Genomic DNA, 72,089 nt, shown 5'->3' with positions numbered 1-72,089 from the left:
CTTTGAGCAATTCAATACTTGTTTTACATCCATAGAATTGCTTGCTAGAGTAAGTTTGGAACTTAGGTTACAAGTTTGTTGTGCATTAGTTTGATAGAAACACTTTTCAAGGCACTAGGGGTTAATTGGGCTATCCATGGGATTTGTTTATTGCAAGAGAATTTAGAATTAGCCCAATTCACCCCCCCCCCTCTTGGGCATCTTGATCCTTTTAGTACCTAAGGATTCTTTTTACGGCAATTAAATGTGTTTTCTTAGGATTAGCTTGAAATCTAGCACACATACACACACTAAACATGATGTCAAACCTAGATGCGGTTAAATATAACAAGCTACCAATCATGGAATGGTAGAGAGTTTGATCAACTGGGTTACCTCCCTTATCTAGGTCGAGATGTCCATTGGTAGGCATTGGTGTCTTGATTGACTTACATTCATCCATCTTGAATCTCTTGAGAAGATCTTTTGTGTATTTCTCTTAAGAGATGAAGATGCCTTCTTTTATTTGCTTGACTTAAAAACCAATAAAGAATGTAAGCTCACCAATCATTGACATCTCAAACTCCTTTGATATCAATTCACCAAATTCTTTGCATGAGTCTTCATTTGATAATCCAAAGATGATATCATCAACATATACTTGACAAATAAAGATATGTCCATCAAGCTTCTTGGTGAATAGTGTGGTGTTGACCTTCCCAATGGTAAAGCCCTTCTCAATGAGGAAGTCCTGAAGACGCTCATACCAAGCTCTTAGGGCTTACTTAAGCCCATATAGTGCCTTGGGCAACCTATAAACATGATTAGGATATCTAGGGTCTTCAAACCCGGGAGGTTGATCAACATAGACTAGTTCATTAATAAAGCCATTTAAAAATACACTTTTCACATCCATTTGATATAGTTTTATTTCATGATGTGATGCATATGCAAGTAGGATATGGATGGCTTCTAATCTTGCAACCGGTGCAAAGGTTTCTCCAAAATCCAAACCTTCAACTTGGGAGAACCCCTTTGCAACTAGTCTTGCCTTGTTCCTCCCAACAACACCTTTATCATCTTGCTTGTTGTGGAACACCCACTTTGTTCCAATGACTCTTGCACCTTTTGGTCGCTCTTCAAGAGTCCAAACTTCATTGCAAGTGAAGTTGTTCAACTCTTCATGCATGGCATTGATCCAATCCGGATCTTTAAGAGCTTCTTCTATCTTGGTAGGCTCATAGTAAGAGACAAAAGAGTGATGAGCAATAAATGAAGCAAGTTTTTGAGATTGAGTCATTACACCCTTTGATGGACTCCCTATGATGAGATCTTGTGGATGATCTTGTAGGAGAGGTGTATTTCTTCTATTAACCACTTGAGGAGGAGGTTGTGGAGCATCAACATCTTATGCTTGTACCACCATTTGCTCATGGGAGACATGAGTGTCTTCATTTTCTACTCTCCCATCTTTTTCACCATCTTGTGGTACACTTGATGAAGAGGGTGGATCTATCACTTGTACATCATCTTCATCATCTTTAGGCTTGATGTCTCCAACCAGAATGTTCTTCATAGCCTCCCTCAATGGTTCATCACCTACATCATCAAGATTCTCATGTGCTCCTTGGGAGCCGTTAGATTCATCAAATTCCACATCATATGTTTCTTCAACCAAGCCGGTGGTATGATTAAATACTCTATATGCTTTGGACTTTGATGAGTAACCAACAAGAAAACCAATATCATAATGTCTTTAGAACTTCCCTAGGTGTTGCCGCTTCTTGTAGATGTAGCATTTGCAACCAAACACCCTAAAGAAGGAGACGTCCAACATCTTCCCATTGAGCAACTCATAAGGTGTCTTGCCAAGGAACTTTTGAAGGAATAGGCGGTTGGATGCATAACATGCGGTGTTGATTGCTTCCGCCTATAGAGCTTCGGGGGTGTTGTACTCATCAAGCATAGTTCTTGCAAGGGTGATTAATGTCCGGTTCTTCCTCTCAACTACACCATTTTGTTGATGAGTATAAGTTGCGGAGACTTCATGTTTGATTCCAACTTCACAATAAGCTTCTATGTTTGTGTTGTCAAATTCTTTCCTATTGTCACATCTTATCTTCTTGAGCTTCACTTCAAATTCATTTTGTGCTCTCTTGGCAAACTTCTTAAAGTAAGATGCAACTTCGGATTTGTCATGAAGAAAGAATACCCATGTATACCTTGAATAGTGATCACAATCACAAGACAATAAAGATTTCCTCCCAAACTCTTGTATGTTGTTGGTCCAAATAAATCCATATGATGGAGTTCTAGCACTCTTGTGGTTGACATAAAAGCTTTGGTTGGATAAGTATTTGCAACTTGCTTGCTGGCTTGACATGCACTACAAAGCTTGTCCTTTTCAAACTTCACATCCTTCAATCCTCTCACCAAATCATTCTTCATAAGCTTTTTGAGTGAGCTCATCCCAATATGAGCAAGTCTTCTATGCCATAGCCACCCAAGTGTTGTTTCGATGAATAGGCAAGTCTTCAAATTTGCATCTTCGGAGGTGAAGTCCACTAGATATAAGTTGTTGTATCTAAATCCATTGAATATCACTAGATTATCATCTACCTTGGATACAACAACCTCCTTCTCGGTAAACAAGCATTGGAAGCCAAGATCACACAATTGTCCAACGGATAGCAAGTTGAAGCTCAAAGAAGCAACATAAAACACATTGGAGATGGAATGATCATTTGATATTGCCACTTTGCCCAATCCTTTAACCTTGCCCTTTGAGTTATCTCCAAATGTTATTCTCTCTTGTCCATCTACCTCTTCATCTAGTGAGGTGAACATACGAGGATCACCGGTCATATGTTGAGTGCAACCACTATCAATAACCCAATGACTTCCATCGGTCTTGTAGTTCACCTACACACAAGAGATTCAAGCTTTAGGAACCCAAACTTGTTGAGGGCCCTTCACCTTCTCAACAAGTGACTTAGCCACCCAAATCTTCTTAGGCCTATTCTTGTTAGGGGGTCCTAAGAACATGACTTTCATCTTTCCACTAGAATCTTTTCTAAGCATGTAGTGAGCATTGAAGGCAAATGGTCTAGCATTCTTGGGCAAGGGTTGTGGTGGTGGAGTTTGGCACTCATGAGCAAAGTGGCCTTCTTGTCCACACTCAAAACATCTCTTTGGCTTTGATTGTTGTTGTTGAACTTGAGCCTTCTTCTTCTCTACACTTGCCATATATCCAATGCCACTTATATCCATCTTCATGACGATGTTCATGAATAGCTCACTTTGGAGATGCTTGCCTCTTGCAAACTTGCTCAATTCCATCTTGAGATGCTCTTTCTCTATTTTGAGCTTCATGTTCTCTTCCTTGAGAATATCATTGTTCTTCTCTTCCTTGAGCTTCTTGTTCTCTTTTTTGAGCTTCTCATTCTCAAGGATCAACTCTTCATCATGATCAAGAGTTTCTAGCACAATGGTGTTGTGGCTTTTCATCTCTTCAAGATCTTTCATGAGCTTTTCATTTGCATTCCTGAGCTTGACATATTCATCATAGTCATTGCACTCAACCACTTTCTTGCCTTTGCCACTAGATCCTTGCTCAATGCTCTCATCAATCAAATCATCACATGATGTAGCTATATTGTAACACCCTCGGTGATATGCCTTAATTAAAACACTAAACCATATCATGAGCATCATGTTTATGTATTATTGCATGTGGTAAATGAGAAATTAAATTTTATTACACTAATTCTCGAATTGAGCTCTAATTTATTCCTTGTCCAAATACTCTCTAGCACAACTCAACTCACTATTGTCATCCTGATCCAACTCCATCTCTCACTACTTCATCTCCTTCTTGATCCTCGGAGCATGCCTCAGCACACTCGTAGAGCAAGCCCGCGTAACACGTTTGCAGTACCCTTCACTAGCATGTTTCGCCATAGTGTCATTACTTCGCCATGTCATGAATGGCGAGTTAGGCAGCAGCCTCTAGCATGTTGCACGCGCTCCTCAGCAAACGAAGATGACCGACCACAGCAGCTCGTAGAATTTGTGTCATCCATTATTCTTGACCCCCACTAATGTACCCAAATAACATTCACTAGGATCCACTAGGTCATCAAGTCCAACAAACGTCGTGAAGTCCAAGTTGTCTTTCTAGCGTCATCTCTCTCCACGTGAGAGCTCCATAGCCACAAAGTCAAATGATAAATTATTATCATTCACTAATTATTAGCATACCACTTGACAAGATTTATATCTCCATCAATCTCGCGACGCGCCACTGTCATCTCTCGTTGTTCTAATTACCCCGCCTTTACTTTGCTTGCTAATCACCTTGCAAAATTATCAGTGCATGACGCGCTGCCGCTGCCATAGTGTGTCGCACACGCTACGCATTAATATCACTCGCATGCTCGGCCCGCTAAGCACTCCGCTTGCACGCTGCTCAGTTACTTTGCAAGCGGAGGTCAGACATCCTGTTTCCACACGACAGTACTGTAGCAGCGTAGAAATCACTATTCACCCATGGCAAATATTGCTCACACATGGAGAACACTGTAGCTCTATAGAAAACACTGTTTATCCACGTCAGCACGTCGTTCCCATGGCGCTTTATTACCTTTAAGCAAGCTAGTTAGCCACTAACCTTATGACGTGTCGCTGTCGCGCATTTGCTTCTCCATTCCTGCGTCTCCTGTCTTTAAAAGGACACGCCGAGCCACCGAGCCATCCCGCTCTGCTGCTCACTTGTTTTTTCCTCTCAAATCAAGTTCTTCTGTTCTTGCCCAAGAGAGCTGCATCTATCAATTTCTCCCCAAGCAATAATCAGCTGAGGTAGCTAGTCTGCAATTGATCTTCTCATTCTCTAATATTTCCTTGACATGTGGTCTCCTCCCCCATTAATTCCTTGACATGCATGAATGAACCAGCGCCACCGCCAAGCACGGTTTTGCCCAAAAGCACACTCCAGTCTTGATGTGCTCGTAAGTCCAAGACCACTCAAAGTCCATCATTGAATTAATTCTCTCATGACCAAAGACCACACCACCGCACATGGCATGGAGCTAGAGGACAACCCTGCCAACTCGTTTCGTGCTTCTAGACTACCTAGCTTGTCATGACCACCCACAACCAGTGCTATATATGGTTCTGCTCCGCTCCACGCAGGGCAAGCAATTGCTAAGCTCCCTGGTGTCTCTCCTCTTGCATTGCCTTCACACATCGATCACCGTAGGAGGCACTTCATTCAATTCCGAGGTAGCTAACCTACAAGAATTCCTTCATCCTCCTTCTCTATTATTTTCTTGACCCACAGTCTCATCTAGTATTTCTAGACCCACAGTCATGTGCAAGTCAACAAGTCAAATAGCATGATTATCCTTCTCCAATAATATCATTTTCTTCAACTCTAGAGCTCATTTGAATTTATTTATTTATTGTGAAATAAATTTTGTTAGATTCCTAAATTCATGATCTATCTGTTAGTGTAATTAGTTCATATAGTTCAATGATACCTTTAGGATTACTTTATTATTTCAAGATGCATATTATTATTATGGTTATTTAGAGAATGAATTTTTATGATGCATTGGTAGAAGTGCTAGCCCTAGAATTCTTTTATAGTAGGTTCATTGTATTATTATGTGCTCATTGTAATTTTTGTGGCCTTAGAATAGGTTGATAAATATAGTAGCTAGTGCACCTTGTTTTATCTTATATATAGTAAATTGATATCGGCAATAAGGATGCCTTTAGTTGCTAAGATAATACATGAAATGTTTCATACCTGTTTAGTGGGAATAATATGTAACTTTGCGTATTAGTCATTAGAATTAGCTTAATAGCTTGGTAGATGTATTCTTATTTTAAGAGTTGCTGTTACTGTATTACTAAGCATTGCACATCATCACTGCATGCATATAGAGAACACGCCACTAGAGATCGTGACCTTCGGCGAGCAGGAGTACGATGAAGTCATCAAAGAGTATGAGGAGGAGATCCTCATATAGGAGGACGTTCTGGAGCCGCCCATCACTGACTTTGCTAACATCGTGCCCGCTGAAGGCAAGCCCCGGTGCATAACCCTTATTTTGAATAATAACTGAATATATATCTATGATGTGCATTTACGTTACAGGCATTTTATGGAAACTACATGCATAAATATATCTACCTATGAGTCCTACTAGTATAGGTCGAGTAGCTGCTATGCTCAGGATATCGGTAGCGTGAGTAACCTGTCGTTACTCGCAAATAGGTGATAAATATGATCACTCATGATAAAATGGTGGAAAGGAAAATGGTGACCGGGCAGGGATATGGTTGGGTTTTGGTGGGTATAAAGGGTAGTGTCCTGCGGCCAACAGGGCATAGCTCGGTTACATTTTTTTTCCTGTCCATGTCGATTAAGGACCGGTCGTTGCATAAGGCATCATGGGCAAGTCATAGATTTATTGTCCCGAGCGCATACTTGGGTATGGGCGCAGGGAAGACTTGTTGCTCTCTTGTCGTAGATCTGGCTCTTTCCGGACCGACTGATGGGAAGAGGAGGTGGTGGAGGTCCTTACACCACACTGAGTCCGGGACTCAGGATGTGGGGGCTTGGAGTCCAAGTTTGGACAGGGACCTGGACACCCGGGATAGGAGTGTAATGGGTTAGTCTTGCTTGTGCCTGGGATACAAGCGGGGCGTGTGTCTTCAGGGCACCCAGCTAGGCACATTGATTCGCGAATCGCCAGGCGATCCGGTGCGGCTTGTCTCGTGTTTAGCACCATAGTAAGAACTAAAAGTGAAAGGAGAAGAAATGGAACTGATTGCTCAACTCTTGCTTGAAAGTAGAACATGTGCTTATATAGACTGGCTAGATGATAACTTAATACGGCTAATAATAATAACATAAATAAGGACTCACTATTAGTATTGCTTTCTGCCAAAAGAAACCAGCAAGACATATAGCTTATCATATTCCTTGGAGTCGGGAAATTATTCCCACTAGTCGGATAAGTCTTGCGAGTACATTGTGTACTCAGGGTTTATTTACCCCTGTTGCAGGTGATGCATGAGAAGTACCTTGTGTGGAGGATTCTTCTGGTGGGCTCAGATGGATCCTCATCCCTATCGCTCGATGTTTATTTTGAAATTCCATTGTTTATCATTCCGCACTCTGATATTTGGTATTATAATAATGTACTTTTAAGAAACTCTGATGTATGAAATGGATAAGTATTGTAACTCGTTCTCATTATTGGATCCTTGGGAAAAATGTGGATCTTTCGGGTTCTCCCTTGGGGTGTGCCCGATGGATACCGTCCGCTATAGCTTGCTTTCGGGGTGCTTAGTGTCTGGTGGAAGACGAGCGCCTCTGTAAGTGTACTATTTTGGGCAGTTCTGCCACATATATCAATCTTAACAACATGGTTAGTAGCATCATGTGGCACATTTGGTAAAAATTCTTGAGCAATAACAAGAGTATCATAATTGATCTTTAGAGTTGTATGTTTATCTTTTAGCTTGTTGTGGCTAGTGATGAGCTCATTGTGCACCCACTCAAGTTTATCATATTTATCTTTAAGCTCTTTCTTAGAAGATTTGAGCTCCTTGAGTTTGGATGATATAGCATCATTTGTCTCTTTAAGCTCAACATTAGCCTTTTCCAATGTGTCGCATTTTGCTAAGAGTGAATCATTTTTAGCATCAAACTTTTCATTTTTAGCTCTACTCTTTCTAATGATCTTAGTGTATTGTCTTAGTATTTTGACAAGATCATCATATGAAGGTGAATCATCATCATCGCTATCACTATCATCATCACTACTATCATCATTATTAGTTACCTTGCATTCACCCTTGGCCATAAGGCATAGGTGTGTAGAGGATGATGGCGATGGTGGTGGTGAAGATGAAAGATCAATAGCAATGGCGGCCACCTTTTCATTTTCACTATCATCATCGGATGATCCACTAGATGAATCAATGTCCGTGAGCCAATCACCGACGATGTAGGCCTTTCCACTCTTCTTCTTCTTGCGGAAGTCCCTCTTTTTGCCATCTCTCTTCTTGTATGGCTTGTTCTTCTTCTTCTCATCTTCATCTTCATTACTTGAGTCATCTTTCTTACCTTTGTTCTTGTTCTCGAACTTGTCTTTCTTGGGCTTGGTGCATTGATGTGCTAGATGACCAAGTTCACCACAATTGAAGCAATCCATTTCAGAGATTGGCTTTCTTCTAGAGCTTGTGAAGAACTTCTTCTTTTTGCCATCGAACTTGATGCCACTCTTATTTAGCTTCTTTAGCATTTTGGCGGCTTTCTTCACCATGAGAGCAAGATCTTCATCTTCATCTTCTTCATCACTTGAGCTCTCATACTCAAGTCTTGCTTTGCCCTTATTTTGGCTAGCTTTGAATGCTATGTCCTTCTCTTTCTTCTTGTTAGAGGATGAGCCATCTTGTGGCGTGATATGCATGTACATCTCATGAGCATTGATCTTTCCCAAGATTTGTGTCGGTGTAGCAGTGGAAAGATCACCTTGGTGTAGCATGGTCACAATATGCCCATATTTGTCAATGGGGAGGACACTCAAGATCTTTCTCACAACGTCGGATGGTGACATTTGAGTAAGTCCAAGCCCATTGATTTCCTCTACAAGAATATTCAAACGTGAATACATCTCATTAGTACATTCTTTGGGAAGCATCTCAAATGAATTTAGCTTTTTAATCACAAGATGATAGCGTTCCTCACGCTCACTCTTGGTTCCCTCATGGAGCGCACAAACGTCCGACCATAGTGCATGGCGTCTTTGTGGTTCCTTATGCGGTTGAACACATCTTTGCAAAGGCCTCTAAAGATGGTGTTTTGAGCCTTTGCATTCCACTTTTCATAATTAACCTCATCGCCTTGTAAGTGTGTAGCATCTCGAGGTTTTGGGAAGCCTTGTGAGGCGGCTCTAAGAATACCAACGTCTAGAGCTTCTAAGTACGCCTCCATGCGGATTTTCCAATATGGAAAGTCATCTCCCTCAAAGATAGGAGGAGGTCCATCCCCGTGAGACATCTTGCTCTAAGCGATTAAGCTTAAAAATATGAGCACGAGGCTCTGATACCAATTGAAAGGATCAAGATGCTCAAGAGGGGGGGGTGAATTGGGCTAATTCTAAAATTTCTTGCAATAATTGAAGCCTATGGTTAGCCCAATTAACCCCTTGTGCCTAGAAAAGTGTTTCTATTAATCTAACGCACAAAGGACTTACAACCTATGTTCCAAACTTACTCTAGCATGGTAATTCTATGAATATAACAACAAGTATTGAATTGCTCAAAGTAAATGCTCAAAGTAAAAGCTCAAAGTAAATAGAGAGAGAGGAAGGCGGCGATGTTTTGCCAAGGTATCGGAGAGTCGCCACTCCCCACTAGTCCTCGTTGGAGCACTTGCGCAAGGGTGTAGCTCCCCCTTGATCCGCACAAGGATCAAGTGCTCTCTATGGGTTGATTCTTCGACACTCCGTCGCGGTGAATCACCCACAACCGCTCACAACTTGAGTTGGGTCACCCACAAGCTCCGCCGGGTGATCACCAAGCTCCCAATCACCACCAAGCCATCTAGGTGATGGCGATCACCAAGAGTAACAAGCATGAACTCTCACTTGACCACGCGAAGCCTAATGAGAACAGTGGATGCACACTTTGCTACTCTTGATTCACTAATGAGGCTACTCTCTTGGATTCTCAAATCTCAACCACCTCACTAGGACCTTGCTCTTCTTGGCACTCACAAACGTGTTTCTTAGCTATTGAAATGAGCAAAAGTGACTCCACACACGAGTGGAGCTTCTATTTATAACAAGGGCTGAAAAAACAAACCGTTATGTGCCTCTACGGGGTGACCGGACGCTCCGATCATGTTGACCGGGCGCTCTGGTCAGTTCAACCCGCACACCAGTGTTTTAGTGTTGACCAGACACAGGCAGGGTCCGATCACCACTGACCAGATGCGTCCAGTCACAAATATCCCTCACTAGAACCTTACTGTACTCGATCGAACGCTGAACCCTAGGGTCCAGTCAGTACTGACCGGACGTGTCCAGTTGCAGATTTTCTCTTCTGGAGCCTTACTGGAGTTGACCGGACGCTGGTCCTCAGTGTTCGGTCATTCGACCACTCAGCATCCGGTCACACCAGACATAATCTCCTTGGTCAAATAAACTAACCAGGCCCTACAGCCAGCGTCCGGTCTGCATTTGACCCTCCATTCACTTCCAACTCTCTATCATATGTGAATGAAGCTTGCTCCAAAGGATCTTAGGCATATGTAGGAGCTATGTAGCGCTGGTTTTGACAAGTGTGCACCACACCTAACTCACTAGACTCATCTAGGTCAAGCTACCTGTCCATACCCCCCTTAATAGTATGGCCAAAGGAAAAATAAAGTCCTAAACTACTCTAAGTGTCTCTCCAACTCCAATCGACACTTAGAACTAGTCATCCTTAACCTTGTCGTCCATCATTTGAAAACCGAAACAATTTCCATCATAGGGGCATGACCACCTTGATTGCCCAATTGATCTCCATTACCATGACCTAACTTAATTGCCTCTGCAAAACACACGTTAGTCATAGTAATCTTATATTTTCATTAATCACCGAAACCCAACAAGGGGCCTAGATGCTTTCATCCATAATGGGGCCTGACTCGAGGGCTAAAGTGGTTCTGATCTCCCCATATGAGAGTAGGCTCTGCTACGCAATCCGCCTCCACTTTTCGGCCTCAAACAACACTGTGGAATATGAGGCCCTCATCAACGGACTATGTATCGCCATCGTGCTCGGTGCTACATGGCTCTACGTCTAGGACGACTCGGAGCTGGTCGTCGACCAGGTTATGAAGGAGTCCTCTTACAAAAGCCCCCCCATGACAGCATACTACCAAGAAGTGCACAAGCTCAGGACAAATTCTAGGGGATCAAGCTACACCATGTCCCTAGAAAGGACAATGATGTCGCCGATTTTCTCATAAAGTTGGCTGTCGGGCGGGTTCCATCTCTGGATGGGGTCTTCATCAATGACCTTCACAAACCATCTGTCCGCATCCTAGAAGGTCTGATCTAGACACACCCCGATGCCAACCCGACACTCAGGGGCTCCGACCCCAGTGCCCCCATGACGACGACGCCCGTCGACATTATCGTGGTAGCACTCGATCAAGCTGACTGGCGAGCGCCGCTACTCCCCTATCTCCTCGAGGAGGTTCTCCCACCCAAAAGGACTAAAGCACGATAGATCGCTCAATGCACCAAGACATTCGTCATGATTGGTAACGAACTCTACAAATGAAGTCCATTGGGAGTACTCATGAAGTGCGTCCCTATTGACCAAGGCAAGTAGCTCCTCCTTGAGGTCCATGTCAGAATCTACGGACATCATGTGGCCCCAAGGTTGCTGGTTGAAAAAGCCTTTTGCCAAGGTTTTTACTAGCCCACCACACTATGAGATGCAGAGGAGGTCGTCCGCATGTGTGAAGGATGCTAGTTCTATGCTCGGCAAACTCATTTGCCAGCACAGGAACTCCAAACCATCCCCATCACCTGGTTGTTCACGATCTAGGGCCTCGACATGGTGGGACCCCTCAAAAAGGGCCCGGGCGGCTTCACTCACCTACTCGTAGCGATCGAAAAAATTCACCAAGTGGATAGAGGCCAAGCCCATCACCTACATCTGCTCGGAAGAGGCGGTCAAATTCTTTCTCGACATCATCTACCGGTTCGGTATTCCTAACTGTATCATCACTGACCACAGAACTAACTTCACTAGGAAGAAGTTCCTGGACTTCAGTGATGGATACGACATCAGGATCGACTGGGCCTCGGTTGGACATCCATGTACTAACGGTCCGGTTGAGCGAGCCAATGGCATGGTCCTCTAAGGACTCAAGCCACGCATCTTCGACTGACTCAACAAGTATGTCGGGCGATGGGTTGTAGAGGTCCCAGCGATCCTCTAGAGCCTAAGAATGACTCTGAACCAATCCACAGGGTTCACACCCTTCTTCCTGGCATACAAAGTTGAAGCAGTGCTGCCCTCCGACCTCGACCACGATACCCCAAGAGAGAAGGCCTTTGACCGTGACCAAGCCACGAAGGCTCAACAAGACGTAGTCGACCTGCTTGAGGAGGCCTATGAGACGATCGTCATCTGCTCCGCTTGCTACCAGCTGACTCTTCATAGGTACCACGAGAGGTAAATCAGAGGAAGGATCCTCAAGGTCGGAGACCTCGTGCTTCAAAGGACCCAATCAACTAAGGAGAAACACAAACTCTCTTCACCATGGGAAGGACCCTATACGGTGACCGAGGGATCCAACCGGGTGCCTACCGATTGAAGGACGACAACGGCGATGTTCTCACCAACACTTGGAACATCAAATAGTTATGTCGTTTCTTCTCCTAAAAATTTAGTCTTACCGCTTTCTTTCATTCAACGTTTGCTCCTACAAAGCACCCCAGCCCGAACACTTTTGGCTTGGGTCACTTGGGGGCTCCATGGGGGTGCGATACCACCTCTTTTTTTTACTATCATATGGTAACTACCTTTTTACCTGAATAAAAGGGTATTCCGTTCCTTTAATTACCTTACATAACTTTACTTTAAACATTCTTACTGATCACACCCCACCACGACCTATGGTTAAGAGCGGCTGAGCCTCGTGGGCCACGCCCGGGCTCTTAAGGCTATAGCCTATGGTTCAAACAGGCAGGTACGAAAAAGAAAGAATAAAAAATAAAGCTATGCTAGGGATGGATGGGACAAGCTTCCCCTCACAAAGTGATTCTATCACAAAACGAAGTTAATATATTCATGGATACGAAAATGTTTACACGAGGACTCCCCCATGAACTTATCCCTTATACATATTGCATGTTTCTACTTTACATTCTATTGTGGCTGCCCAGCGGCATCGGCTACCGACTCGACCGGCGAAGACAAGGGCTGCTCGCTCTCCGATGGGGCGACACTCGGTTCGGTTAGAGGCGGGGCGATGTTTGCTTTCGACCCAGGCTCCGCTCCATCCATAGGCTGGGCGACGTCCTCCTGGCATGTGCCTTCAGCCGTGCTCGCACGGCGAGCCTCCATCACCCATTGCGTGGAGACTTGCTCTGCCAATAACTATGCGTGTGGCAGCAAGCTCTCCCCAAGCGCATGGATGGCGTCCAGGCTCCAGCCGTTGGTGTACCTGCTGTAGATGGCAGCAAAGTCTAGGTCCGGGTGGTGCGTCGCCACCAAAGTCAGCACCCCCGATGTCCTGTAGAACATCCCATCGGAGATAAGCGCCTGAACTTCATCCGGGACCTCCGTCAGTCGGATAGCGGGCATGCTGGTGCTCGGCGCTGACCTGAACACCTCCGAGACGATGACCTAGGTGATGTTGTGGAGCTGGTCGAGTTCCCCCTCAAGAGCACATCGCTCTTCAAGGGACTTGTCCAGCACCTCCGCATTCTAACCAATCATAGCCTTGGCCGTCTCCAGGTCCCGCTCCAGCGACCCAACCCTTCCGCCCAGTTCTAGAAGAAGGATGACAAGCTCAGAAGCAAGTTAAAGAAAAAAACCAAGACATCAACCAAAAAGTAGAACAGGTACATACCGAGGTGGGTGTTCTTAAGGATGGAGAGTCCTTCCTCCTGCCAAGTCATCTGCTCACGCAGCTGAGTGTTCGACTCCTCTGTTCCTAGCACCTACCCCCGGAGCGTGAGCACTTCCTGGTCGACTTTCGACCAGGCCTTCCACTCTGACTCCAGGGCCTCTAGGGAACTCTAGGTCTCTGCCTTGGTCTCCGCTAGGGACTTTAGGAGCACCGCCTCTGTCTTCGCCTGGAGGACCTTCGCTGCATTAAGTCCCCGCTCAGTGGCAGTCACCCGCTCCACCACGAGTAGTTTCGCCACCTACGCTTCCATCACCTCAGCCACCTAGTTGTGAGACTCACGGCGGGCGGACTCCAGCTAGTGCTCAAGCTCGGTGACCCATCACGATGCCATGGCCTCCCGCTCCTTCCGAGCGTGCTCCTCCTAGAGAAAATGGGACTTGTGGCTCAACATCTCCTCCAAGCCCTGCAAAGCAAGAAGCAAACACACTGAGGCAACCAGCAAGAGACCAAGGAGTCAAGGACTAATGTAGAAAACTTACCTCTGTGATGCAGGGTAGGTCGACCGTAACCGCTTGGTGGATGACCTTGACCCGCTCCAAGGTCTCCTCGAGCTTCACCTTGGTTTGGGCGAGATCGGACTCCATGGATAGTCCTCTCCCCCCAAGTATGTCCTAGAGCTGCACCTCCTCCTCATCTTGAAGGATGAACCACACCTTCCTCGGGTCACTGAGGTAGGGCCACACTAGGTTGGTGGTCGCCCCCAACCCACTGGAAGGCCCCACCGATGACTGGACCACCGCCAGCTCCTGCGATGGTGGGATGGACGATGACTCTACCCTAGTGCCTACCTCACCAGGGCAAGGGATCTCCACCTCCTCAACCTCATGGCCCACCGACGGCTGCTCTGCCTTCTGACCCCGACAACTCTGACCAAGAGGGCAAGCCGTGCGTCCCTCCGGCGGGCGAGGCAGGGAGCCTGGTCTCCCACCTCTCTTCCACCATGACTATTAGGGGAGAGGCCGCAAGGGTCACCTTTGACCCAACCTTTGCCGTTGTCACCGGGATCGCCGCCAACAATGTCGCCACCGCTGCTGCCATACTTGCGACTAGCTGGGAGGGCGCAACCCTCGGAAGAGAAGGTCGCTCCACCGCCAGCCTGCTTCCTCCGCTACTCATCGTGACTCGGTGTAGGCTAGGTCTCCACTCCTCAAGCATAGGAGGTGGGGCAATGCTCAACCCCATTAGTATCTGGCCGCTGTCAAAAAGTACAAGTCAGTCACGCTCAAAAAACTCAAACTATGAGATTGAAAAGAAACAAAGCGTACCGGGATGTAAGCGGCAGGGCTCTGAAGCCCTGACCCACCAGCAATGGGCCCACCAGACAAGGGCTGCTCACAGGTCATGAGCCATGCCCCCTCACTTTGATCGAAGGGCAGAGTTGACCCGGCCTGCTCCCGATCGACACGCGAGTCGCCGCGCTCGTCGGCTCAAGGTGCGCTGACCAGAGCAGTTGGCGGAACATCCCCCCATTATGGGTCACGCGCTAGCGCCAGCCCTGATGATATGGGGGTGCGAGCCTACTCCTTCGACCGCCTGGCCTGCCTTGCTGCGCCTAGAGCAGGTGGGGACAAGGCCGACGATGCCTCCGAAGGGCGTGGCAACCGCATTCGCTTTGCCTCCCACTTGCCGACGGCGTTCGAGCTCACGGCACGCTTCCTTGGCAGGGAACATCGCCATGCCTCTTTGCATCTCGCCCACTACTGGCAGACGTGGCCATAGGCTCGTCATGCTCCACCGAAGTCGCGACGACGCTTTGGCTACCCTCATCCTTGGAAGAGCTCATGTCACCACCCACCTCCGTGGGGTCCTCCGACTCGAGCTCCGCCTCCATGTCACTCCGATTTTCACCAACCCGCACACGTCGGGTGACCTCCTGCTCCTTCTGGTGCCTCCTCCGAGCCTTCTCAGCTCTCTTCTTCCTACCGTCCGCCGCCTCCTTCAGGGCAGCTTGTCGGGCCACACCCTCCGACCCCTTTGGAAGATACGGCTAGGATTTATAACCAGTGAGTCCCTGTGAAATGGAGGACTTGAAGTCAGATTATAGGAGAGCAAGATCGAAAGGGACACAGAATAAAGAGAGGAGAATGTACCAGATTGGGTAGCTTCCTGGCGTGGAGAGGTCCGGGCTTTCCCTCGAGGGTCTCTCGAGCCTTCAGTTGCAACACCCGGTCATGTTGGCTCTAGACTTTGTTCTTCGCCAACTCCACCGACGATGCGTGGTCGGGGTCCATCGGGCCAGAGTACAGCCACATCGGCCGTGTCCTTTTTGCCAGTGGGGCGACCCGATGGTGGAAGATGGTGTGGAACACCCGTAGGCTGTCGAGGCCATGCTGCAATAGCTTCTGGAGCTCCGCCTCGATGATCTCCAGCTTGTTCTGCCGGCTGGAAGGGCCCCACGACTAGCTCTCCCACCTCGCTGACCTTCTACTGGTGAATGGCGGGAATGACGCCTCTGTCGGGTTCCTAATGTAGAACCATTTCCCATGCCACCCCCAATTGGAGTCGCATGGGGTGTACGTGGGGTAGGAGCCCGACGCACTAGGCTTCTTCTACAGGGCGAAGCCACCAACCAACACGGTCCTAGGCGGCTTCCCCTCTGACAAAGCTCGCTCGGTGAAGATCCACCGAAAGAAATCCACGTGCGGCTCCATCCCGAGGAAGGCCTCATAGACAGTCATGAAGCCGGTGACGTGTAGCACCCTAGTCGAATTAAGGTGCTGCAGCTCTAGGCCCCCACTCATTGAGGAGCCCACGTAGGAACCAATGCGTAGGATACCCCAGCCCGCGCTCATGGAAGGTGAGGAAGGAGATGACCTTGTCGGCACAAGGCCATAGAAAAGCCTCCCTCGTAGAAGCCCTCTAGTGCGCCACCTCCTTCGGCAGAAGCAGCCCCTTCTTGGCGAAGGTGGCCAGCACCGTCTTATCCACATTGGATGGCCTCTAGCTCAATATCTCGCTTCAGACTCGCAAACAGATCTATGAGTTCTCCTCTCCCTGGCTCTACCCCTTTTCTCCTAGAAACCGCCATGGCACATGAACGCTCTTGGAAAGAAGAAGGAAGGAGGAGAGGCGGCAGTTGGAGAATAGGCGAAGGAACAGGATGAAAACTGTCTCCCTTCCCCTATTTAAGGAGGAGACACAGCAGTTGGAGAAAGGCGAAGGGTTGGTTCGAGAAACCCTCTCCCTTCCCCTATTCAATGCAGATGAAATGCGATGGGACGCATCCTGACCGATGAGATGCGCCCTGCTCGACGAGGCGGTGCCTGGGCATGGCCCACCACTACTGCACACTGGGCACAGGAAATAGGGCGCAACCGCTCGTAGGCAGCCCTCCGCCTTCCCAAGCATGACCTGGAAGGGCCCAACAATGAGATCTCCACCAAGGAGAAACCAACAGGCTTCTTGAGTCGATCGGACAGCTCAGGCGAATGCCAAGAGACAAGTAAGGAGCAGAGGGATGCCCCATATGGGCCATGCTAACTCCGTCATGAACAATGAACACGGATCCCATTCGGACATATCCGATAAAAACTCCTCAAGCCTGTCACTCGAGTCAACAAGGTAACTCTACCAATCCCCCTTACTCTATTTTTCTGATACATGATCATTCATTTATCCATTCTCATACACACATTCGCACATTCATTCATTCATCCCATACATTTGAAGCATCGTATATGCAGTTAAATGCATCGCAATGCTCCGTGTTGCGTCACAAAGTGGAAGTTGCCTCATTCGACATGAGCAACGACCAACAGGGGTTTGAAGGCCGGCCCACGAAGGGCTCGAGGCCGCCTCACATCAAACAGAGCCAGAGGAGAAAACACAGATGAGCCCCAATGGCCCTCGCCTAATCTGCTCGGAGGCAGACAGGGTCATCTCAACCTTCTCGTTCGATCCTAACCTCGAGCCATGCCCATAGAATCTCCATCGAGGGGAGGCTAGCAGGCCACCTAAGTCGCTCTCCGAAATGACCTAGGCATCTGTCGGGACGCGGGTTAAGGAGCAGTGGAATGCCACATGAGGGCTATACCGACGCCGTCACGAATAACGGACCTGGATTCTACTCGAACATGCCCGTTAGCGAGCTCACTGAGCACGTCACTCGAGCCATCGAGGCAAGTGACATTAGCTCAGCCCCTCCAGTTGTGGAAACTATGGATGGGGTAATGCACGAAACTAGACTAACCCCTACCGAGCCCAATAGGGCTTAGGGGCTCAGGTCGCCCGACACCGACTCAGGAAATCAACCGACCACGCGGGTCGTGGGCGGGACAAGCACGGGTGAACACCCCAAACGACAGTTTGTAGCCCCAGAAAAGAGTACTAAGATGCTTAGCCTCCAACCAACTCACCAGTCAGACGCAAGCTCGGGGGCTACACCCGCGGGTGCGCTCGCGCGTACCCGCTATCAAGACAAAAAATTCCCCCACCGACAAAATGAAAAACCCCCTAGACGATTCAACCTGAATCACTCGGGGGCTACACCTACGGGTGCGCTTGTGTGCACCTACTGTCAAAACAAAAATTCCCCCACTAGCAAAACAAAAAACCCCCCAGACGATCCTACCCGAATCGCCCGGGGCTCGGGGGCTACACCCGCGGGTGCGCTCGCGCACACCCACTGTCAAAACAAAAATCCACCAGACGATTCTACCCGAATCGCCTAGGGGCTCAGGGACTCCTGTCGGGTTCATAAACCCGGGGTCTCCCATGGACTTGCTTTCCAGCAAAAGCTCAGCCCATCAGACGACGTTGCGAACGACGCGCAACTCCTAGGCCAGCCCAGAAACCTAACGACAAGCCAGAAGGGCGATCTAGTCTCCGACCAGAAGGCCTGGCCAAGGAGGAACGGCGCTCGCTTCCAACTCCAGCCAGTCTCTCCAACAGGAAGGCCTAGCCGAGGAGAAATGGCTCTCGCTTCTGACTTTGGCCTGCCTCTCTGACCGGAAGGCCTGGCCAAGAAGACTCTGGTCCACCTCTCCGACCAGAAGGCCTGGCCGAAGAGGAACGACGCTCGCTTCTGACTCTAGCCCGCCTCTCCGACCGGAAGGCCTATCCGAAGAGGAACGACGCTCGCTTCCAACTCCGGCCTGCCTCTCCGACCGAAAGGCCTGGCAAAGGAAGGACAACGCTCGCTTCTGACTCCGGCCCGCTTCTCCCACCGGGAATACACCGAACCTTTGCTTACAGCTCTTCTCCGACCGGGAGGCCAAAGCCGACTGGGGAACGACCGATTGGGGACGCCCGCTCGGTGAGGACCTAGAAAACGGACAGAGCAAGTAAGGTGGGGCGCTCTAGTCAACCATAATACCAAGGATCGTACCCTACACACCTGTAGGACAGTACTGTCAGATCATGTCAGAAGGGTACTTTATAACCTTCCAGACATGTCCTGACACCAACAGTGTTGTGGATGCCGACATTTGCCATACCAGAAGAACACGACGGAACCAAACCGCATGCATCCAGCCATCAACAGTATTGTGGGCGCTGACAAACCGTCTTGTACCCGACGGCATGGGCAACAAGACTAGGTAGCACACACACTCTCTCTTTCTCTCACACACACTCTCTCTCTTGTGAAGTCGTCCCCTTCATCTATAAAAGGGGATGCGCTCTTTCCAAAAGGAGGACGATTCAGACAACTGACCCTGATTCTCTTTGCTTGGCTCTAGAACTCTAAGCTAGACGGAGCATATGTTTGAACACTTAGCGCACGTCGGAGCTCCCGTCACTCTTGGCCCTTCGGTCCGAAGTCCGATCGGACCTCTGATACCCCCCATCTTACTCCCTCTTATTTGTAGCCCTACAACAAACTTAGAGCACCTGAGCTTAGAAATAAAGTAACTGACCGACTCAAACTGGACGTAGGGCACGTTGCCTGAACCAGCATAAACCCTGTGTCATTGAGTGTTAGACCACATCCGATCACAACGTATGGTAAAACTACAAATATTTACGTGTTGGTCACTTTTTGCACCGACAATTGATTTCTTCCCTATATAGTTACTTTTCTTAATGCAGACAATGCTTTGTTGAACGCGGAAACCAAAGCATAGTCCTTATACCAAATCCAACATCACTCCTAAAACATTCAACATGTCACAAGATCAAATATTTCGGAACCAATCCAAAACGCATCTGGAGCAATGAAATAATATCGGTAGTTGAATCATTGGGTACAGTATAGACTGTATATTCATTACCTCCAACCCTTGTTTCGTCATATTGGATGCATGATTTCTTCTCTACAACCATCGACAATATGATCAATGACCCAAAGTTACGGTCCTCGTGGGTGTGGCTAAAAGCATCTCTCCCCTTGCAGATAATAGCAACAAATTAACTTATGATGATGAAATCCACATATGCAGCAGCAACCACGTCGTTGCCATCACCAAAGTCATCACTGGTACTAAACAACAGACCAAAATTTGTCCTGTTAGATTTATTTAGACTAAATAAAAAAAACTAGATTAAAAGAACAACTATAAATAAATGAAAGATGTATCATATCTCGTTCTTTCCGCCGGCGGGCTCAGTAGAAAAGGAGATAAACCCTGAAGGGGGGCTGCGGTTAGGGCCTTGAAGGGGGGCTGCGGCGGCAGCTGTTATCCCGGTTGATGAGCTAGTGGACTGAGCCAGTTGATGCTTAGGCTAATAGAGATCGCCAGCGGTGGCAAGTTGCTGTATATTATGGATTCATTGGTCCACAAAGTTTGACTTTCATCTCGTTGAAATTCTTTTCAAATGTATGTAGCCATCAACGACATTTGATATCGTACAGTTTTCTTTTTGTGACGACCCGGTATTTCTCGACCATCTATAATAACATTTCTGATAACTCGAGCGTTGAACATTGATACGCCAATCGTCATCTACCATATACAATATGCACGCAGCTCACGTTATGTATGTAGTAATAACATAATTAATGATTAGATTAACATAGCCAGTCGCTATGTCATCCGCCGGGGTTAACTGGAAACTTAGGCGTGTTTGGATTAGCAAACTAATTTTTAGTAGGGGACTGCTTGGATCCGCTTGCTAATAGCTGCTAATAGGTGGTTGGGTAGTGAGTTGAAGGTGTATATAAACTATTAGCACTTATTAGCATCAAAAACCTGCTAATGGAACTAACTTGGTTCTACCGACAGTGATGCAAACGCAAACAATTTAAAGTTGCAAACTTTACCGGCGGGAAATGCAATTGAACTAATTTCGTTTACATTCACGTTACTGTTGAACCAACCAAATACTATCCAATAATTAGTAACCCTCCAACTAATAATTAACAGGTTATTAGTATGTCTGTTTGGATTTATTAGTACTAATTTTAGCTGCTAATTTTTAGTATTAATGGATCCAAAACAGTCACTCAGAGTAACAATTGCTTGATATATACAGAGCCTCCAAAGTTCAGAGGAGCCAGCAAGCAGCAAACTCACCATGTCGTCGTCTCCTATGCCCCACGTCCTCCTGGTCTCCGCTCCTCTGCAAGGCCATGTCAACCCTCTCCTTGTTCTGGGCCGGCACCTCGCCTCCAGAGGCCTTCTCGTCACGTTTACCACCGCCCCCCATGCCGGCCTCAAGTTTGGGCACGGTGACGGCGCGACCATCGACGTCGGGCGCGGCACGATCCGGTTCGAGCACCTGAAGGGCGGCGACCTGTGGGCCCCGGACGACCCCCGGTACCACGACCCGACCGGCGGCGTGATGCGCCACATCGAGGAAGCCGCGCCTCCGGTCCTCGCGGAGCTTATCCGGCGGCAGTCCGAAGCCGGCCGGCCGGTGTCGTGTGTCGTGGCCAACTCGTTCGCCCCGTGGGCGACCCGCGTCGCCAGCGGCATGGGCGTCCCGCACGCCATGCTCTGGACGGAGTCCTGCGCCGTCCTCTCACTGTTCTACCACTACTTCCACTCGCTCGCGGACTTCCCGTCGCGCGAAGCCGGACCAGGCGCGACGGTCGCCGTCCCCGGGCTGCCACCGCTGGCCGCCGGCGATCTGCCCGCCCTGATCCACGCTCCCGAGGAGTTCCTCTGGCACCAAGTGCTCATCGCGGACATCCGCAGCCTCCGCGAGACGGTGACGTGGGTCCTCGTCAACACCTTCGACGAGCTCGAGCGCCCGACCATCGAAGCGCTCCGTCCGCATCTGCCTGTCATACCAGTCGGTCCCCTCTGCAGCGGGACAGAGAACCACGGTAGTGGCCAAGACGACGACGACGACGACGACTGTGTGGCATGGCTCGACGCGCAGCCGCCGCGGTCAGTGGTGTTCGTGGCGTTCGGGAGCCTCCTGCAGATCAGCCGCGACGAGATGAGCGAGCTGGCGGATGGCCTGGCGGCCACGGGGCGGCCGTTCCTGCTGGTGGTGCGCGACGACAACCGGGAGCTCCTCCCCGACGGCGACCACTGCCTCGCCGCGGCGACCGGCAGCGACAGCAGAGGCAAGGTGGTGGCGTGGTGCGATCAGGTGCGCGTGCTCTCGCACGGCGCCGTCGGCTGCTTCGTGACGCACTGCGGGTGGAACTCCACCGTGGAGGCGCTCGCGTCCGGCGTGCCGGTCGTCACGTACCCGGCCTGGGCCGACCAGCCTACCAACGCCAAGTTCTTGGCGGACGTGTACGGCGTTGGAGTCCGGCTCCCGAAGCCGATGACGCGTGACGCCCTGCGCCGCTGCATCGAGAAGGTGATGGGCGGGCCGGAGGCAGTGGCAGTGCGGGCAAGGTCCGCGAAATGGAAGGCCGAGGCGACCGCGGCGCTGTCCACCGGCGGGTCCTTGGAAAAGGGTATCCAAGACTTCGTCGCCGCTATACTGTCGATACGTGCTGCTACGGTTTAAATATTTATTTGAATTCCTACCGTTACAATTTTTAAAGTTTGAACATACGCCGTTACAATTCACTTATTTAAAGAACTACCATTACAATTCTAGCTCTTGCCTATCTATGTCATTTTCTATGTTCCCCACGTACAGGGGCCCACGTACAGGCACGTATGCCTACCAAAACGAACGTGTATAGACGTTAAGTCCCTTGCTCCTCCGTTAGAACGAGTCCGCCCACGGCAGAGGAGCGCTCGCCGCCGCAGCCGGCGCGAGAGGCGGAGCGGGAGTGCTCGCCCGCAGTGGCCTGCGCGCTCGCGAAGCAGGCGGCGCTCACCCGCGGCGACCTGCCGCACCAGAGGTCATCGCTGAGCTCGGACACGGGAGGCCCAGGGCCACGCACACATTCGGGACACGCGCGAGCGAGATGAACATGCTGCAGGAGTCGCACGCGTTCGGGACACAAGCAACATTCGCTGGCATCTCAACAATCTGTAATTTGCATGACGCAGCACTACTCTATAACAATTCGCTCACTCTGCACCGGAGGAAGAAGGGACCAGGACGAACGAGAACAGGGGCACGCACGGACCTTGATGAAGACGACGTCGGAGCCCATCAACCTGACCCTGATCTCGGTGTTCGCGTGCGCCCCTGCCCCTGGAATGTCCGCGTCCGCCCCTTCATCCCTGTCTATGTCGCCCCGCCCCGGATCCGCGCCTGCGCAGCCCGCCCGCGCTCCAACAGACCCGCCATGCAGCCGGCGCAGGGGAAGCCGGTTGGGGACATCGGACGGACGCCAAGTTGGCGAGCCGAGCCGCGGGGCTGCCGGCGCGCCGCTGCAGTGCGGCCTCTAGATGCACCAGCGCGGCGCGGCCCAGGAGCCCGTTGGTCGTGAGCGTGCCGCTGTCTATGGAGAGGACGCACACCTCTCCCGTGGGCCGGAGGTGGAGCAGGGGTACACGGCCTGCGCGCGACCGCGGCGAGGCGAGCGTCCACGGGCGGGCTTGGTCCGACGGAGGAGGCGCGGACTTGACGTCCGTAGGCGTTGTTGTACGCATACCGCCTTGACAGCGGGCCTTTATACGTGGTAGGCGTAGAAAATAGCATGAATGGGCGAGGGATAAAATTATAATGGTAGATCTGTAATGACGTTTCTCCGAACTCGGAGAATTGTAACGGCTTAAATAAAAAAACCAAAAAAAGATCAAGGGACCAAATTTTGATATTTTAGAAGTGAAATATTAGGTATCGTTGGAGGGACTTCCTTTTTTTTCAATATCTTTTTAGGAGTTGAAAAATATGGATTTTTTAAAAGAAATTTTTAGGAAACTCGAGATGCTCTAATGGCCTGCGGCAACAGCATCCGAGAAGCCTCGACCTGCTCCCTACTCACGAGGTCGCATGGGCAAACTTTGTGAGTTGCTCGCAGGCTGTAAGGAATAACCATCCGTCGTACCGACCAGTTGAATGCCTGAGCACCAGCAATTCTTATGTTTATATGTACACTGAAAGGGATCCTTCTTCTGTTGAAGACCTTGAGGCTTCCTGCGGATACTTGGCCTTGGTTCCTTTCGGTGGTGTTGGGGGCCAGATGACGCCTGTGAATGTCAGTTTTACAGACGTTGCGAAATTCAAGAGGGATGGTTTTGTAGTGCAATTTCCCATTACCATCCAATACCATGAACCGACACTATGGGCTATGGCAGCGAGTCATGGATCATATACACCGCCTGATTCGGTGAGCTTTGAACTAATTTGTTTTTTCGGTTTCTATCCTGCTCTCAGATTTTAATTTCCTTTATATATATACTTTGTCTTGATCTTCGCAGTGAGTTCCATAGCGATCCAACCAAAGAGCGGGCTATAGATGTTTTAAGAGCTGAATATAATGTTTTGGAGAACTTGCTTTATAACCGTTATGGACAAAAGTTCCCTTATTACAAAGTTGCAATACCCTTGTACTCCGTGAGTTGGATTTTTGGTACGTCCACACTTGATTATAGCCTATTTGTTAATCACATCTCTATATTCATACTTTCTCTTAACTAAACCATCTGTTTATATACCTGTTCCTGCATGCAGTATTATCACTGTTGTGAAGATTCGTGGTGGCGCCTCTGTCGGTGTTGATCTTCCTCACACACAAGTACTGGAAAGCAAGAATAACAATCGACGCAGTCGAAAAGTTTCTCCGGATGCAACTGATGCTCGGTCCAACAAGATACGCCTACACAGACATCATTGCGATCACGAGCCATTTCAGAGATAAACTCGGCAAAAGGGGGCTATGGCTCTGTGTACAAGGGTGTGCTACTCCCGGGCAACGTCCATGTCGCCATCAAGATGCTGGGCAATTCCAACTGCAACGGAGAAGACTTCATCAGCGAGGTCTCCACCATTGGGAGGATTCACCACGTCAATGTGGTGCGTCTTGTGGGGTTTTGCTCCGAGGAAATGAGGAGGGCGCTAGTCTATGAGTACATGCCCAATGGCTCACTTGATAAGTACATCTTTTCATCAGAAAAATGTTTCTCCTGGGACAAACTCAATGAGATCGCTTTGGGCATCGCCATGGGGATCGACTACCTGCATCAGGGTTGTGACATGCAGATTGTACACTTTGACATCAAGCCAGAAAACATCCTTCTCGACAACAACTTCATTCCGAAAGTTGCTGATTTTGGGCTCGCCAAGTTGTGCCCAAGGGATGACAATTTTGTGCCAATGAGCGCAATGCGGGGAACTATAGCGTATATAGCTCCTGAGATGATATCTCGGTGCTTTGGCAACGTATCCAGCAAATCAGATGTCTACAGCTTTGGGATGCTACTATTGGAGATGGTGGGTGGGCGCAGAAACGCGGATCCGCAAGCAGAAAGCTCAAGCCAGGCATACTACCCATCGTTGGTGTATGGCCAGTTGACCAGAAAAGAAGCAGGCGAGATCAGTGATGCTGCCGATATGCACGAGTTGGAGAAGAAGCTATGCATTGTTGGGCTCTGGTGCATCCAAATGAGGTCTCATGATAGGCCGACGATGAGCGAGGTCATAGAGATGCTTGAAGCTGGGATCGATGGAATGGAAATGCCTCCGAGGCCCTTCTTTTGTGATGATGAGCAGGTTCCTGGGGTAGGTTCTTACTATATATCATCTGAAATGACAGCAATATCTGAGGAGGAGGAGGATGATGATGATTAAATAATAAGGTTCTAGCTTATGTCAAAAAGCTAATAGATGCATGCGCTACCAAAATTGTTTAGTTATCTAGTATGCAATAGGATACAGAAATGTTGTTTTCCTTTAAGAAGATACAGAATATATATTCCTGCAATTTTGTATCTGTTGTATTCTTACTAAGACTAAGAAGTGGTTTCCTTGTATCTTCTCTCTTTTTCAACACAATCGTTGTATCTTCTTTCCCTTCTTTTGAAATGTTTAGAGATGGTCCAACCGCGCATCCAGATAAAGATCAGAGCAGAGGAGGGCAACAACTGTTACCTGCAACTTGCTGTCCTAGGATAGGATCATAGTATTTACTACTCCCTCCGTTACCTCCTTGTATCTGCACATAATGTATATCTACTTTCTCTTAATGAAAAACGTGCCTCGTGGCATGGTCGAGAAAAACATAATGTATATTGAGATGCATTGTGAAAGTCATGTATCTAAAAAAAATTAGAACAACTTATAATTTGGAACGGAGGGAGTACTTATTTTGCTGATAGGCAGCACAAAATTCAGAGTGATTGTTCTTCAGATTTTTAAGTGTGGGTTTGCGGTACAAACATCAATCACAGCCTCACAGGAATGACGGTTAGGACTTGCAGGGTAGAAAAATAGTGAAACACATCATACATAGCCATGACGCCATTGCAGGTTCAAACAACTCAGCAAAAACTAGGGAGTTGCTGCCGGTGTTACCGAGTCAAGCAATACTAGTAAGCTTTAATGAGTGTCGTCATGATAGGATTGATATAGTTGACTTGGGAAATAATACTTCTGGTCTTCATCTTCTGCTATCGCTTGTCACTATGAACTAGTACTATCTTCAAGGTTTAGTCGCTTGAACAGTCCACCGAGAGTGGTTCCTGTCAATTTGTCTCATCAGTAACCAGATTCTTTTGGACCAGCAGCTTACACGTAACACCACTGCAAGAGGCAGACAACCATGTCAACTTCATGGGGCTTGATATCAGACGAAGTTATGGAGGAGACAAAAAAAAAAAGAGCAGAATAGTCTAAGTAAGAGGACTCGTTGCCAAAATAGACTTTTCCAACTTCTACAGCCTACACCATGGCAGAAGTGGAAAATGCAACATAGGCAACCAGCTATCCCGACAGCCACAGCATCAAATCCTTAGAGGAGCTTACTGCTTTATACCCGAAGCCTGCTCAGTTCTTGGTCTAATTTCATCTCCTTCACATGGGCTTGCCTAATTTTTTTCTTGCAGTCGTGCTGCTTTCTCTTCTCAAACACCGATCCTTTGTGGCAACTGCACGGTATGATGATGATTTCTTCAAGACTTGTCCACTGTGTCAGTGTAGCAAACATGGACCAGAGATCCGACTCCCATTCCGGCTTTCAACTGAGCTTCCATCATGCAGTGCACCAGGCATGCAACTATCATGCTCTGGGGAGGACACAATCCTGGTCTCCTGGATTACCCAGTTCTTGGCTCCTGCAGAGTAACGGCGATATATTACCAATATCGTATCATGAACGTCCTCCCACTCATGGAATCCTCACCACACTGCTCATTTCAGAGTTTCATCTCACCACACGGCAATATCTTACCAATATCGTACCATGACAGTCAGGGCTTGCAAGGTAGAGCAACAATGAAACACACCGAACAACGCCATGGCAGGTTCAAACTGTTAGTTTCGTTTTAGTCATGTTCATCAGATCGGGATGTATTGGCAGTAGGAATAGGTGTTCGGGATCACAGAGAGACAGAGAGAAAGGGGGTGATAGGTTGCAAACCATCAAATGCCGTAGTTATCGAAGCTCCGGCTGGGGTTTCATTGACGGACGCCATTTGCGCGCCGGCAGCGACGTTCGGTGGAGAGGGAGTCGGCGCTGTGGCGTCCTCGGCGGCGGCGTGTGCGTCGGGGTGGCGTTGCCGGCATCGGTGGTGCTTCCTGTCGCTGGCAGCGCCCCTTCTCAAGATCGGGTCTAGGGTTAGGATGTCGGTGGGGTGACTGGCGGCGCGGTGAACCTCGTACTGCGAACCCCGGCCCCCACCTTTCCTGTATAGCGCTGTGCAACGGGGGCCCACCAACCATGTAGGGTTGGGCGCCCCCGATCAGGGCGCGAGGATAAGGCCCAGTTAGGCCGTTGGGCCTAACTGGTGGGAGATCAATCCTAACATTCTCCCCCTTGATCTCTCATCTATTCTTCGTTCTTTAATTTCATACTCAAAACTTTCAATTCATATTTTTCTTGCTTCCATCCTATTTCATCATAGATTAGTGCATAGAACTGTCCCATCGTCACAGCAATTAGTGCCGTTAGACTAACAGCCACAATACACTTCTCCGTTTTGAAATGTAAACTTTCTTTGGGCCCTTCGTATGTTCGGGTATCACAGGCTTTCCCTTAAACCCATGCCGGCTACGTGTTCTCTGAACACGTTGGGTGATAAGCCCTTTGTGAGCGGATCCGCGAGCATTTTCTCTGTACTTATATGCTCAAGATTTATTATATGATCCCGAACTTTATCTTTCACAACATATTACTTTATGTCAATGTGTTTGGCAGCACCACTTGACCTATTGTTGTGAGCATACTGTACCGCTGGATTGTTATCACAATACAATCTCAGTGGTTCATTTATATCATCAATCACTTTCAATCCGGGTATGAATTTCTTCAGCCAATTCACCTGCCCCGTTGCCTCATAGCATGCTACAAACTCGGCATACATTGTCGAGGATGTAGTCACGGTTTGTTTGGAGCTTTTCCACGATATAGCCCCTCCTGCGAGAGTAAATACATATCCTGACGTGGATTTTCTTTCATCTCCCGCATAATCAGAATCTGAATACCCCTCTATCTGTAGGGAATCAGATCTTCTATACGTAAGCATGAGGCCTTTCGTACCCTGCAAATAACGCAGGACTTTCTTCACTAATTTCCAATGTTCAATTCCTGGATTCTTTTGATATCTGCCAAGTAACCCGGTAACAAAAGCTAAGTCAGGGCGTGTACACACTTGAGCATATTGTAAACTTCCAACAGCTGAAGCATACGGTACCGCTTTTATTCGGTCAATTTCACATTGGTTCTTGGGACACTGATGTTCCCCAAATCTATCACCCTTGACTATAGGAGCAGGTGAAGGACTGCACGCATGCATACTAAATTTCTTCAGGACCTTTTCTATGTATGCCTTTTGCGATAATCCTAGAACCCCTTTTCTCCTGTCTCGGTGAATCTCTATTCCCAAAATGAACGAGGCCTCACCGAGATCTTTCATATCAAAATTTGAGGACAAGAATTTCTTCGTTTCCATTAGTAGATTTATATCACTACTAGCAAGCAAGATATCATCCACATACAAAATTAGGAATATGTACTTTCCATTCCTGAACTTTGCATAAACGCAATTGTCCTCAACATTTTCTTCAAACCCAAAACCTTTTATTGTTCTATCAAACTTCAAATACCACTGTCTTGAAGCTTGCTTCAATCCGTAGATTGATTTCTTCAGGCGGCATCCCATATTTTCCTTTCCTTTTACGACAAAACCTTTCGGTTGTGCCATATAAACATTTTCTTCCAAATTCCCATTTAGGAAAGCCGTCTTTACATCCATTTGATGTAACTCTAAATCATAGTGGGCTACAAGTGCCATTATAATTCTGAAGGAATCTTTACATGAGACTGGAGAAAACGTCTTATTGTAATCAATCCCTTCTCTTTGCGTGAAGCCTTTCGCCACAAGTCGCGCTTTAAATCTTTCTATATTCCCTTGGGAGTCATATTTCATTTTGTAGACCCATTTACAGCCTACTGTTTTGGCTCCTTTAGGAATATTTTCTAAGTCCCAAACTTTACTGGTACTCATTGATTTCAATTCATCTTCCATGGCCTTAAGCCACTTTAATGAGTGGTCGCTTCTCATGGCTTCTTCAAATGAGGTGGGATCATCCCCCATCTGACATTCTTCTATTTCATAAACTTCATAGTCATCAGTAATAGCTGATCTTCTTATTCTTTGAGACCTTCTAGGTGCCTCCGGTACTTGTTCCACATTTGGCTGTTGTTGTTCTTTCTCATGTGCAACATTTGGTTCTATAGGTTCCTCAAGGATAGGTTCCTCAAGGACAGCTTCCTCATGTTATTCATTGTCGCACGGGAGAACTTGCAATAGGTGTTGTCACTATAGTGTCCTACACTGTCGGTGCAACAGCAGCAGGTAGCGTAAAGAATGGTTCTTCAACCATCGGAGTGGGTACATGTACCCGCTTCTCCTGTAGGCTGATTTCTCGTGCTACCATGCTCCCCCTGATCATGTTATCCTCCAAGAACACAGCGTGTCTTGTTTCTACAATCTTCGTATGTTTGTCAGGACAATAGAAGCGATATCTTTTCGATCTTTCTGGATAGCCAATAAAATGGCAGCTGACTGTCTTGGAGTCTAACTTTCCTATGTTTGAGTTAAACACTTTTGCCTCAGTTGGACAGCCCCACACACGCAAATGGTTAAGTGAGGGTTCCCTTCCTGTCTATAATTTATACGGTGTTTTAGGCACCAATTTACTTGGTACTCGATTAAGTATGTGAATGGCGGTTTTCAGTGCCTCCATCCATAAACTAATCGGTAATGTGGAGTAACTCATCATGCTTCTTACCATATCCATTAAGGTACGGTTATGTCTTTCAGCCACTCCATTCTGCTGAGGCTCTCCCGGTGTGGAGTACTGAGCAACTATGCCATTTTCCTATAGGAACCTTGCGAATGGTCCAGGAATTTGGCCATATGGGGTATGTCGCCCATAGTACTCTCCACCTCGGTCTGATCGTACTATCTTGATTTTCTTATTGTGCTGATTTTCAACTTCAGCTTTAAATATTTTGAATTTATCCAATGCTTCTGATCTTTCTTTAATTGGATAAATATTGCCATAACGAGAGTAGTCGTCTGTGAATGTTATAAACGAGTCATAACCATCCACACTTTTCACAGGAAAAGGACCACATATATCTGTATGGATTATTTCTAAAATTCCTGTACTTCGTTTGGTATCTTTCTTAATTTTCTTGACATACTTTCCTTTGATGCAATCAATACATTGTTCTAAATCTGAAAATTCTAAATGCGGGAGAATTGATTCCTTAACCAATCGTTCCATTCTCCCCCTCGAAATATGGCCCAAGCGACAATGCCATAATTTCGAAGAGACAGTATCAATTCTCTTCCGCTTCTTAGTTACATCCGTAGATGGGGAATCATTCACATTCTCATCACATACATTGTTCGCATTCTCAGCAAGAGATAATAAATAAAGCTTGTCTTGTCGGAAGGCAAGACCAACACATTTATTATTAACCAGTATCTTACACTTGCCATCACCAAAATGGCAATCAATTCCATCATCATCAAGTTTCAAAACACTTATCAAATTTCTACGCAAAGAGGGAACATAAAGTACTTCTTTAAGTCTAAGTACAAAACCATTATTCAATTCTAAAGAAAAAACTCCAATGCCTTCAACATTGGCTTGCACTCCATTTGCAACTTTAATCGTTCTTTCTCCTCTTTGCAAGGTTCTCGTCCCACTTAACCCCTGTAAAGAATTTGCAACATGAGTAGTTTCTCCTAAATCAACCCACCAAGTGGATTTATCATAACATAAATACAGGGATTCATCTACAAATATAATAAATTCATCACCTTTCTTTAGCAGAGATTTCAGGAAGTCTAGACAATCCCTCTTGTAGTGTCCCTTCTTGAAGCAGTGCTTGCACTGATCTTTTTCAGCTCCACCATACTGCTGATTCTCAAAATCCTGGGGTTTCTTTCCCTGTGAACTGGAGGAAGAGGTCTTGTCCCACTTAGGTTTCCCTTGTGGTTTAGAATTCTTGCCATTAAAGTTCTTTCTTTTGTTGTCCTTCATAAAATGAGCAGATTCACCTTGTGAGGACTTTATCCTCTCCTCTTTTTGAGCACACATTGAGATGAGTCTTTCTATGCCCCATCTTTCAGGCTGCATATTATAGTTCACAATGAAGATGTCATATTCTTTTGGCAAAGAAGCAAAAATCAAATGAATCAGGAAATCCTCCTCCTTCAAATTCATTTCTTTTAGCTTAGATGTCGTAGTGTTCATCTTCAAAATGTGCTCTCTTATGCTACCACCAGTGAATTTCTCATTCACAAGCTTCTTAATCAGTGAATTTGCTGTGGCCTTGGTAGACCCAGTAAACTGACTCTTGATTTTTTCAATATATTCTTTGGCAGTAGCACATTCAGGGATTGAGCCCCTTATCTGTTCTTCTATGATGGCTTTGGCTACCAACAGGCACTTGCGGTTGGAGAGAGTCCATTGCCTATGTTCAAGGTCATATTTCATTCTTATTTCAGCATGATCACGCTTCCGAGAAGCGAAATCAGCGTCAGATTCATTGTCACCTCTCATCGGGTCCTCTGGCTCAGTAGGACATGGTGAGGTGATGGCAAAATCGACCTCTCTCAACGCAAGTTCTAATTCATACTTCTCCCGCCACACACGGTGATTGGTTCCGTTGAGTGTCGGGATGTTGGCAATGTTCACAATGCATTTGTCTCCTGAAATCACACCAGAGTAAGTAAGAAACATTTATACATAAAATTACATGCTTTAACTCAACGTTGGTCAAATTAAAACTTATAATTCATCTATACAAACATTTTACATCACCGTTGGGCAGAAGTAAAATTAATGCACAATTTCTCATGGATCAAAAAATTATAATATTATTATTAACAACGTTGGTCAGAAAATAACAATATCATAATCACATCAAAATTATCAGAAATTCATATATCTTAAAATTAAATTATCCCGTTGGTTCAAATTTAATCAAAGAGAACAATAATTATCATGCATAGCGGAAACATTAATAATCTTTTCATATTATTATTTTCCAGAAGCACTAAAAAATTCACTGTTTTCTGAGCAAAATATCGTTGGATAAAATTTGCACAGAAAATTGTGTCAAGATCATTTAAATTCATCAAAATATGCATTTAAAATTGCTCCTGGAAAATAATAAGAAAATTTTTCTTCTTCTGCTTTCATTTCAGCCCAGCGCGGCCCAAGACGCGCTGAAACCGGCTCGGCCCAGCGGTCCTCGCGCGCACAGGCCACACCCAGGCCGCAACCTAGGCCTAGGCCGGCAAAGCGCCGCGCGCCCTCGTGCCCGCCTAGGTCGGCGATGGCCCGTGGATCCGTGGCCGTTGGTTTTGATCAAACGGTCGCGCGCCGTCTTCGGCCGGATCAAAACCAACGCCGCCCGGGGGGCCTAAAAACCCTAGGTCATTTGGCTCTTCCCCTTTCTCTCTCTTCGCTCTTTCTCTCTTCTCAGCCGCAGCGGAGACAGCCGCCACCGAGCAGCCGCGAGCGAGGAAAGCAGAGCGGGCGGCCATGGCGAGCCTTGGCGCCGTCGCCGGCCCCCTCACCGGCGCACGTGCTCCCCAACGGGTGAGCACGCCGCCGTCGTGCGGCCTGGCCGCGGCGCTTCCTTGGCCGAGCCCAGCGAGCCCGCGCCCCCGGCTCGGTTTCTTCTCCCGCGCCGGCGAAAAGGTTCATCCGATGCACCCTAATCCTACCCCTAGTTTCCCCTTTCTTTCTTTTGAGTTGTTCTTTTCGGATTTATCCGAATGGGAAAAACTAGGGTTAGGGTTAGGGTTTGTTCTTGCCGATTCGATTTCTTTGCTTTCGTTTCTTTCTTTTTCCTTCATCCGAATGGAAAACTGGGATTAGGGTTAGGGTTCGACCCTTCTTTCTTTCTTCTTCCTCTTTTCTCTCTTTCGGATTTGCGTCTAGGGTTCTCGGAATCCGACCCTCCCTTTTCCCCTTCTTCCGATTTGATTTGGGGAATTAGGGTTAGGTCTTAGGGTTCGGTTTTCTATTTTCTTTCCCGATCCGCATCAGATCGGTCGGTTTCACTTCCCCGATCTGATTTCTTGTCGAACCGTGGCTCTGATACCATTGTTAGGTTTCGTTTTAGTCATGCTCATCAGATCGGGATGTATTGGCAGTAGGAATAGGTGTTCGGGATCACAGAGAGACATAGAGAAAGGGGGTGATAGGTTGCAAACCATCAAATGCCATAGTTGTCAAAGCTCCGGCTGGGGTTTCATTGACGGACGCTATCTGCGCGTCGGCAGCGACGTTCGGTGGAGAGGGAGTCGGCGCTGTGGCGTCCTCGGCGGCGGCGTGTGCGTCGGGGTGGCGTTGCCGGCGTCGGTGGTGCTTCCCGTCGCTGGCAGCGCCCCTTCTCAAGATCGGGTCTAGGGTTAGGATGTCGGTGGGGTGACTGACGGCGCGGTGAACCTCGTACTGCGAGCCCCGGCCCCCACCTTTCCTTTATAGCGCTGTGCGACGAGGGCCCACCAACCATGTAGGGTTGGACGCCTCCGATCAGGGCGCGAGGACAAGGCCCAACTGGTGGGAGATCAATCCTAACATACAACTCAACATTCAACAAGCTAGGGAATTGTTGATAGTAGACTTGCGAAAGAAATAGTGTTGCTCTTCTGATCTCTCTGGTAAGGACTTTTAAGTCTTCAAGAGTTTACTCCAGGTTGTTGTTCACACAGACCAAAGCTTTGTCCAAGTCTCATCAGATTCTTTCAGACCAATGGCTGACGCGACACCCTTATCTGCATATAGCAGTATAGCAGGCAGCCTACCTTGTCAATTTTCTCAAGAGTTGAAATTAGTGAAAGAAGCCAAGGACTTCCCTCAAGAAAATAGTCTAATAAGCAGTAATGGGCTAATAGCAGTAACTACCAAAAGCTGTGGCCACGGCAGAAGTTCCATTTTCCTTAAAAAAAAGGCAGAAATTCCATTGGCAGCTGGAAATATAGCATAGGCACAAAGAGCTATTCCGAGAGCTAAATTAACAAAGCAAAAGCAAAACCTCACAGGGTTTACCTTTGTCAGTGCCTAGGAGGAGGGGATCCAGAGAGCAGCACGTGCTGCCGCAGGGGCCGGGCAGGCAGGCAAGCCGGGTACGAACTTGCTTGGATTAAGCGACCGTCGGCTACGATTAGCGACAAGCGATGGCGCATTTCAGCACTCTCTGTGTCGCAGCGCTGGTGGTGTGGGACGAATGGAAGCGGCCGCTGTCGGAGTTGGGGTTCCGGCTGAGCCGGCGACGGCGGCGCGAGCCGCGAGGTCGCGTGGTGGCGCCGTGGCGGTGAGCATGAGATGATGCCCATTCTGTGGCCCATGGGCCCTGGTTCAGCCCATGTATAAATGGAACCGGAGCTTCCCTACTGGTACTACTTCAGACTTCAGAGTTCAGTGGGTAAAAATTGCCAGTTCGAAGTAAACACTGAAATGTCTCTGCTATCTCTGAACTTCAGAGTACAACTGTTACGATCTTGTGATGTTTTCCTAGAGGATTTCGATTTTCAGCACAGGACTTCTCCAAATTGAAGGACAACTTCCTGTGAAACTCATGTGCTTTATGAATCCAATCCCCGGCACCACTACATGTCTACATTGATTGTTGTAGTCATGGCTCAATCAGTGCCTAGTAATCGTGCAAAGGAACAAGTATACTCGTTTACTTAGTTTATTATGCATAACGTAGAAAAATGTTGCTGCCTTTGCACGGATGCATACACAACAAGCGCGACTCTTTGCAAGAATACAACAGGTGGGATCCTCTTCCTACACTGAACAAAGGGGCTGTTTGCTTGATGGCCATAAAAAGCTAGACAGGCTTCCGAGGCATCTAATTTTGAACGTCTGGGCCAGGATCTATTTCCTGGCAGGCATTTGCCTGCCTGGCCTCCAATCAACACAGGCCAAAAATGTTTTTGGGCGGTCAAAAAAAAAGTCCTTGGAGATATTTTCTGTATCATTACATTGGCCCCGTTCGCGTGCTCTTAAACCCAGCTTGATCCGCTTCTTTTTTTCATCAGGAACGGTATTTTTCTCTCACAAATTCATCCAGATTTTTCCAAATTCCTCCGAGCTAATGGGGCCACACAAACTGAATACAACCGGTGCCTGAGCATATGACAACCTTACAATCTTATTAGTAGCCTGCTACATTTAAAGCACACAGTGACACATACACAAGTATATTTTACTACTCATTCTCTTCTGTTGCATCGAATTCGGAGGACACAGAGTAAGAGCCATCCACCTCGTCATCACAAAAGAATGGCCTTGGAGGCATTTGAATGCCATCGACGCCAGCTTCAAGCATCTCGATGACCTCGCTCATCATCGGCCGATCATGCGGCTTCATCTGGATGCACCAGAGCCCAATGATACATAGCTTCTTCTCCAACTCGTGCATATCAACACCTTCACCGATCCCGCCCACATCCTCTTGGCTCAGCTGGTTATACACCAAGGACGGGTAGTATGCTTGACTGGAGCTTCCTGCATGTGGATCAGCGTTCCTTCGCCCTCCCGTCATCTCCAACAGCAGCATTCCAAAGCTGTACACATCAGATTTGCTAGAGATGACACCAAAGCTTCGAGATACCATCTCTGGAGCTATATAGCCTATCGTTCCCCGCATAGCGCTCAGGGGAACGAAACTGTCGTCTCTTGGGAACAGTTTGGCAAGCCCAAAATCAGCAACTTTTGGAACAAAGTTTCTGTCAAGAAGGATGCTGTGTGGCTTGATGTCAAAGTGTACAATCTGCATATCACACCCCTGATGCAGGTAGTTGATACCTCTGGCAATGCCCAGAGCAATCTCATTGAGTTTGTCCCATGAGAAAGTCCTCTCAGATGAGAAGATGTACTTGTCAAGAGATCCACGGGGCATGAACTCGTAGATAAGCGCCCTGCTAATTTCCTCGGAGCAAAACCCAACGAGGCGCACAACATTGACATGGTGGATCTTGCCAATGGTGGCGACCTCACTGATGAACTCTTCTCCATTACAGTTGGATTTGCCCAACATCTTGATAGCAACGTGAATTTCACCCGGCAGTAGCACCCCCTTGTATACAGAACCATAGCCTCCTTGTCCAAGCTTCTCTCTGAAATGGCTTGTGATAGCGATGATGTCTGTGTATGCTTATCTTGTCGGAACGAGCATTTGCTGCATTCGCAAAAACTTCTCGACCGCATCGATTGTTATCCTTGTTTTCCAGTATGTGTAGGCAAGGAAGGTAAACATTGCCAGTGGCACTAATATGAACCTGCAAAGAACTGCACAAGAAACAAGGTTTTGTATATGAATAAAACGCTTTATCGAGGATGTGTCAATAGTACAATAAAATGATGCATATATAAGATGGTATAAGGGATATCAAAAGGAGTACCATGAAGAGACTTCAGAATCCACGTACCAAGCGGTACTACTATCTTGATGGCGAGAAGGACAATAGATGATGTGACATGATTAGTTGATCTAATTTGGTTAGTAATGTTAACGCAGTACCAGAAATCTAAGTCAGCCGTAAAAATGTCCAAAATCCGATACGTCTTTGGTTCTTCACGGAAATCACTGCAAGAACATGTCAGCATAGAAAAGGATTAAACGGCGAACCAATCAATCAACGCCTTTTAGAGAAAGAGACAAGTATATGTATGGGAGAAGATGGGATGATCAGATACCAGGGCCGTCCCGAGGAGATACGAGGCCTTGTACAAAACTAAAAAATGAGGCCTACTAGTCTAAAAAAAATCTCTATTCTTTGTTTTTTTCTTACGCTTTTGCCAACTCGATTCAAATTTTTTAGACCGATTTACAGAAGGTATGGCTTCAATCTTCAAACACTAGTCCACTAGGCGAGTCTAGATGAAAAGAACAAAATTTAGAGATTGATCCGCTACTCGCTATAGTTCAATGTGAATGAATTGGGAAAAAAAAAAGAAATATGAATGATTAGTATTACCTTCAGCCTTCAGGGCCTTGCCTCGGTGCCTCGCCGTTGCTGTCACTCGCGATACATGGCCGATAGGAGACGGACAGGTTTGGGATCGCAGGAGTCGGGAGACAAAACGACGCCGTGCGGCCTCCGGAAAACCATTTTTTTTATTAAGCTTGCCAGTGGGTGATCCTGTTTTGGGCCAACGAAACAAAATCTGCTTAGCTATATGGGTTATGGTACTAGAAAATTGGAGGCCTATCAGAACTGGAGGCCCTACGCCGTCGCCCTGGCCGTACGCCCGCAGGGACGGCCCTGCAGATACTCACCTCATCGAGTTCGCAAGGCACTGTCGGAAGCCCTCACCAATCGTAAAAGGAAATCGAAGGCCAAATCCTTCCTTCATGAGTTTAACAACATCTTTATAGGTTCCATTCGTCGGGCCACCCAAAGGAGTCATGGCTAGGTAACCGCATGAGGGCTTCAGATCGTAAGCAGGAACATAGCCATCCCAGTAGCTAGTTATTACCACGTAGATGAAAGAAGAGTTGGTGCTCAAGCAAGTCACTAGCTCATAATCACTACTTTTCTCTATTGGCTGAGAACAATTCACAAAGGTAGCCCACCCAATCGATGTAGGGTCCAATTCAACGCTGCGATGTGACTCGCCATGGTAATCCCACCGGGGAAGGGGGCAACTGCTCTGGATGCCCATGTTGTCATCAACAACCCAGAAGTAAGAACCATTATAGTTGATGTCAAGCACGTTGTATGTTCCACTGCCGATGTGAATTGAAGCATTGGTACCTGTGCAAACAAGTTCGTACGATTTCACACCGCATCTATGTGGATCACCTTGACGCCTGAAAGGATATGATATATTGCTAAAACCACCGCAGGAGAAAGGAGGACAAACATGGTGTCGTCCCTCTACATCTGAAACAAGAACTGCGAACACAGATAACACAGTTAAGGCTCCCATGGAAGTAGTAGAGCGATGGGAGGCAGCTGAAATCACCATGGCAGGAAGGATTCACGATTCATAGAACCTCGAACCAATCAATGGCGACTTAAAAAAGGTATATGTGATCTGAGTAGCTACCAGAGTCACCAAGAGTAGCAGACATCACCAAGGCAGGAAGGGTTCCGGATCCATCCAAAAAAGAAGAAGAAAAAACTGGTCCTACATGATTGTGATGCCGCTGAGTAACCGACATTTCGTTTCACTTTCAAGTGCAACCCTTCAGGCGGCATCCGTAGTGGCATTATATGGATTTTCCTGAGGCTACAGATCTAGAGGCAACAATAGGCACCACCACACAAGATACAACAAAAAGGAAGTCGTTAATAGTAGCAATATATATTACTCCTATGCTCAAGAAAAAATAGTAGCAATATAAAAAATGTGACCTTTCTCTGTAGATTTCTCAAACATTTCTGTGGTGTCTGGTTGTTGACTGCCAACTAAAGATGCAATATAACTAAGGGCTATTGGATTGATCATTCCCCACGGCGCCGTTCGGCTGGTGCAAAACCAGCCGAAATTTTACTGTTCATAGTTGATTTTCTCTCACAACTTCTTCTAGATTTCTTCAAATTTCTCCGAGCGAACGGGGCCGTAGTTAACAGCTCAGTCAGAATAGTAGGAATAAGACTGAAGAAGAAAGAGGCATCTTCCAGGTAACTGACAAGAATCCTCTCACTTCCTGAAACCACGTTACCATCCAAGCAATATTGGCAGCAGGAATTCCTTGCCACCACGTAGCTATCTTGACAAGCACAGAATTAATCGGCCGGCGGAGGGGATCTAGAGAGCAGCACGAGCTGCCGCAGGAGGCCGGGCAGGCAGGCAACTAGCCGGGTACGGGCTTGCTTGGATTAATCGGCCGGCGGCAACGATTAGCGGCAAGCGGTGGCGCATTTCAGCGCTCGCCGCGTCGCAGCGCTGGTGGTCGGGGTGGGACGAATGGGAGCGGTCCACGGGGCATGATTTATCTAGATGTATGCTTGTTAAAAAGTTTTATAAATCTATAACTAAGTTATACATGATCCAATGAGTATGGAATTTTTACTACAATTCAAGCATTCAATAATTAGCCCACTATAAAAATTTCACCATAATTGGACCATAGAAACTACAACTATGAATTAATTACAGAAAAGCATAGATTTAAAGCTACAAACAAAATTGTACTAAAACAAACCATATTACATCTTCACTGTGTCAATCTACTCATGTGGAGTCCAACAAAATTGAATTTTTTATTTTATGATTTTTCTATGATTTACTATGATTTTTCAAAGATTCAGCCGAAATAAATAAAAAACAAAAAACAAAACCATCTTTGAAAACCGCTTATAACCGGTCAGGGAGGTAAAACGAATAGTTTTAAAAGTTTAGGGAGGTGATTACCCGGTTTTAGAGTTTAAGTAGGAAAAGCAGACTTTCACAAAAGTTGAGGGAGGTAATGTGGACTTTTTCCTCCCAATTTCCTCTTCCACTTCCACCGTAACTCACTCCCGTCTCCTAAGTCGCGAGTCCCGTCCCCAAACCCAACCCAAGCGGACGGCGGCGGCTTCTACGTGCGGCTCCTGGATGCGGTGACCGGCCGGCGAGGCGGCGACGGCCGCGGGCGAGCGGGGAGCGGCACTTCGGTGGCCAACAGGCAGGCCGCACGTGGCACGCCGCGCGCAGCGGCGCAGCCCGCAACGGTGCAACGCTAGGGATGGCCACGAGCAGGTGATTTTTTAACTATGAAACTGAGTCCGTGATTGAATGATGGAATGTTTGATTCATGATAGATTTCAATTTTTAGATTTTCGTTATGTCTAAAAGAACTTTGCGCAACTACTTTTCAAATTCAAGCGGAAGTGGTAGTGGCTCAACTCCACATACTAATGAGAGCACTAGTTAACCGAAGAAATCTAGGGCAGAGTTTAGTCATTCAAACCTAATTGCTGACATGGAAATCGCAAACCAATCGATTCTTATGAACCTGAAATTATAGACCAAGTAAAGACAGATTTGCGTAGTAAAATAGGTGATGAATGGCTCAATGACTTGATATGCTATAATGAGAAGGAGATATTTAGAAAGATTGATAATGAAAAGATCAAAAAGCGGTCTAAAAAGCGTCGTATGTTATTGCCTAAAAAATTAGTGGTATGCTCTATTCTCTTCTAAATTCATAATTTGGATGTCCATATATGTTTGACTAATCAATTATGTCTATTTGTGTAAATTGCTACTTCGGATGAATAATGTGTGTCAACGTCACTCGCCATCTATTAGTTTCGTAATTTGGCCTTTCGATACGAATGAACTGCATCCTTTATTTTTCATGATGTATTTTGTGAATTTCATCATTAATCGGTGTTTTTAATATAAGACTACTTCAAACTTTTATATTTATCTATTGTGAGGGGTTATAGTAGAGCTAAGTCGCTATAACACTTTTGTTCAGCTCCTCCTAAATTTTTTTCTGGCTTCGACCCTGTGTCCATCATATGCTGTCACATCATGGGAAGATGATGACTTCCTCAAAACTTGTTCATCGCATCGATGCCACAAACATGGACCAGAGATCCGGTTCCCATTTCGGCTTCCAAGTCACCCTCCATCATGCGGTGCACCTGGGATTCCATTATCTTGCTCTGGGTATGACACCATCCTGGATCATCCGGTTCTTGGCTCCTGCAAAGTGACAGCAATATATTACAGGCATCGTGTCATCAATATCATCCTGCCAGCAGACTCATCATCACACTGCCCACTTCAGAAGCTGGTCACAAGAAATCAATCAATTTGATGCGTACGCACCTTTCACACACACACATACCTTCTCGTTAGTCTCAGTACTAGTAGGCTGCTCAAGAGAAGCAACAAATCAATATGGTATTGTCGGCCCAAGCTCTTGTCTAAGCCTCATTAACAACGCAAGCCAGCTCTGGTACCTGGTGCTTCCTGATACAGATATGTCTACGCTTCCCATGGGCTGTGAGGTGGTTGCAAAGGGCATTCCAATACCCTACACTTATGATAAAAATGGTCCAAAAGAACAGACATTCTTCGGAAGGTCACTCTTCAATGGAAAGGCAAATAGAGCAATCAATTTGGGTGAAATAGCATTCAATTGGAACCTTAACAACATCACCAGTGCTTGTCAACGGTGTGAACAGGAAGGGAAACATTGTGGATTCAGTTCAAACAGGGGACAAGCATTCTGCCTGCATCACGGTATTGTTTTCCAGCCTAGATCCCATAATGTTTGTGATGTTTCGTTCTAAGTTGCGCCATTACTGATGTTTATTAGCCTAGCATCTTCTGTGTCATCCAAATTCCTTTCACTTCCACAAGATTCTTGCCAACAATTTAATAGTTTTATGAAATTGCTGCAGACAAGCCTAATGGGGTCTGCTACAGTAAGATCGTGCTGCTAGAATGCTTCTTTTCTTTCTGTCTTAGTTTTAAGGAAATCCTGCATTTTCAACATCCTACAAGATTTTTGTCTATGCTTAAATTGTTTTGCAAAATTCAACTGCAATAAGTCTAACTCTAATGTTTTCCTACTACATTCTTGTAGCTGGGTCACTGGCTTCTGTTCTGATGAAGTAGGTAGATTTTTGTGGTAGCTTACATTAAGACTGTAGAGTCGTTCAAGGACATCCTCGCAGAAACTTAAGTTAATAGACGCCAATGTGAATTATGATGGTGATGGTTATTCTTTTGGAAATTTCTGATAGAGTCAAATAAAAAAGAAATACGGGACATTTGTACAAGAGAGTGCCCCTACGACTATGGACTGCAGAACGACGGAGGCGGCATGGCTTGCAGATGGATGCGGCCTGCGCCCTGTGCGCCCAGGAAGATGAATCTGTCCATCACCTTCTCGCCTCTTGTGTGTTCGCGCGCCAGGTCTTGGCATCGACTTCTGCACTGGATTGGACTTCAGAGCCTTGTTCCCCAGCCCGGCTCCATTCTCTGTGATTGGTGGCAGCAGGCGCGCAAGGTGGTTCCCAAGGCGGCCAGAAGAGGATTCGACTGCCGTGTTGCATATCACCTGGAACCTCTGGAAAGAGCACAACCGCCGGACTTTTGATGGCGTTTCCCGGACTACTACCCAGTTCTTCCACCTCGGAAGAAGCGAATGCCTGGGTCGGCGCTGGATTCTCCGACCTCTCGTCGCTGCTCGCGCTTCACCCTTCCTAGCCCGGTGGGGTGTTCCCGGCTTTGGTCGCCAAATTCGTTCTTTAGTTAGTACAACAGCGTGAGTTCCACCATTCATCCGGTGCCTTGTGTTTGTGGGCACCTCGCTACTTGGCGATGATGCCCGTGTATCTAAACTTCTATCATCTTCTTAATGAAACACGTGCTAAGCACGTTCCCGAAAAAAGAGAGAGTGCCCCTGAAATCATCAGTAAATTGGTGTTTTAATTATGATTATGGATGTTTGTGTCAATTCAAGGCACATATTATGGTTAGGAGCTGGCAGTGCTGCTCAACAGGTTGCCAAGGTTCCTCAGCTTCGTCATCCTAGAGTGGTAAATAGACTCCTAACTTAATGGAGAAGTAATTGGCAAGCATCATGCAGCCAGCGCACCATGCCATGTTGGGCCTCTTGTTGTGCCTGGTGTACCACATAGCAGCACAACTGATGGAGTAATATTACATATACAACATACTTACATGCATAGGTGTAAAATTCATAATGTAAAAGAATTATATATTATACATTTTTTAACTATTTTATTTAAAACAAAAACAGAATCTTGCAGAAGATATTGTAAAAAGGTTAATAACCTTGATTTAGGGCCCCTTTGGTACGGCTCCGAGGTGCTTCGGCTCCTACACTATTTACGCTGTAGCGTGTCAGAACCGGAGCCGGGGGAGACAGAAATTCGAGCTTCACTGGCTTCGTGAACAGTAACCGCGCTACAGTGAGATGGAAAAGATGGGGAGAGAAAAACAGCTCTGATGCTACAGTGTTGCTATAGTGTTCGTTGTAGGGGTGTCGGCCGGAGCCGGAGCTGCCAGGAGCCCGGCCAAATAAGGCCTTAGTGACAGAGGAAATATTGAACTAAGTTGCATTGATAGATGAGTCTTGAGATGTCTGTCTAGTAGGATCAGCACTCTGCTTATCAGTTTGAGCACTCTGCCTGGCTGCATGAGCAGACTATTTAGTGGTTAGCTACCTTAGCTATTGAGTTACTTCTGCTAGGATTATTAGGAAGCTAATTTTGTTTTGGCCTGCTGCTGTTGAGGTCGGTAGCAGCAGTAAACAGTAGCTGCATCAGAGTAAAAGGCCAGTTGCAGCAGCAAGCAGGTCGGTTTGAATCAAACCGGCTAGCATTTTGCATTAGCAAATACTCAGTAGCAGAGTATGTTAGTATGCAGAAGCAAACTGACTTCACCTTGTACTATAAATATAAGCATATTCCACAATGAAAATCTGCCTCCCCAGTTGTAGATTCAACTCTCAGCTAGAACACAATAATGGAAAGTTAAAAATCAGTGTAATACCCAATATGTAAGGTCATAATTGGTGTCAAAGTAGAAATCAGCAATGATTTGTGAACCCATTTCAAAAGTGCTTTACTTTTTCTTGTCAAAATTAATGAGAAGATTAATATTCACTCTTCATACCTGCAGGTTCACATGTCATCCTCATTGCAGGTAATGCTGCCACTGAAAATTCTACCATTCTGATGCTTTTTTCTTTTTGCTACAACACAATTTTTGCGTTGTCATTTTCCAATAATAACACTATAATGTTTTTTAAACAAGAAATTTGGTCGTGGGACATAGCTGTTTTGTCCTAATGCAGCTAGCTCATCTGTTTTTCCTTTTATTCAGCTACAACATCAGTAGCCACATTCGTTGTTCTGGTAGCCACTGCACTCTAGCTTTCACTGAAGAAAAGATATAATGAAGCAATACATCTGAAAGTAGAAATGTTTCTCAAAACATATGGCACATCAAAACCCACAAGGTACACTTTCTCCGAAGTTAAGAAGATAGCAAGACGGTTCAAGAAAAAAGTAGGTCAAGGTGGGATTGGAAGTGTTTACAAAGGACAGCTACCAAATGGTGTGCCGGTGGCGGACAATATGCTAGAGCACTCTACAGGAGAGGGAGAAGATTTCATCAATGAAGTAGCAACCATTGGGCAAATCCATCATGCAAGTACGCCTCCTGGGTTTTTGCTCTGAAGGAACAAGACGTGCGCTTATTTATGAATTCATGCCAAACGATTCATTGGGGAGATATATATTCTTGCACAATCCTAATTCTCAAGAGCTCCTAGTACCTGAAAAAATGCTAGATATCGCTACAGGCATTGCTAGAGGAATGGAGTACCTACACCAAGGATGTAACCAACATATCCTCCACTTAAGAGGCAGAACCAGCGATTTTGATTAAGGTGGGCCGGACAAATATGATCGTATTTTTTAGTGTGATGAAATATACATAATTATATGTTTGAAGAACTTTAAAAAAAATTTACACTATTTATAACCAAAATCATAATATTTTAATAAAAAATGAGTGAAATTGATATTTTATGTGCTACAAATTGAAATATTTATATAGGTATTTAATACAATCTACTGTGCCTTTGGGGGTGGGGGTGGGGGTGGGGGGGGGGGGGGCACTGCCCCTGCGCGCTGGCCCCCCTGGTTCCGTCACTGCTCCACTTTGACATCAAGCCTCACAACATTCTGCTGGACTATAGCTTCAATCCAAAATTTCAGACTTTGGCCTTTCGCTAAGCTGTGTGCAAGGGACCAGAGCATTGTTACCTTGACCGGAGCAAGAGGCACAATGGGCTACATCGCACCAGAGATATATTCTCTAAATTTTGGTGGGGTATCATACAAGTCAGATGTTTACAGTTTCGGCATGCTGGTGTTAGAGATGGTGAGTGGAAGGAGGAATTCAGACCCAGGTATCGAGAACCAAAATGGGGTGTATCTACCAGAGTGGATCTATGAGAGAGTAGTCGCTGGGCAGGGACAGCACACTTAGTAGGGAAATAGCTGACCAGGAGAAAGAAACAGTGAGGCAGCGGGCCATTTGTTGCACTCTGGTGCATTCAATGGAACCCCAAAAACCGGCCGTCGTCGATGACAAAGGTGGTTAACATGTTGACAGGAAGGGTCACAGAATCTACCAATACCACCTAAGCCATATGCCTAGCCACCCATCCTATGCCATAAAACATGGAGGATATACTGCCATGATTTAGCAAGCATGAAAATAAGCATGCTTAGGGCAGTCCCAATGCTAGAAACTACGTATAGTTTCTATACCTATTAATTTTCATAGACACTATGTATAGAAACCATGGTTCCAATGGATAGTTTCTACAGAACAACTTTTTATCCAATCACATACACTCTCTCTCCATTCGCTACCAATCACATCCCTTCGTGTCTTGGTTCTCGTGTAGACATGGTTTCTAACTTAGACCCGGTTTCTATGATTTTTGTTCTCTCTCTTCAATAACTACCTTGCCACATCAGCAAAATGCTTAGGTGGCAGTACAATTAATGCCCATAGAAACTATAGTGGTTTCTGCATTGGGAGTGCCCTTACTTTCATATGTGAGCTTAGGGTAGTCCCAATAAAAGAAATTAGTAGTTTCTATAACATAGGATACCGCATAAAAAAAGTACTACTTTCCAACCCATGGTTTCTATGAGTAATAATTATTTTCTCTTTCTCTCTCTCAACTCTATCTTCTTCCTCCAATGGAAGTGCGACACGAGCTCCCTAGAAACTGGTGGTTTCTCCCCAATGGCGATTTCATGGTTTCTTGGTGCATTGGGTCAAGAGTAGACCTGATTTCTTCATGAAGAAACCATTTCTATGATTTTTGCTCCCTTTCTTCATTAATTACGTTGCCATGTCAGCGTTTTGCCTACATGGCAAGTCATTTAATGAGGATAGAAACCATCATCAATGCACCATTGGGACTGCCCTTAGTAATGCTTAGAAGTATATATTACATTGTATTTGGATCATTCCACTGTATGAGCCACATGAATTGTGACTGTTTTAATTTTCGATGTGTAGTAACTTAATTAGAAACGTATCACATTGCATTTATTTCCATTGTTGTGGGTTCAATTATTGTGATTTTCCAGAAAATACGTTCCTGTGATTTATCTGTGCCCGTCAATATTGTGTACTACAACAAGTCCCTGCATACCTCATGAAAAAAAAACAAGTCCCTGCATACCTCAGAAAGGTGTTCTATATATATTTTTTGTGTGTGTGTGGAACAAGGTGTTCTATTTTTCCTATTCATGGTGCACAAGAGTTATTATCAATTCATCATGCCAGGCAACGATATATTTAAATAACTAAATCTCATCAATGTGTTCTCAATGTCCTTCCGATGGGCCATAATTGGCCAAAATGCTAAGACGCTATAACCATGCAAGGCAATTAAATTGTGCAAGGGACGAAGCCAGCCGAGTAAGTCGCCAGGTCATCCACTTTGCTAGCTAGGGTTTGCAATGCTGCAATACAGTGCGTATAGGCCTAGCTCCGCCCTTGAATTGCGCGGGCAGTTACTTGTTCCCCAATCCCCACACAGCCACACCCCAAGCAACAATGTCATCCGGCGTATGCCCCAGGTTTATGAGCACAGATTGTCCTACAATCTAGCAACGTAAAACGCAAAATCAAGGAGTGTTACCTCCGTCAGTAGCGAGTAGGAAGTGCATCCGGAAAGCCGTAGCAACCCTCACCAGACGGGAGGGCGGCGGCGAGGAGAGGAAGACCCGTTTTGGCATTCACTTCAACTTATCAACCATGATACAATATTTTTCTCTCATAATAAAATAGTGCTTATTAAACATAAAAGCCATCAGCTGAACAGCTAACGGTTGGTGGCGCCGACTACGAGTACGGCTCTCACAGGTGGCGCCGTGGCGGTTAGCGCGAGGGGACATGTCAATGGCCCATGGGCCTGAGTCAGCCCACGTAGAAATGCATTCGGAGTCCAGAATGGGTGAACATGTCTCGAATTTCGGAATGCTTAATCTTTTTATGTTTCTGCTGCAATTCCTCCTCTATCAATAAAATAAATAACACTGTCTCGTGCTGCTTCATTGAGGAAAAAAAATCTATTACACTTCCTATTTCAGCTCAGCTCACTTTCAGATAACTGTTTTATTCTTTTTTCATCAGGATTTTCAGAGCAGTTCTCCAAAATCAGGAATAGCTTCCTGCGACTATGTGACACTCATGTGATCAAGAATCTCTCTAGACACTTACAGCCTAAATCAGAATATTCTGTCGACCTTTCTCGAACTCAAAAGGAACCGCAAGTTTGTGAGCGAAGGAGGTAAGTTACCTTACGCCGGCTGGCCACTTCGCCATCTCCACTGCACTACGAGCGGGCATAGTGGATGGTGCTTGGAGTCAGGAGACTCCTAAAGCTACTGCCTATTTGGACTTGGTTTCCGCTGGGGAGAGCCGGCGGCCACCAGCGCTTAGCGCAGGCCTGTTCCTCCCCTCCTTGCGTGCGTGCTCAGTGGACACGGCTGACCGACATGCGAATTGCGAGGCTGGCGTCGGTCACCCATGCCGGCCTGAATCGTATTGGCTCGGCCCTCCTTAGCTGGGCCACGGTTTGTCGAATTTCAGAGGAAAAGATTCGCATTTACATCCCTTAACTTTTACGAAAGTCTGCTTTCTCTCTCTCAACTCTAAAACCGGATAAACCACCTCCTGAACTTTTAAAACCGTTTGTTTTACTTACTTGACCGGTTATAAGCAGTTTTCAAAGACGGTTTTGTATTTTTCTTTTTTATTTATTTCGACTGAATCTTTGAAAAATTATATTAAATCGTAGAAAATCATAAAATAAAAAATCTAATTTTGCTGGATTTCACATGAGTAGATCCACACAGTGAACATATAATATGATATAATTTAGTATAATTTTTTTGTTGTAGCTTTAGATCTGTGCTTTTTTTAATTAATTCTATGGTCAAATTACGGTGAAATTTTTGTGATGGGCTAATTATTGTATGCCTGAACTATTAGTAAAAATTTCATACTCATTGGATCATGTAGTATAAAATTTTTACGATAGTTCAAACATACAATAATTAGCCCACCATAAAAATTTCACCACAATTGAACAATAGAAATTGCAACTATGAATTAATTATAAAAAAAATAGATTTAAAGTTACAGCAAAAAATTTGTACTAAAGCATACCATATTATATGTTCGTTGTGTAGATCTACTCATGTGGAGTCCCACAAAATTGGATTTTCTGTTTTATAATTTTCTGTGATTTACTATGATTTTTTAAAAATTCAGTCAAAATAAATAAAAAAGTAAAAGATAAAACCGCCTTTGAAAACCACTTATAACCGGTCAGGGAGGTAAAACGAACGGTTTTAAAAGTTTAGGAAAGTGATTTACCCGATTTTAGAGTTCAAAGAGGAAAAATAGACTTTCGTAAAATTTGAGGAGGTAACATGGACTTCTTCCAATTTCAGAAGCCCCTTAGGATGCGGACTAGATTTCGGCGAACGCTTCTGTGTTGGGCCTTTGATCTGCAACGGGCCTAAAGGTCAAAATGCACTGCTGGTTTTTATTCAAGGAATCGTGTCAGCTCGCGTCACCACCGCTGCGCTGAACCTGAAAAACGCTTGTCAGACATTACTCACAAGTCACAAGGGCACGCTGCGTTCGTCTCAGCAATATTCCACGAACACCTTTCTCTCCGTTGTTTAATCGTTTTCCACAGACACAGTTCACACCTGAATGTAAACTGCGTGGAATTGACTGGCTGAACTTAAAAGTAAAAGGGTGGAATGAAGATGAACAGCAAAGGCAGTTTCCATGGAAGTTGACAGTTAAAATCGTTGCACCTGCACAACCTTTTATCACGTCGGTCCAAGGAAACCTTATCGTCATCCGTGCCTACGCTATATCGCCTGGTAGTCTCCCGTTCCCAAGGACCTCGTCAAGTTTGTCAATGCGCTGGACTGTTGGAAGCTCTGCATTTGGTTCACATCTTCTGGACTGGACCCATGCTCGACAAAACACACGTCGCTCTCATGTTGAATTGTGTTTCTTTTTTTTTCTTGCTTTTGGACCTGTGATGCAGGACAGCATCCTGCATCCCTGTACACATTTTGATGGAGAGGGCTCGGTTGCTTTCCAGTTCCAGGGTTCCAGCTATGAACAATCAACGTTCTTTCAACTGTGTTAGTTGGGTATGGTCAGCCTAGGATCGTGTCAGTTCAAGCTGGTGTGGCTTATACCGTACAAATGCATTAGTTGTTTCTCCCAGCAATGTGGTATTAGCACAAAATCAACGTCCCGGCGAAATTTATTTCGTGTAAAGGTAGAAGTAGTGCGAAGAGCATCTTCAAGAGTTTCCAAAATCCACTCCTAATCAAAAAAATTTGGCCAAATTGAGAAAATTAGTCTCCAACAACTTCCTATCTCAACTCTCAATCTTTTCGCACTTGAAAAACTCGATCTCCTTATGTGGATATATACGCGCTCGTAGCCAACTACTAATCTGGTGGTGGAAGGACACGGGGAAGAATAAAAAATAGGACAAAGTTTCTAATGCAAATACAGAGGAGAGAAAGAAAATATAAAAGTGGTTAGGATAATTTAGAAAAAGTATGAGATTTCTAATTTAAAATTGTATTCTATATTTTAAGACCAAGATTTTAAAAATTATTGGAGGAACACAACAAATATGCTCCCAACTGTTTTTAGCCACTTGGAAAACTCATTGATTTTACCGTTTTTTATTTAGAACTATTGGAGATGCTCTAATAAAGTAATCCCGGCCCATCACCCTAAAAAGAACCGAAATCTTGTTTCCTAATTAGACCTCCTTTAGCACAGCTCCACCACAGGCTCGTGAAGCTATTTGGAGACATTTTGTACCAAACAGAATAAAACGAAATAGCTCCATCCAAAGAGCTCCTCAAAACTTGTTCTCACAGATGATTGCTGGGGATGCAGCTGAAAATAGTAGTTTCACCAAGCTCCACCTCGTCCTGGTGGGCCCCCACCAAGAATGGAGGCCCACTTTGCCCCCACACGAAGAAGAAGAGGCGTGAGGGGGACCGATCACGGCCGTCGAGGCACGTGCGGGCCGTCAGGGCACGCCACCGCCTAGGCACACGGGCAGCTGGGGTGTGCAGGCCATCAGGGCATTGTAACACCTCGGATGTTAGCCTTACATAACTTGACTTGCATAGCATGAGCATGATCATAAAGCATTCATATATAAGCTTTGACACTTGAAACATTGGATTGAAACATCTGCAACGTTTGCTTATTATCGCATGTTTCTTAAACATATGCAACTTTTCTCGTTATTTCATGTCTCCATGTGTCTATGCATATGATCATGAGTGGGCACATGTACTTGGTGGATGTGAGTCACACAAACATGTAGCAACACCTAGGGTAGCAAATAGGACCTTGTTCATGGTTACATTTCATGAACCAACACTTAAGCTTTCTTGTGATTACACTAACTAGCTCAATGAGTGACTACTACATGAAATGATTGGATGACCTTGCAAATTGCCTAAACATGTTTAGAGTGTCATTATGAACAACTTTGATATTCATGGTTAGGGGTAAAAAGGTCATTAAGCCATGCTTTGATGTGTATCATCATGTAAATGTGACATGTTTGACCAAGTTTGAACTAGGTGTTAGAGACCTTGCATGGAGGAGATCACTAAAGCAAAGTTGTAGTATTTGACATAAGGAACAACTTTTATTTTTGGGTCATTGACTGATTTAGCTTCTAACATGCTTGAATTGGTCCCACAAAAATTAGCAAAACCAAGATTTCAACACTTAACAAAATTTTGCTAAGTCTTAGATCACTGACAGCCTGACAAGCCGACCTTGATCATGATTTTACTCCGTCTCAGTTGCGAATTAGAACTAGATTCTTGAACGAAAGTTGTAGCTGGTACGTGGTTCTACAAATCCTATTCAGACAATTTTTACCTTGGAGCCACGGATTAGCAGTTAATTGAACGTCAAAACTCGTCGTCAGGCTCGGCATTTCATGACTGAATGAACTGAATCGATGGATTCAGTGGCCGACCGGTTCAGACCGTGGCCGCTACGTGGCGCGGGAAATGGCCGCGCGTCGCCGGCGTTCTGCCCAGCGCGGCAGTGACGTGCCAGAGCGTGGCCTTAACACCGCCAGCGCTCGACCGACCCATCCCGCGCTTCATTTTGCATTTCCTCTGCTCCTCCTTCATCCTTGCGCGCAGCCGCCGAGCTCCCGCAGCACCGAGCAGCGCCGCCGTCGCCATAGCCTGCGCAGGCTCACGACGAGCCATCCATTCTTCACCGCAGCAGCACCACCAGCTCCCCAGCGACCCACTGCCTCCACCCGCACTCGCTGACCGCGCTTGGTAAGCCACCGCAACGCGTGCGAGCTCGCCGGAGCTCCGCCACTAGCCCCGTCTCTGTGGCCACGTCGCCACCGTCCACCCCAGGCCGCGATAGGGCGCTAGCTAGCTCCGCCGCAGCTCGGTGATGCTCGGCATAGCGTTTGATCGAGCCGCTGTAGCCTCCACCGGCGTAGCGCCGTCGTCCAGCGCCACCGCTCCGCCATGGCCGCCGCCGTCGTCACTGGCGTCGACGATAGGGCCGGCCAAGTGGTTCAATAGATGCGCTAGGTCGAGTAGGTCACGCCGTGAAGATGTTACCGCCGGCAGGTTCGTCGTCGGCGAGCTCTGGCCACGTCCGTAGAGTAGCGCCGCCGGCTCTGTTTTGTCTCACTGACCGGTGGGGTCAACTGACCAGTGGGTCCCGTGTGTCAGCGACTCCATGTATTAAAGCCAATTCATTTTGAATGCAGATTTCATATGTTTTGTAAATTTTGTATCTTCAGTTTGGTAGCTTCAAAAATTGTGAAATAAATTTGTTAGTGTTCCTTAGGAAGTGTAGTATTTAGGAAAAATATGTTCTTGACATTTACAGTAGAAATTTTTGGAGATTTAAATAGGGATTTGAAATGTGCTTTTGAATGCATTCAAATTTGTTTATTTTATATCTAGAGTTCCTGTGCTCCAAAAATTATGAAATTTTTGTGGTAAGCTAGTATTAGAATATATGAGCTCTGGTAAAAATTTGAAGATAAGTGCATGTGTAGATTTGTAGTTATAGATTTTTCTTTTATAATTAGGAGATCCTTGTGTAATTTTTTATAAATTATTTAGGAATCCAAAATTCATGAAATTTGTTGGAGGTAATCCTAGTAGTATATGGATGCTAAGAAAAATAGGAAATCTGTTGCTTGACACTTTTCAATAGGGTTTTTCATTTATGCTATTTCAAGCCTTGCTTCCTTGTCATTTTTGTATAGGATGTTCTACTTAGTAAAATGACATGAAATTTTTATAGTAGTCCTTTGATAGCATTAGTAAGGCACTGTAAATGTTTGAGAATTTATGAAGCACATCTGGTATATGTTTATTATTTAACCTAAAAATCTAAGTAAAATAATAAAGGCATTTAAATAAATAGTTTGGGCTTCACCATTTTTTTTGTCTTGAATGTATTTGACATGCTTAAACTGTTGGTAAGCTTTATGTTGTCAAACTTTGAGTGATTACATGAAGTAGTAGTATCGTTGCTTTAAAATGAAAAATTAAAAGAGTTCCGGATAGATTTTGTAGTTCAATGAGTTGCATGTTGAAAATTATGTGTACTGTAAGAATGGTTAATAACAAAGTTGTAGAGAATTTGATAAGCTTTCCAGAAAGTCTAGGATCACTGTAGTTGGATTAGTAGAACTCTAGTTATGAGTGAAACAAGTAGCTACTGTTTTGTAGTATAGTCGATGCATTGTGGAAATAGATAATTAAATAATCGAGAAGAGATATGCACCTACTCAATAAACATGATGCACTTGTTAACATAAATGCATTCGTAATACTTATGCCATATTCATGCATCTAGGATCGGAGGAAGAGATAACGTTGCTGGAATTCGAAGAAGCAGAGGAAGGGGGCCAGCAAGAGAATCCACAAACCGCAGCTCCCGAAGGCGTGGAGCAGAACCCTGAAGAGCTTCCGGAGTGTCCTGACCACTGCCCTACTTCCTTTCTGCGAGGCAAGCCCCGGAGCATTCTAAGTCTCCCAGTAATTTACAACTGTTTACCTAAGTACTTATGATTGATGCATTAGGTTATAAGAGTTGAATGGAACCACTTGATGCATGTACATTCCTTGTCCAGATATTACACCTTTAACCGGTATAGGTCCAGGATCGAATATATGCTTAGCCATGCTTAGACCGGTAGAAGTCGGGTGATATCCTATCACCTGCGAGATATAGGTGGATATCAGAGCACGGTTGGCTATATCTGCTATCGTGGAATAGAACCATGAGGTAAAAGTAAATCAAGACCGGACGGGAGGTCGATAGAGAAGCAATAAGACATGGAGGTCTTGGGTGTGGATCTATCCTCGTCTGTGTCAATCAAGGACCATACCATTGTTGGAACTTCTGACAAGATTGAACGCATGCCTCTCACTTAGCTGGCCGAATAACTCGTTCCGACCGCGAAGCCGAGTAATTCAACTCAGGCCAGGACCCGTTCTGTTGTGCGCTCCTTCCGGGGAACGATCAGACTAAGCCCAAGGGCAGGCTTGGCCTGAGCATCCTAGCATCTGGTGTTCCAGATTGTGTGGCATGGTACGGACCCATGAAATGTGTACCTGAGTTGTACCAAAGGTGACCTAAGGCTATCATGGCTGGTAGACCTGGATTTGTGTTAGGAATAAATTTCTAGCTGGTTGAAATCGATTCGAATCGCTGTCTCTCCCAGATAGTGAGAAACTTGACTAGGTCCAACATCGTAGTAACTGTGTTATGAAACATGATGGTTCGGATGAATATGGAATTACAATACCTGCTATGGTTAGTATTGTATGCTTCTAAATGATATACCACATGTTTGGCACAGGATAGTTGCTAACTTAGAAATGGATAGTTATAATTAGCTTGATAAAGGAATCATAATTGTACAATGGGTCAATTGCCTTTTACGCAAAATGTTGTCAAGTTACGTCCACTTATACAGCCTTACATAATCCTTGGAGTCATTTTATTTCTGGTTCATGATGGGTAAGTCTAGCTAAGTACCTTCTCGTACTCAGGGTTTTATTTCCCATTGTTGTAGATGGCACTGTGTATCATGGTTATTGCAAGAGTTGCTTCTATCCCGCCGTGGATGAGGTGTAAGCCTTGGGCAGGCTTCTTTATTAATTCCTATCCTTGCTTTTGTGGACCGTGATCCGATTTGGCACTGTATCAAACTATGTTGGAAACTTTATTTTTGAACTTAATTGCTTCTGCTTTATTTATCAAACTCGGTTTGTAATAACTTTTATTCGTACTCTAATGATGAAATGTATCTATGAACTTTATGTAATATGTGGCATGTATGTTGAATCCTGTACGATCTTGGTTGTTGTAAATCGTTTATCGAGACTCGTCGTGGTACTCGATGGACTACTGGGTTTATATGGGTTCAAGTATGATAGTGCGACCGCTTGCGGGCTGCCATTGTACTTGTACTCTTATAAATTGGTCGGTTCTGCGATAGGCACATCACCCCCACATCACGCGAGGGGGGGGGGCTACTAGCAATGTGACTTGCTGGGTCACGTGGCCATCGGGGGTAGTGGGCCACTAGGGAACAAGCAAATCGGGGAAGAAGAAGATAGGAAAAAAAGAGAAAGGCATTTTGGTCTTTTCCTTCTTTTTATCTACTATGAGAGATTGCATTGAGTGGCACTAGGTCATCATGTTGCAAGCTAGTGGTGCTTGTTACTATTGGAGGTTGTCACCTCATAGATAGCTTGGTGGTTCTGATTCTGTTGAAGCATGCACGGGATCATGTGGTGCTCAAGGGAATAGATCACACAATCTTATGGTGCACCCTACCCGACAATTAAAAGACAATGTGTCGGTGTTTCGTAAACTGGACTAGTAAACTTATACGATTACCGCACTGCTCTAGGAAGACAATGGTAGCATCCAATAGACACGAGGATTTATACTGGTTTAGGCTGGAGCCCTACGTCCAGTCTTAGAGAAGATCAAGTGCGTGTTCCTCGCTTGAATGTTCTGAAGTTCTTAAAATAGGGGGTGCAAGAATGGTGAAAGAGGTGGTAGAACCTATGCTAGCCGAGGGGCAGCCTAAAGAGAAGCTCCAGGAGCCCTGCTGCTATGGTGAACGGATGGAGTGATAGAGGACGATGAATGAGAATGTATGGATATGGGAGCCCTGACTGCCCTTATATAGAGTTCGGGGCCAGGGCTTGTTATAAAGGAGAGGTTCTCCCGACTGAAGGGTCGAGAGCCTGAGTGAGGTCCTAGCTAACTTGGCTTGTAAGCTACACCATCTTCTAATGCATGCCTGGGCATGGCTGTCGTCATGGTCTTGTGGCCACATCGCGGCTGGGTCTGACGTGGTGCCACTGTGTTAGTCATGGCAGCACTATAGCCATGGTGATTGTTCGTCAGCTTTCCTATGCAACACAGCATTTGTCATGGTCTTCCCCATTGTCTCTAGGTGCCCTAGGGCATCAAACCCATAGTAGGTAGCCACCTCTAGGTCATTGCTTTGCCTAGTCGCTTTGTGGGGCTGAGGGCCATGACCCCGATCATTGGGGTTAGGGCTTTCATCCAGCATGGTCGGCCTCTACATCAAGACCCCTATCATGGCTTCCATTCCACGGTGGATAGGCCCATATACCTTCTTGGTGGGCCATACCCGGTCGGCGGTCATCATACCCGCCGTTACCACCATAAGGCGAGGTTGTCTTGGTCGTGCAGCATGGCATAGGGTTGGTGTCTGATCGGGCTGAGGTGACTACTTCTACCTTGGTCCTTATAGGGTTAGTGCAGCGTGCTTGCCCCTATTAGGGTAGGCTCACTTGGCAAGGCACGGCCTCTTTCTATCTCTACCGGAGGTCATGGTGGAGAGAGATCATATGCCTTGCGAGCCTGGTGAGACCAAGGCAGGTGGAAGGGGTCGTGGATAACCCTGACCTCGGTGCCTGGCCTAGTCTATGCGGCTTTTGCTGGGCCTTGGTCATTTGGGCCCTTGTCTACTATTGCGTTGTGAGCTATGCGGCCCACCATCAAGTCGATGCCTTGAGATATCCGGGGGTTATAACCCCGACAGTAGCCCCAAGCATTTTTGCGATCATGAAATGATCGTGAAAGCACTGATATGCTCGTATGTCACAGCGTGAACTCACGGTCGTAGCCTATTCAGGCTCCATTGCTGGTTGGTTTATTCAATGAGATGAATGTTCTAACGATGCAGTACTCATCAGTCATGTGTGTGAGCTATGCATCAGGGTTTGTGTTCTAGGCAGGACCGGGTGGTCTCGTCGATGCTGTATCGACCCTGCCTTTAGGAGGATCCTAATTTTCCTTGATCTTTCATGCCTTCTATTGCTCGCCATGTGGAGGGGGAGTCCCAGGCTATTTAATCCACTGTTGGGATTATAAGCGAGGGCCTTCTTCCACTCATGCTACCTATGGCACTGAGATTCCTTTGGCCCCTTCGAGGGGTTGTGCTCTGAGTGGGAGAGAAGGTCTTTGAAGGGGACCACATGGTTCTCAGGCATGCATCCTACTGGGGACCATTCGGGTGGCTAGAGGCTTCCAACAGTTGATGCTAGAAGGGATTTTACGAGTTGGAGGGCGAGGGGCAGTATGGCTACCATGTCAAGTTATACACGACATCGGTGTGACATCTCGTTGCCATCTCTTGCTCCTAACCTAGATGGCTCATGTGCTCAAAATGGGCAATGATTAGTGTCGCTCCTGGCTCCCCTTGGAGGCCTATGCGCTGGTCGTTGGCCTGCCTGGACTATCGATGGGACAGGAGGTGGATGAAGCAGAGCTTCCTCATTGCTCCACCCCCGTTAGATGGGGTAGGATGGTGACGTGGCCGCACTGTTGTAGCCGGCCACTCCTTCCTCTAAATCTAAAGGAGTTGCGGTGTCACTCTTGTGCATTGTTCCTCAAAGGCATGATGTCATCCCGGTGTTTTGGGGGATCATTTCCCTGACCTCTCTCTTGCTCGATCATGAGGATTTTTGCGATCGTGCCCTGGCTCATAGGTCTTCGACCTTTCGTTTATTCTGCATGACCGAGCCATGATCACACTCTGGGCTTCACGTTGCGTGTCACCTTGGCCTCCTTGCTTCGTTGATCTCTCCTAGAGGGGTCACAGACCCCTAATGGTTTGTGAGTCCCCAGAGCGGGCCTTAGGTCTGTGACCTGGGGCATAGGAAGGAGCTGGTCGAGGCTTGGCCCTGACTTCTTTTGGGGTCATGGGGACCCAACTCTGCTTTTTCCTTAGCACCCCTACTATCCTCAAGAAGTTGTGTTACCTTGTTGAGGGCGAGATTGAATTCGCCCCACACGGGGAGAGGCATGTCCACCGTAACCACATGGTCAGAGTAGTGCGCCTCGTTGGGATCAATGGGTAATTCAAGTGGGACCCGATATCCTCCCCAATCGATGTGGAGTTTGGTTGTGCCTCATGTGAGACATCCCATAAATCATTGGCCGTCAATCCCATTGGTCCCCAACTACCTCCGCAGTGGCCAGAGGGCACGATGCCTCCCCCCTAGAGGGGTCAACCTGAGAGACTTCAAAGCGGACAACTCAAACATAGGGAGAGATGGTCATGTGGCTCCACACCACTGATTAGAGCTATGGGGGCCCATCTCCTCCCCGCCCTATCCCTTTTGTGGCCTCGAGCCCTTCTAAGGGCTAGCCTAAGAGTGAGTTTCCTAAGTACGACGTGGGATCATGATTGTGGCGGACCACTCGATGCATGATCCCTAGGGGGCGGTTAGCCTCCCCGGTCATATCGTGACGTGATGGCGATCGCTCGCGAATGGTTGTGCGCTACGAAATGCGGATGTGTAGATTGAAATTATAGGGAGAAAGTGGGAGTATGCGTAGCTTACTTGATTCATGCCGTCACTTGGGCGACCGTCATTCTGCCTCCCTTCCGATTACTTCACCTATTCTACGGGGTTTTCCAAGTGGTTAGTAAATGTAATCGTGTGTGCGTGCGTTTTGAGTGCCCTTAGTGGTTACAAATACACTTTGAGTGGAACTGCAAGGATGCATTCGTCTTGAGTCGCCTGCTCTTCCACTCCCCTATCTTCGCTCTTGCTCATTTGGAGTTCCCTCCCTGCTGGTAAGGATGAGTCACGGCAAGCGACCGCTGGGAGAGCCATCCGGTGCCGGTGGGGTGCCGCCACCTATCTGTCCTTGCCTGCACTATCAAGGGTAAGTGCATTTGGGTGATTCTCAAGTTTGAGGGTCTGACCTATGTTGATCCTATGTGGTTGGTAGGGCTACCTCCCGTGTCACGCCCACAGGGGCTATCGATGCTGCTCGTGCTGTGGCCCTGCCTACTAGGGGTCATGCTCGTTGTCATCTTCCTCGGATGATCGGCGTAAGTTCCACGAGTTCATCCATAGGGCGAATGAGGCTCACTGGCGCTTCTCCGATGCCACCCATGAGGTGAGCTGGCTTTAGCGTTGTATTGAGGCCATCTAGGTGGCCCTTGAGGCCTCGGAGAGGGAGACCGCTACCACGTAGGCGGCGGCCATCAACGCCTAGGCCCACATCATCGGTAGGGATGCTTCTTCATCTTGTTGTCTTGTTCATTGTTCATCGTCCCTGGCCTTCTCGCCTTCTTATTGCCAACATTGGAGGAGCAACTGGCAGTTTCCTGCCATGAGATGGAGGAGGCCCACCTTCGAGAGGTTCTTCTAATGGAGGATCGCGAATGTGTGGTGGTGGCTAGGATCCGGCAAGGTGCCAGCGTCGCCCTTGCCGCCCTACAGCTCCGCACCGGCTAGGACTTCTATCAGGTGGCACCCGGGTTCCCAGACCATGCCGGGCAGGCAAAATGGGTGGAACTGGTCAGCAGCTTCGTCGTGGCCCCACCGTTGTGTCTACTGTGGACATGGAAGACATCCTCCACAACAATAGCCCGGGGCCTTAGGTTGTACCTAGGGTCTTTTGACAAATAAAATTCTTCTGTTTGTATCCCATGCTCTTTTTTCTTTCACACGTCTACTGTTGATTTGATTATTTGAATGCTAAAGTCATGACCCTACCTAGGGGTCATCTCGTGAAGCTTAGTCTAGTGCGACTCCATTTTCATGACAGAGGTGTCGTGGACCATGCCTAGCAGTAGCGCGCCTTTTCTTGTCCTCCTTCAGGCCACGACAGTCTTTGTTCTAGTGGACATCGATGCATGGTATGCCATGGTGTAGCCCCCGTGAGTGAGCCATGTCATTAGGCATGTGCCGATCGACACTGGTCCCTTAGGGGCGCACGTGTTGTTAGAGTGTCGCCTTGGCGAGCACTCGTTAGGGCACATCATGATCTCTAGGTACGGAAAGTACTCACTGATGATTATGTACAAAATTTTTAGTGGGCTAGGAGCAGCCTTGATGCGATACCAAGTGTCCATGCCAGTGTCTGACGTGACGAGGCCTAGGGCTCAGGGCTCGACGGGTCATGGAGCACACTGTGTTGCGATCCCTCTGGCACTTTGTTGATCATGCCATCATCGGGTCATGTCATTGCCTACCTCTCTACGCACTGTGGTCAAGGTCATGGGGTGCAGCCTTCACATGCTCCCCTACAGCATAGGGAAGTCATATTTAGGCTAAGCCCCTAGGGGATGGCATGCAGCAGTTGTGATGTCATAATTCTCCCACTCGCAGAGGTGGGCCTATCGAAGGTCATCCCCTATGGTGATGACCCCACAAGGGCTAGGCATCTTGAGCTTAAGGTAGGTGTAGTTGGGGACGATCATGAACTTGGCTAGCATGGCCGGCCTAGGATGGCGTGGTAGGTGCTAGAAAAGTCCGCTATCTCAAAGGTGAGCATCTTCGTGTAGAAGTTGGCTCGACCTTCGAACGTTACGGGTAAGTTGACTTGATCGAGGGGATGGCCTAGAGCCTAGGTATGACTCCATGGAATAGAGCGTCAGACGATCATATAGCTAACCATGAGAGCCCCATGGCATCATAGGTCTCAGTGTAGGGAAGGTTGATGCCACTCCCGCCATGCATGAGGACTCGAGACAAGTCGGTCCTACCGATAATCGGATCGACAATGAGGGAGAAGTATCCTGGTTGCAGAATGTGGTCAGGGTGATCCTTTCTATCAAAGGTGATCGTGGTTTTTGACCATTTTAGGAAAGCCGAGATGGCTTTGCCCCGAGCGGCTGCATTGACCTGCCTAGCTATGAGCTTCTGCCGATGCCTAGACTTATATGCCATCGGTCCACCGAAGATCATGAGGCACCCTCTCGGGTTAGGATACACATCCCCTTCTCTTCGTTGTCAGCGGGTCTAGACAGCGCGCCCATGCCGGTCATGTTGTAGTCATCGCTGAAGTAGCGCTTGATGAGGTCGCACTCTTTGAGTGTGTGCTTGATTGGATAGCCGTGATTACGACATGACATCTTTACTATCTTGTCGAAGCTGACATGGCTAAGTTTGCTAGTTTTCTGCTTATGGACCCTGTCGATGGCTGTGATGAACTCACTGTCATGGTGCCTCCAACTATCCTTCTTGCCTTTTATTCACCGATTGTGGTCCTTAGCCTCATCTATGGGTTCAGCTTGTGCCTTGCCCTTGTGTTTGCAGAAGATTGCACGAACGGCCTCCTCGTCAGAGGCATGACTTGTTGTGAGGTCGAGCAACTTCTGTGTCATTCACGGTTTATAGCGCCCAACCTCATGGATGAGTGCTTCATTGGTCACACCAGAGATGAATGCTCTGATCACGTCCACATCCACGATGTCAGGAAGCTCGTTGCACTTCTTGGAAAAGCGGTGGATGTACTCACATAGAGCCTCCTCCGCCTTCTACTTGTAGGCCTTGAGATCCTAGGAATTCCCAGGGCGCATGTATGTGCCCTGAAAGTTTCCCATGAAGATGCACTTAAAGTCCATCCATGAATGGATGCTGTTCATGGGGAGATGCTTGAGCCATGCTCGGGCACTTTCTGTGAGGTAGAGCGGCAAGTACTATATGATGAAGAGGTCATCGTCTGCCTCGCCTGCTCGACAAGCGAGACGAAAGTCCTCCAGCCACACGGCGGGGTTGGTGTCCCTAGAATGGCGTTTGTCAGATTCTTTTTGCGAACACCTACGGTCCATAGGCATCTAGGCTTGGGTTGCATCAAGCGTCCCATACCCTGGGGTGCTAGCCATGGTTATTCGGGTCGCTGTCACCGTAACATAGCTAGTCTTTGCCCACCCAGTTGGGCCTAGGGCGCCCACCACCTCGAGTTGGGTGGGCATTGTGATTTTTGACTTGATGGTTGCATGCTGGGGAGGGTTCTCGCCCATGTACTGCGTTGCCATCGTCCAGACGGAGCACGCTCGATGCGTGGTGCCCCTCGGGGGCCGTAACACCCTTGGTGTTACACCCTAAATCATTTACTAAAATATGTCATGAGCATCATGTTTATGTGTTAATGCATGTGATAGAGTGTCTAGATAAGTTTCTTGTAACTTAAATTGATCAATAAAAAGGTTAAACGAAAGTTGATTCAATAATTCATGTATATAAAGTCGGGTTTAAAACTAATTTTTATTAAGCAGAAATACTATAGAACATGTGTGTGATACTTAAATAAAGTTTGAAGTATAAACTTTGTAGATGACAGTGAAATACTTGCTGTCAAAAAATAATATTACTAGCTAATATTTCCACAAGCTTAGAAATTGCAAATTGAAATCAAATTCAGCTCAAAACTTTGAAAAATTCCAAGTTTGTCAACAGCTAGACATTGCTATGTTTAGCAATTTATTTTGAGAAATTGGGTTAAGGGGTGGTGTAGTGTTATAGCTTGATTTGGTAGTCTCATGTGCCATCTTAAGCATGGTGAAGATAGTTTAGGTCCAGAAGCAACCATTTAGTTTTTATGGGCGCTTTAAAATTTGTGCACGACATGGATTTGGGCTGGTTGGCCGCGTGGGCGCGATCACCATGCTCAGGCACTTGGCATCGCCGTGTTGGTCGCGTGTGCACGTGCTACCATGTGTGGCCGGTCATGGCTGCCTCTGGCCTGGCTACCACTGGCCCCACCATGCAGACCTGTTGCCGCCCACCGCGCCACGACGAAGCCACTACCGGTGCTATCACCATGCCATCGCGTCTACCCACTGCTGCCTCGCTACACTACCAACTCGCCTCACACTATGACATTGCAGCTATCATCGCATCGACATCGTGTCCGCGCCTGTCCGTTGCATCTCTGCGCTGCTGCCGGCCTAGTGCGTTGCCGCCTCTGCCACACGTACGTGGTCGGGCTCACCGTCGCCTTATCATTAATGACACTATGGTTGTGCGGGCCATGCTGGTTAGGAGCGCGTGCGCCTGTCGGCTAGCGCCTATGCATGGGCCTCCACAATCTCACCGACCACATCCTGCCAAGGCGAGGATGAGCCGAGCCACCTGCAGCGCCCTGTCTCTCTCTTTCTGTTTTCCTCCCTTCGCTGCTGCCACCGAGCCACGCCATCAATTACCCTATTAGCAATCACCTCCATTCAATTCAGCACATTCCAATCTTCACCATCACGTCCTTTTGCTGCTCGACCCCACCTAGCTTTGAAGCGAGCACAGCCAAGCTCCAATTTGGAGTTTCTTCCGCCGCTGGGTCAATAACTGTGGATGTGGGCAGCTCTCCCACCATCCCTCCCGAGCCAATTCGCTTGCTCCATCAGCTTCACCTCGCCTCCCTCTTCACCCTATGCGTCTGAGCCAAACTATTACCGCCTCCCCTTCATCGCTGACGCAACCGTGCCGCCGCGGTGCGCCGCGGCATGGCTCGGCCGCATGTGGCCAACCTTCCTCCATCATCCTCCACCCCAACTGTCACCTCGGCTAGGTCCACGGTAGTCTACTGATTCTACCTCGCTAGCCAATCAGGTTCTTAGGTGTTCTAGATTGCCAGGGCAGCTGCATCGCCACTGTAGATGGTCGCGTATCGCTGTAGCTAGCTCCAGCATGTCCTACCGCCCCTCGCCATAGCTTAGCATAGCCGCTAGGGTCTGAGATGGTGATCAACCCATTAGGTGGGCCCATGTAGGTCCCACATGGCTAGCGTAGGCTCTTAGGGCCGTCGCTCACTGTGCCGCCGTGCGCTGGGTCAACGTGGGTGCACGCGGATGAATTAGGGAAAGACCAGTGGTTAAGTGAGAAGTTATGAGAGAGGGCGAAATAGCGCTAGGACTTAGTTGCAATTCGAGAGAAGTGTGAGGTCTCTTTTGCAAAGTCATCGACGCGTGCATGTGGGCCACGCGTGTGGGCAGCGCGGGTGAATTCATTTTTCTTTTTATCGATAGAATATCATCGATAGTCCTCTGAGGGGTATCCCACGAAGGTAGATTGAGACACACGAGTTAGACAGGTTCAAGCCATCAGTATGATGTAATACCTTACTCCTGTGGTCTGTTGGATTGTATTGGCTATCGTATGATATTGCGTGCGTTTAGAGGGGGTCCCTACCTGCCTTATATAGTTCAGGGGGCAGGGTTACAAGTCGGTTAGATCTAGGAGATAACCGAAAAGTAATAACAGATTACAGGAATCATGGGATCATACGTATCCTAACAAATCTTGTAGTATCTGTTTACACCAAAATTTGGAAGAAGAATTGCAGGGACTCGAAAGCTCCCAAGATCATGTCATCAAGGAATCAATTGCAGGAAGGTCGATATCAGCTGTTTTGAATGCAGCACTGGAATCAGCTACCTTCAGATAGCGCCAGCAGATAACGACAAAAGCTATGATCGGCGCCGAACAAACATGTTGGACTCTACAAAAAGGGAAAGATTAGGATCCAAGTTATCTTAAATTAGGAATGTTTTCCCTTAGGCCAAAAATTGTGATGAGTCATGCTTAAGTATGATTCATGCGTAGGTAAAAGACATAATCAATCAAATACAAGTTACTTACTTTTTTTGGCTCTGGCCACCCCTTTGGAGTAGGAGTAGAGTAGATCTCGATGAGTTCTTCAGCGAGTAGGGCTACATCAGTCTAGCTGACCTCTGGCTTGTCTATAAGTACCGTCATGGCTTATACTTCTGTTCGTATGGCTGCATGGATCCTGTCGACCTCTACTGCGACTCTGGTATAAGCTAGTTATCGACCCTCGTTTAGTTCAAGTATGGCTGCATCGATCTGGTCCACCTCCACTGCTCGAACTAGACTAAGGTCAAGTTATCGGCTCTATCTAAGGGTGGTGTCCTTTGGATAGATTCATTAAGTTACCGATATTGCTTATTGCTTTCATTATTTATTCAATTATAGCAATATCACTTTGCCCGATTGGGATTGATCTAGATCGGCCTTATATCTTATTTAACCCATCATTTATTAATCTAAATTGATCTAATCTACACTTTAAATGATGAGTTATGTTTTATCAGCTATTTTATGTCAATCTTGATTGTGCATAGTGTGCGGTTAAGGCATGTCTAGTCTTGAAAACATCTATTGGCTAATGAGAACCGTTCCATGGCCTATTATCATGGCCTGTGTGATTCTACCTCATACCCCACTGTTAGCACCATGGAGTGGGGATCGTTATTTGTTAGATCTGTTCCTGATAGGGCATGACTTTAATTGTGCGCTATGCCTGAATCGGCTGTTTTAGCCGATATCGAGTGTTTTCACATATAAAGTTCACATCATGAGACCGTTGAAGTAAATATAGGTAGAAAGATGTGTTAGCCCTATGATCTTATTATTAGATTACGACCTGCATGATTCTCTCTTATGCCCCACTGATATTAGTAATAAGTTAGGGTCATCGAATTTATCGCTGTTTCTATGGCCTACATGATTCTGCCTCATGCCCCACTGGTCATAACGATAGATGAGATCTAATATGTTCATTAGATTTATCTCTATTAAATGGTTAAATGATGATGAGCTGTTTCTTTTATATAAAAAGGGATTCGATTACTTGCATTCATTGGCTTAGCATAAACTGATTATTGTTGACATCCTATTGCCATTGATTAATATTTGTCTAAATAACGAGATTCATCCTGAATGATAACCGATTTTCCTTCCATAACTCCATGAGCTTTAACTATTTTATTTTTATGAGTATGCTAGAATCGGCTATTTAGTCGATATCCTTCCACATCGGCTCTCAGAGCCACACATTTGGGATTGTGTGGCAACACCGGCATGTTCCGCCTTCAATTACTGATTAGCTTTCTCTCCTTATCAATTGCAGGGTCAAATTGACTGGCACATCTCAGGAGGAATGCATAGGATCGATAATCCCTGCGTTGAAGCTAGGTGGATCTCCAGCTCCATCGATCAGACCCTTTCGGCTTGCTCGTGTGCCTCGGCACGGGATGAAATTTTCATGCCGACACACGTTCTGGCATGCCTAGTGGGACCCCACAATCGTCATGGCGGTTCACAACAACAACGACATCCTTATGGTACATTACGAAGACTTACCTAATGGAGATAAAGATGTCATCGGCAAAGCTATAGAAGAATTTCAGAACAAGTGTTTATTGTCCTACACCAAAACACGCGACAAGACAGTTGTTTAGAAATATCCACTACCAAGAGTTCTATTGCATGGACAGACGGATACAGATGAAACTAAAGACAGGCATTTCTTCATAGAAGCTATAAACCAGTTTGTTCATGATGCCATATCGAACCATAATGAAATTTTCTTGAACACATTCCATAACAACATGAAAGAGGTGTTTCATGGGTTTCTAGTTGATCAGGTTGGACCGGTTTATTACAACATTCCACATCTATCGACTGAAGACACTAATCAAACTAGTACCAGCCATCAAGAAGCAGCAACAGCTGGTAATGATGATGCCTAGGTATTTTAGAGTTCATCTGAACAAGCTCAAGGTGTTACTACAAATTAGATATAGTATAATCCTAGATCGTCAGTGCAACATGTGCAACAACAAGTGGGGCAAGGTCAGAACTAGGTGATTAATTTTGGCACATCAGGCCACATACCATCGTCGGCTAAAAAAATAGCACCATTAATTCAAAGGATCCATAGAGATATAGATCCTAATGTCTATAACCAGAGACTTCAAGCAGCAAACCAACAAAGGACCCAACAGATAGAGATTCCATAGGAGTATCATTATGGCATAGATTATAACACCCTTAACATGATTCCGAATATAGGGTATCAAGGTACACATGATTTCAATCCACAGATGGGTCAGCAAGTGTAGAGAAATCCAAATTCATATGCCGACGAATTGTTGCTAAAGGTGACCGAGATGATGAAGAATCAGTTCGGTCTAAAGCCAAAAGGGCTGACCTTCTCATATAAACGCCCATATCCAGAATGGTATGATTTGGTCGCTCTTCCTATAAATTACAGGCTCCCAGAGTTTGCTAAGTTCACTAGCCAAGACAACACAAGCACAATAGAACATGTCAGCTGATATCTTACATAGTTGGGCGAAGCATCCATTGAAGAGGTCCATCGAGTTCATTTCTTCTCCTTGTCCCTATCAGGGCTAGCCTTCACTTGGTTTTCATCATTGCTAGTCAACTCCATTACCAACTGGGTTGACTTGGAAAAGAAATTTCATATATATTTTTATACTAGGACTAGAGAAAAGAAGATTACCGATTTGACAACTATAAGGCAGAAAACTAACGAGTCGGGCACTGAGTTTCTTCAGAGGTTCCGAGAGACTAGGAATTTGTGCTTCTCATTAAATTTGGCTGATGATCAGCTAGCCGCTTTGGCCATTCAAGGGATGCTGCCAACATGGAAAGAAAAACTGCTAGGACAAGAATTTGACAACTTGGGTCAATTGGCTCAACGAGTGGCGGTGCTCAATAGCCAATTCTAGAGTATGCATAGAGATACCCAATTCTAGAAGAGTACCATAGTGGCTGAAGCTTATAATCCGTATTTAGTCCATGACAGCTATGAAGATGAAGAAAAAGTGGTTGCCACGGCTGAATGGAATTAGGGCAAAAAGACAGTAATGGTGCCAAATCCTTGGGGAAGAGGAGTTGAGGAGAGCTATGACTTTGACTTCACAAAATCAGACAAGCTCTTCATTTTCTTGCTTGAGAAGGGACATATCAAGTTGCTTGATAATCATGTTATGTTGCCCCCTGATCAGTTGAAGAATAAGAAGTTCTGCAAGTTCCATAACACTACTTCTCATTCCACTAATGAATGTAGAATTTTCTGGCAGCATATATAGAGGGCTATTTAGCAAGGAAGACTCAAATTTGATACGCCTCAGAAAATGAAAGTTGATGATAATACTTTCCCAGGAGATCAAAACATGGTCAATGCTAGGCTGCTCAAAGGAAAGACTAAGGTCATAACATCAACCAAATCAAGAGAAGCTAGAACAGTCGATCTCAAGATACAAATATCAGCTGACGAGTATAGAGAAATTAGAAGACGCCGCGACAAGCAAAAGAGCTGATATGAGCAGGGAGAAACATCAAAAGATGGGGCAACAAAGCCGGGGTTACATCTCGAATTCTATTAAATAAATGGCAGCGGTAGAAGGAAAAGGATTATCAACATTGGTTAGAAGAGCAAGAATACCAACGTCAATAGGAAAAAGAGATGTATGAAAGAAAGCAAGCTAAATCACATTGGAATTGTTCTTTCTTCAGACATTGATAGAACAAAGGTTTGAAGTTGCCTACTAGAAATAACTGTTCAGAATGCAGTGATCAATATTGGGAGTTTAGACAATGTCAAGCCAACCGCCGATCTATCCATGCTCAAGATGCATATCATCATAATAACATGGATCATCGCTTAAAAAATTGAAGTGTTCATAATCGGCTTAGAAAAAGAGTAGTTGATCAAAACAGGGCTGATTATGAAGAAGAAAGTAATGAGAGAGAATATGTTTGGCAGGAAGGCCAATGGTGCCTAGGAGGTTTGACAAGAAGCCAGAAGAGAAGGGTACAACACATAAGGAACAAAGAGTTGGAATAGGCTCAGGCATCTAATAAACCTCAAGTATGGCGTGCTAAGCAAACAGCCGATAGAAGGCAACCATCAGCTAATATTCAAATGGATTTCCTATTGCCATCAGAGTTCAGAGCTCTGACAGATCAAGAAGTTTAGTTAGATTTTGATGAACTGGAGTATGAGGAGACAGTTGCCAAGTTGACAGTTATACAACAAGAAATATTTGATAAACTAGTCAAGCATCGGCACTTAAAAGCGTTATATGTGAAAGGTTTTGTTGATGGGAAGCCGATGAACAAGATGTTAGTGGACGGAGGTGCTTTCATCAATCTCATGCCTTAAACCACTTTTCGTACACTTGGCAATGGGCCAGGAGATCTGATTGAGACTAACATGATGATTAAGGACTTTAGGGGTAATGCGTCTAAGACCTGGGGGGCAATGAATGTCGAACTAACAATCGGGAGTAAGACTCTGCTCACCACGTTCTTCATCATCAATGGAAAAGGGTCATACAGTTTACTCATTGGTCATGATTGGATTCATGCAAACTATTGTGTGCCATCAACCATGCATCAGTGTCTGATTCAATGGCATGGAGATGATGTTGAACTGGTTCACGCTGATGAGTCTATGAGTATCGCAACAGCCAATTCGATCTTTTGGGAACTAGGACACTTCAAATGCTTTTCTGGCAAGATATGGGAAGGAGGCTTTGTTGGAGTCAATAATGAAAGCCAACAACCGATCCAAGCAGTCGGCTTTGAAAATTTGTCTTAATGGATAATCCAATAGATGGTACAGATGACAAACTAGGACATAGCTTCACATCGGCTGATGAATTAGAAGAAGTAGATATTGGTTCTGGAGATAGACCAAGGCCGACATATGTAAGTGCCAAGTTGGATCCTGAGTATAAGAGAGAGTTAGTTGATTTATTAAAGGAATTTAAAGACTGTTTTGCTTGGGAATACTATGAGATGCCTGGTCTAGACCGATCAATTGTTGAACATCGATTGCTAATCAAACCTAGATACCAGCCGTTTAAACAAGCTCCAAGGAGATTCAACCTGAACGTGCTTGATGATATCAAAAAGGAGACTGAAAGGTTACTAGAAGCAAAGTTTATCCGACTGTGCCGATATGCAGAGTGGATATCGAATGTTGTCCCTGTGTATAAGAAGAATGGAAAATTAAGAGTTTGCATCGATTTCAGGGATCTGAACAAAGCCACACCCATGGATGGTTATTCGATGCCGATAGCTGATATGTTAGTAGATGCAGCAGCCGGACATAAGGTTATTAGCTTCATGGACGGCAATGCAGGATATAACCAAATTTTTATGGCTGAGGAAGACATAGCAAAGACCACTTTTAGATGCCCCAGCACAATTGGTTTATTCGAGTGGGTTGTGATGACCTTTGGTCTGAAGAATGCTGGTGCAACTTATCAAAGAGCGATGAATTATATTTTTCACAAGTTGATCGGTAGGATTGTTGAAATCTACATCGATGATGTGATGATAAAATCCAAAGGGTACAAAGAGCATCTAGCTAATTTGCGGGAGACTCTGGAATGCACAAGAAAACATGGTCTAAAGATGAATCCTAATAAGTGTGCTTTTGGAGTGTCAGCTGGACAATTCTTAGGTTTTATGGTCCACGAGAGAGGAATCGAAGTTGGTCAAAAAAGCATAAAAGCAATTGATGAGGCAGTTCCTCCGACTACTAAAATAGAGTTACAATCTCTGCTTGGTAAGATTAATTTTATCAGAAGATTCATTTCAAATTTGTCAGAAAGAATTCTGCCATTTTCTCCCTTGTTAAAGTTGAAAATGATCAAGAATTCAAGTGGGTGACATACAACAAAAGGCGTTTGAAGAGATAAAAGAATATATGAAATGTCCACCTATGCTGGTCCCTCCTCAACAATGCAAGAGTTTGAAGGAAAAGAGCGGGTTGTTTTCTATCTGAGTAGAAGGCTCCTGGATCCAGAGACAAGATATTCTCCCACCGAAAAGTTATGCTTGTGCTTATATTTCTCTTGCACTAAGTTGCGACACTACTTATTATCGGCCAAATGTATGGTTGTTTCCAAGGTTGATGTGATTAAGCACATGTTATCAATGCCAATACTAAATGGGAGAGTGGGAAAGTGGATTCTCGCTTTATTGGAATTTGACTTGAAGTACGAATCGGCTAAAGCAGTCAAAGGATAAATAATGATTTTTTGTCACCCAGCATCATAAGCCAAGCATTGATTATGTAGAGCCGATGCCTTGGATGTTATTCTTTGATGGATCATTATGCAAGCAAGGTGGTGGCATTGGTATTGTTATTATTTTGCCTTGGGGGGCAAGTTTTGAGTTTGCTCTTCCAACTAAACCAATAATTACCAACAACCAAGCAGAATATGAAGCTATTCTTAAGGGACTTCAACTTCTTCACGAAGTAAAGGCTAAAGAAATTGAAGTATTTGGAGATTCATAGTTAATTATTAATTAGTTGATCAGCCTATATGAGTGTAAAGAAGATACTCTGAGGGGATATTATGATGAATGTCAAAGGTTGCTAAAAGAGTTTCCTGATGTCTCTTTTCAACATATTCCAAGGGCACAGAATCAAGAAGCTAATCGTCTAGCTCAAAGCGCTTTAGGTTATCAAGTGTTTCAAGAAGTTTTGAGTAATGAAACCTGGAGTAATGATTGGAGAATTGAAATAGCCGACTACCATAGGAATCCAACACAGAAAGTTACTAGAAAGCTAAGGTATAAATCGACTAAGTATGTTTTACTAGATGATCAGCTATATTATAAAACAGTCAATGGGGTGTTGCTCAAATGCTTAAATCAAGAAGAAGCTAAGGTGTTGATGGGTGAGGTGCATGAAGGGATATATGGAGCTCATCAATCGGCTTATAAGATGAAATGGATTATTCATAGAACTGGATATTTCTGGGCAACGATATTGGAAGACTGTTTTGAATATTACAAGGGGTGCCAGGATTGTCAATGTTTTGGTAATATCCAGAAATCGTCTGCATCGGCCATGAATCCAATAATCAAGCCATGGCCGTTTCAAGGTTGGGGAATTGATTTAATTGGCTAGATTTTTCCGCCCTCAAGCAAAGGTCATAAGTTCATATTGGTAGCAACAGATTACTTCACTAAATGGGTGGAGGCAATTCCTTTGAAGATGGTAATCTCAAAGAACATGGTTGATTTTGTCAAGGAGCATATTGTGTATCGTTTTGGAATTCCTCAAACTATAACTACCGATCAAGGGACAATGTTCACATTAGAAGAGTTTAGAGATTTTGCTGCCAGTATGGGAATCAAGCTACTAAATTCTTCTCCTTACTATGCTCAGGCTAATGGCTAGGTAAAGACGTCCAATTAGATTATGATTAAGCTAATCA

The 72,089-nt window shown here is 46.0% G+C and overlaps 1 protein-coding gene and 3 pseudogenes across 1 annotated transcript; 3 read left to right on the top strand and 1 right to left on the bottom strand.

The window, feature by feature from the left end:
• The first annotated feature begins 20,166 nt into the window (after window positions 1-20,166).
• Window positions 20,167-22,629, top strand: LOC136461893 (gallate 1-beta-glucosyltransferase-like). Its single transcript, XM_066461253.1, has one exon. It carries the CDS (start codon window positions 21,149-21,151, stop codon window positions 22,541-22,543), a length of 1,395 nt encoding a protein of 464 aa, XP_066317350.1. The 5' UTR covers window positions 20,167-21,148; the 3' UTR covers window positions 22,544-22,629.
• Window positions 22,630-22,952: 323 nt separating this feature from the next.
• Window positions 22,953-25,761, top strand: LOC136460374 (LEAF RUST 10 DISEASE-RESISTANCE LOCUS RECEPTOR-LIKE PROTEIN KINASE-like 2.4; annotated as a pseudogene).
• Window positions 25,762-35,729: 9,968 nt separating this feature from the next.
• LOC136461892 (rust resistance kinase Lr10-like) lies at window positions 35,730-38,691 on the bottom strand (annotated as a pseudogene).
• Window positions 38,692-40,841: 2,150 nt separating this feature from the next.
• Window positions 40,842-45,784, top strand: LOC136460372 (rust resistance kinase Lr10-like; annotated as a pseudogene).
• Window positions 45,785-72,089: the final 26,305 nt, after the last annotated feature.

This window comes from Miscanthus floridulus, chromosome 6, assembly GCF_019320115.1.
Source record: "Miscanthus floridulus cultivar M001 chromosome 6, ASM1932011v1, whole genome shotgun sequence".
NCBI lineage: Eukaryota > Viridiplantae > Streptophyta > Magnoliopsida > Poales > Poaceae > Miscanthus > Miscanthus floridulus.
This window is presented reverse-complemented; position numbering and strand designations above follow the sequence as displayed.

What these genes read in the sequence shown, in the direction of transcription:
- LOC136461893 (XM_066461253.1), top strand. Translation starts at nt 21,149, where the DNA reads ATGTCGTCGTCTCCTATGCCCCACGTCCTCCTGGTCTCCGCTCCTCTG.